Below are 72,089 nucleotides of genomic sequence, written 5' to 3'. Positions count from 1 at the left end.
CGAACACGATGTTCTCGTCGGGTTCGGGAGTAGGGACGACCTGCCCTCGAGCAGGAAGCCGATGTGAAACCTCGGCGGTCAGGTATCTGGCCTCCCTCAACTTCTTGATGTCCTCTTCCGTCACGGAGGAGGGCATGCATCGTCCTTGAAGGCTGGATCCAGACATGATTGATGATCCGGAGCACCTAACCTGGGCTTTGGGTGTTGGAACTCAAGGCGGGGGAAGGGTTTGATTGAGCACGAGAGGGAAAAAGTGAAAACCTTGTCCCTTTATAAAGAGGGTGAATATCAAGCGTCCTCTCCGTAGCCGTTTAGGACTTGCCTATAATCTAGGAGTCCTAGACACGGTTGGGTTACCCATGACTGCATTAATGAGAATCCGTAATTGGGGGAACACGATCTCTGCTTTGACAAGACGTGTCAAGAAACCGCCTCACGTTATGTGTGGAGCTGGTTGAAGAAAAACGGTTCGAATAATCACCGGGCCATGGCATAACGTCATGTTGCCAAAACAAGTCAGCAAATTGGAATTGCGAAAATATTATTCTCTCTATGGCGGTATGTGGAACTTATTTTGCAGGGTCGGACACTATCCTCGTATTCAAATTCTTCTGTGATGTATTCGGAGAAGGAACCTGCCTTGCAATGCCGAAGACAATACTGCGCGCCGGACTCATCATCATTGAAGCCTGGTTCAGGGGCTACTAAGGGAGTCCTAGATTAGGGGGTCTCCGAACAGCCGGACTATCTCCATTGGCCGGACTGTTAGACTATGAAGATACAAGATTGAAGACTTTGTCTCGTGTCCGGATGGGACTCTACTTGGCGTGGAAGGCAAGCTAGGCAATACGGATATGGATATCTCCTCCTTTGTAACCGACCTTGTGTAACCCTAAACCTCTCCGGTGTCTATATAAACCGAAGGGTTTTAGTCTGTAGGACAACAATCACAACATACAATCATACCATAGGCTAGCTTCTAGGGTTTAGCCTCTCTGATCTCGTGGTAGATCTACTCTTGTACTACCCATATCATCAATATTAACCAAGCAGGACGTAGGGTTTTACCTCCATCAAGAGGGCCCAAACCTGGGTAAAACATTGTGTCCCCTGCCTCCTGTTACCATCCAGCCTAGACGCATAGTTCGGGACCCCCTACCCGAGATCCGCCGGTTTTGACACCGACAGTGTGGAAAAAGGAATGGAAGTATGATGTACAGGTTCGCCTAACCAGCTTCATAGTCTGCTTGGTGTTTAGCATGCCTTGCTAGGGGCCGCTACCAACCATGCAATTCAGAGGTGATCTGAACTACAACCAAGCCGGCTTGAACCTAAGGGGTCGCGCGCTTAAGGGAAGGAACCTACGAGGCCGGATTCGAGGGCATTGGTTGGATGTGATCCGAGCTGTGTTCGGATTAAGGCCGAGTAGGCTTATGGGCTTTAGGGTCCGTGCAAGGCCCAAGTGTTGAGCCCACGACGGACGCCTATATAAAGTGGATGTGCCACACACTCATGCAGTTGATTGCTTCGGCGTTGTCACTAGGGTTTGCATGTGTTGCGAATAGACACCTCCACTTGCCTCCGGTTGTGTGATCGGACCTAGCAGTCCGCCGCACGATGTTCCTCCTGCACGCGCGGATACCGTTAGAGGCCGTGCACTTGCGCTGCTCCGGCGAACCTATACGTGGGAACCGATGACCGGCTGTTCGAGGGAGATTGGACGAGGAGGAGACAATCCACGCGGACGTGCTGCCCCAACTCTTCTTCCGCTGCACGGCACTGCATGTCTAGTGGTAACGATTTGTGATCCATCTCTCGTAGCATGTTCTTGGTTGTTCTGCACGTAGGAAAAATTTAATTTGTAGTTGACGCACCCTACCGTAGATCCCAACAGCGCAGTGCCGTGTAGCGGAAGAAGAGTTGGGGTAGCGCGTCCACGTGTCTCGTCTCCTCCTCGTCTGATCACCCTCGACCAGTCGGTCATCGGTTCCCATGTACAGGTTCACCGGAGCGGCGCAAGTGCACTGCCTATAACGGTATCCATGCGTGCGGGAGGAACACCGTGCGACGAACTGCTAGGTCCGACCACACAGTCGGCGACGAGTGGAGGTGGCTATTCGCAACACATGCAAACCCTAGTGACAGCGCCGAAGCAATCAATAGCATGAGTGTGCCGCACCCCCACTTTATATAGGCGTCCGTCGTGGGCTCAACACTTGGGCCTCACATGGACCCTAAAGCCCATAAGTCTACTCAACCAGAATCCGAACACAGCTCGGATCACATCCGACAAGTGTCCTCGGATCCGACCTCATAGGTTACTTCCCTTAAGCGCACGACCCCTTAGGTTCAAGCCAGCTTGGTCGCAGTTCGGATCACCTCCGAACTACATGGTTGGTAGTGGCCCCTAGCAAGGCATGCCGAACACCAAGCAGACTATGAAGCTGGTTAGGCGAACCTGTACATCATACTTCCATTCCTTTTGCCACATGATATATGTTGTCGGGCTCAAGGCGAGTCTGTCATCCTTGTGCCAGCCCGACCTCTTTCTTGTTCCAGTGATGCCGACCACAAACCAGATTATCTCATAATCCTTGTCGCATGGCCATGCTTATCCTGGTCGGATCACACGAGGGGCCTAGAGTATATCTCTCCTGATCGGAGGGGCAAATCCCATCTTGCTCGACCATGTCTCGCAGCATGGGTCTGGACAAGCCCGAAACCTGTCTTTGTAACTACCCAATCATGGAGTAGCATTTGGTTGGCCCAAAGCAAGTCTGTCACCATCCCGAGTACAAGCGCCAGCTCAGGTCTTAGGACATAGAACGTATGTTGTACTAGAGACTCACAGATGACATATTGCTGTGTCTCATAGTTGGGTCTGTCGGACTCGGACCTTATCTCAACTCGGACCCAACTACGTCGAATCCGACCATATCCTTCCGAGTCCATATTATCCAGTTAGCATCCAATGCTCCATGGCTAGTGAGACCAAGCCATCGACCGTGTCATATGCTAGTCTAGTCGGCTGCGCATCCACACAGCCCTTTCGACTAGGGACCTTTTAGGACAATCATCATACAATGCATAGTCCCACAAACAAGTCACGTACTTGCTGATACACATCATTGATAATGTCCAAGGACTATCTTTATTCATAAACACATATGAAATATCATCATAAATGATTGCCTCTAGGGCATATCTCCAACAGAGGGCACCCCTAGAACACACATCAATTGTTCCTAGCCATGTGCGGCGCCCCCTCCACAGTTAACACCTCGATCATATCGTCGTAGTGCTTAGGCGAAGCCCTGCACCGGTAACTTCATCATCACCATCGCCGCACCGTCGTGCTGACGGAAATCTCCCTCATCCTCAACTGGATCAAGAGCTCGAGGGACGTCATCATGCTGAACGTGTGATGAACACGGAGGTGCCGTACGTTTGGTACTTGGATCGGTTGGATCGTGAAGACGTTCGACTACATCAACCGTGTTACTAAACGCTTCCGCTTTCGGTCTACGAGGGTACGTGGACACACTCTCCCCGCTCATTGCTATGCTTGTCCTAGATAGATCTTGCGTGGTCATAGGATTTTTTTTTGAAATAATACGTTCCCCAATAGTGGCATCCGAGCCAGGTCTATGCGTAGATGTTATATGCACGAGTAGAACACAAACAGTTGTGGGCGATAATATTCATACTGCTTACCAGCAACGTCTTACTTTGATTCGGCGGTATTGTTGGATGAAGCGGCCTGGACCGACATTACATGACCACATTCATGCGACTGGTTCTACCAACGTGCTTTGCACACAGGTGGCTGGCGGGTGTCTATTTCTCCAACTTTAGTTTAATCGAGTTTGATTATGCCTGGTCCTTGTTGAAGGTTAAAACAGCACACTTGACGAAAAATCATTGTGGTTTTGATGCGTAGGTAAGAACGGTTCTTGCTAGAAGCCCATAACATCCACGTAAAACTTGCAACAATAAAGTAGAGGACGTCTAACTTGTTTTTGCAGGGCATGTTGTGATGTGATATGGTCAAGACATGATGAGATATAAATTGTTGTATGAGATGATCGTGTTTTGTTAAAGTTATCGGCAACTGGCAGGAGCCTTATGGTTGTCTCTTTATTGCATAAGATGCAAGTGCCATATAATTGCTTTACTTTATCGCTATGCAATAGCAATAGTTGCAAAAGCAATAGTTGGCAAGACGACCATGTGACGACACGTTGATAAAGATCAAGATGATGGAGATCATGGTGTCATGCCGGTGACGATGAAGATCATGACGGTACTTTGGAGATGGAGATCAAACGCACAATATGATAATGGCCATATCATGTCACATATTTTGATTGCATGTGATGTTTATCTTTTATGCATCTTATTTCGCTTAGTACGACGGTAGCATTATGAGATGATCCCTTACTAAAATTTCAAGGTATAAGTGTTCTCCCTAAGTATGCACCGTTGTGACAGTTCTTCATGCTGAGACACCACGTGATGATCGGGTGTGATAAGCTCTACGTTCACATACAATGGGTGCAAGCCAGTTTTGCACATGCAGAATACTCGGGTTAAACTTGACGAGCCTAGCATATGCAGATATGGCCTCGAAACACTGAGACTGAAAGGTCGAATGTGAATCATATAGTAGATATGATCAACATAGTGATGTTCACCATTGAAAGCTACTCCATCTCACGTGATGATCGGATATGGTTTAGTTGATATGGATCACATGATCATTTATATGACTAGAGGGATGTCTATCTAAGTGGGAGTTCTTAAGTAATATGATTAATTGAACTTAAATTTATCATGAACTTAGTCCTGATAGTATTTGCACATCTATGTTGTAGATCAATTGCTCACGTATAGATTCCCCGTTTTATTTATGATATGTTCCTAGAGAAAACTAAGTTGAAAGTTGATAGTAGCAATGATGCGGACTAGGTCCGTGATATGAGGATTATCCTCATTGCTGCATAGAAGAATTATGTCCTTGACGCACCGCTAGGTGACAGAACTATTGCAGGAGCAAATGCAAATGTTATGAACGTTTGACAAGCTTGGTATGATGACTACTTGATAGTTTAGTGCACCATGCTTTACGGCTTAGGACCGGGACTTAAAAAATGTTTTGAAACGCCATGGAGCATATGAGATGTTCCAAGAGTTGAAATTGGTATTTCAGACTCATGCTCGAGTCGAGAGGTATGAGACCTCTGACAAGTATTTTTGCCTACAAGATGGAGGAGAATAGCTCAACCAGTGAGCATGTGCTCAGAATGTCTGAGTACTACAATCGCTTGAATCAAGTGGGAGTTAATCTTCCAGATAAGATAGTGATTGACAGAGTTCTCTAATCACTATCACCAAGTTACTGGAACTTCGTGATGAACTATAATATGCAAGGGATGATGAAAACGATTCCACGAGCTCTTCGTGATGTTGAAATCGGCGAAGGTAGAAATCAAGAAAAGCATCAAGTGTTGATGGTTGACAAGACCACTAGTTTCAAGTAAAATGGCAAGGAAAAGAAAGGGAACTTCAAGAAGAATGATAAGCAAGTTGCCACTCCCATGAAGAAGCCCAAAGCTATACCCAAGCTTGAAACTGAGTGCTTCTACTGCAAAGGAAATGGTCACTGAAAGCGGAACTGCCCCAAATACTTGGCGGATAGGAAGGATGGCAAAGTGAACAAAAGTATATATGGTATACATGTTATTGATGTGTACTTTACTAGTATTCCTAGTAGCCCCTGGGTATTTGATACTGGTTCAGTTGCTATGATTAGTAACTTGAAACAGGAGTTATAAAATGAACAGACACTAGTTGAGGCCAAGGTGACGATGTGTGTTGGAAGTGATTCCAAGGCTGATAAGATCACCATCGCACACTCCCTTTACCTTCAGGGTTAGTGTTGAACCTAAAATAAATGTTATTTGGTGTTTGCATTGAGCATAATATGATTGGATCGTGTTTATTGCAATACGATTATTCATTTAAGTCAAAGAATATATGTTATTCTGTTTACATGAATAAAACCTTCTCTGGTCATACACCCAAGGTGAATGGTTTATTGAATCTCGATTGTAGTGATACACATATTCATAATATTGGAGCCAAAAGATGCAAGGTTAATAATGATAGTGCAACTTATTTGTGGCACTGCCGTTTAGGTCATATTGGTGTAAAGCGCATGAAGAAACTCCATGCCGGTGGGCTTTTGGAATCACTTGATGCTTGCGAACCATGCCTCATGGGCAAGATGACTAAGACTCCGTTCTCCAGAACAATGGAGTGAGACACTGACTTATTGGAAATAATACATACCGATGTATGCGGTCCGATGAGTGTTGAGGCTCACAGCGGGTATCATTATTTTCTGACCTTCACAGATGACTTGAGCAGATATGGGTATATCTACTTAATGAACACACAAGTCTGAAACATTTGAAAAGTTCAAAGAATTTCAGAGTGAAATTGAGAATCATCGTAACAAGAAAATAAAGTTTCTACGATCTAATCATGGAGGCAAATATTTGAATTACGAGTTTGGCCTTCATTTGAAACAATGTGGAGTAGTTTCGCAACTCACGCCACCTGGAACACCACAGCGTAATGGTGTGTCCGAACGTGATAACCGTACTTTATTAGATATGGTGTGATCTATGATGTCTCTTACCGATTTACCACTATCGTTTTGGGGTTATGCATTAGAGACAGCTGCATTCACGTTAAATAGGGCACCGTCTAAAAATCTGTTGAGACGACACCATATGAACTATGTATCGGGGATATATCCCGCAGTATGATCCGGCCGGAGTTATAACCCGGCTGGGACCTGGTAAACCGGCAGGTGTTAAGTCAGATGATAACCCTACACGTGTTAAGTCAGATGATAACCCTACACGTGTTAAGTCAGATGATAACCCGGCAGGTGTTAAGTCAGATGATAACCCGGCAGACAGTCATAACCTGGCAGACCATCATAAGTCAGAAACCTAAGCTATCATTTCTTAAAGTTTCGGGTTGCGATGCTTATGTGAAAAAGTTTCAGCTTGATAAGCTCAAACCCAAATCGGAGAAGTGCGTCTTCATAGGATACCCAAAAGAATCTGTTGGGTACTCCTTCTATCACAGATCCGAAGGCAAGATCTTTGTTGCTAAGAGTGGATCCTTTATAGAGAAGGAGTTTCTGTCGAAAGAAGTCAGTGGGAGGAAAGTAGAACTTGATGAGGTAATTGTACCTTCTCTCGAATTGGAAAGTGGTTCATCACAGAAATCAGTTCATGTGATTCCTACAGCAATCAGTGAGGAAGCTAACAATGATGATCATGAAACTTCAGATCAAGTTACTACCGAACCTCATAGGTCAACCAAAGTACGATCCGCACCAGAGTGGTACGGTAATCCTGTTCTAGAAGTCATGTTACTTGACCATGACGAACCTACGAACTATGAGGAAGCGATGATGAGCCCAGATTCCGCAAGATGGCTTGAGGCCATGAAATCTAAGATAGAATCCATGTATGAGAATGAAGTGTGGACTTTGGTGGACTTGCCCGATGATCGGCAAGCCATTGAGAATAAATGGATCATCAAGAGGAAGAAGGACACTGATAGTAGTGTTACTATCTACAAAGCTCGACTTGTCGAAAAGGGTTTTTGATAAATTCAAGATGTTGACTACAATGAGATTTTCTCACTCGTATTGATGCTTAAAGTCTATACGAATCATGTTAGCAATTGCCACATTTTATGAAATCTGACAAATGGATATCAAAACTGCATTCCTTAATGGATTTATTAAAGAAGAGTTGTATATGATACAACCATAAGGTTTTGTCAATCCTAAAGGTGCTAACAAAATGTGCAAGCTCCAGCAATCCATCTATGGACTGGTGCAAGCATCTCGGAGTTGGAATATACGCTTTTATAAGTTGATGAAAGCATAAAGTTTTATACAGACTTGCGGTGAAGCCCGTATTTACAAAAAAGTGAGTGGGAGCACTACAACCTTTCTGATAAGTATATATGAATGACATATTGTTGATCGGAAATGATGTATGATACGTCTCCAACGTATCTATAATTTTTGATTGCTCCATGCTATATTATCTACTGTTTTGGACATTATTGGGCTTTATTATCCACTTTTATGTTATTTTTGGGACTAACCTATTAACCGGAGGCCTAGCCCAGAATTCCTGTTTTTTGCCTGTTTTAGGGTTTCGAAGAAAAGGAATATCAAACGGAGTCCAAACGGAATGAAACCTTCGGGAACTTGATTTTCTCAACGAACAAGACCCGGGAGACTTGGACCCTACGTCAAGAAAGAAAAGAGGAGGCCACGAGGTAGGGGGCGCACCTACCACCCCCAGGCGCGCCCTCCACCCTCGTGGGCCCCCTGTTGCTCCACCGACGTACTCCTTCCTCCTATATATACCTACGTACCCCCAAACTATCAGATACGGAGCCAAAACCCTAATTCCACCGCCGCAACTTTCTGTATCCAAGAGATCCCATCTTGGGGCCTGTTCCGGAGCTCCGCCGGAGGGGGCATCGATCACGGAGGGCTTCTACATCAACACCATAGCCCCTCCAATGAAGTGTGAGTAGTTTACCTCAGACCTATGGGTCCATAGTTAGTAGCTAGATGACTTCTTCTCTCTGTTTGGATCTCAATACAATGTCCCCCCCCTCTCTTGTGGAGAACTATTCAATGTAATCTTCTTTTTGCGGTGTGTTTGTTGAGACCGAGGAATTGTGGGTTTATGATCAAGTCTATCTATGAATAATATTTGAATCTTCTCTGAATTCTTTTATGTATGATTGGTTATTTTTGCAAGTCTCTTCAAATTATCAGTTTGGTTTGGCCTACTAGATTGCTCTTTCTTGCAACGGGAGAAGTGCTTAGCTTTGGGTTCAATCTTGCGGTGTCCTTTCCAAGTGACAGTAGGGGCATCAAGGCACGTATTGTATTGTTGCCATCGAGGATAACAAGATGGGGTTTTCTTCATATTGCATGAGTCTATCCGTCTACATCATGTCATCTTGCTTAAGGCGTTACTCTGTTTTTAACTTAATACTCTAGATGCATGCTGGATAGCGGTCGATGAGTGGAGTAATAGTAGTAGATGCAGACAGGAGTCGGTCTACTTGTCTCGGACGTGATGCCTATATACATGATCATACCTAGATATTCTCATAACTATGCTCAATTCTGTCAATTTCTCAACAGTAATTTATTCACCCACCGTAGAATACTTATGCTCTCAAGAGAAGCCACTAGTGAAACCTATGGCCCCCGGGTCTACCTTCATCATATTAATCTCCTAATACTTAGTTATTTCCTTTGTTATTTACTTTGCCTTTATTTTACTTTGCATCTTTATCATAAAAATACCAAAAATATTATCTTATCATATCTATCAGATCTCACTCTCGTAAGTGGCCTTATAGGGATTGACAACCCCTATTTGCGTTGGTTGTGAGGATTTATTTGTTTTGTGCAGGTACGAGGGACTCACGTGTAGCCTCCTACTGGATTGATATCTTGGTTCTCAAAAACTGAGGGAAATACTTACGCTACTTTGCTGCATCATCCCTTCCTCTTCGGGGAAAACCAATGCAGTGCTCAAGAGGTAGCAAAGGATTTCTGGCGCCGTTGCCGGGGAGGTCTATGCAAAAGTCAACATACCAAGTACCCATCACATACCCTTATCTCCCGCATTACATTATTTTCCATTTGCCTCTCGTTTTCCTCTCCCCCACTTCACCCTTGCCATTTTATTTGCCCTCTCTCTCTCTATCCTCCCTCTCTTTCTCTATTTGCCTCTTTTTGCCCGCTTGCTTTTTGTTTGCTTGTGTGTTAGTTTGCTTGCTTGTCACGATGGCTCAAGATAATACTAAATTGTGTGACTTCACCAATACCAACAACAATGATTTTATTAGCACTCCGATTGCTCCTCTTATCGATGCCGAATCTTGTGAAATTAATACTGCTTTGCTGAATCTTGTCATGAAAGATCCGTTTTCCGGCCTTCCTAGTGAAGATGCCACTACCCATCTAAATAGCTTCGTTGATTTATGTGACATGCAAAATAAGAAAGATGTGGATAATTATATTTTAAATTGAAGCTATTTCCTTTTTCGCTTAGAGATCATGCTAAAGCTTGGTTTTTGTCTTCGCCTAAAAATAGTATTGATTCATGGAATAAGTTCAAAGATGCTTTTATCTCTAAGTATTTTCCTCCCGGTAAGATCATCTCTCTTAGAAACGATATTATGAATTTTAAGCAACTTGATCATGATCATGTTGCACAAGCTTGGGAGAGAATGAAACTAATGATACGCAATTGCCCTACTCATGGTTTAAATTTGTGGATGATTGTTCATAATTTTTATGCCGGATTGAATTTTGCTTCTAGAAATCTTTTAGATTCGGCCGCGGGAGGCACTTTTATGGAAATAACTTTAGGATAAGCTACTAAACTCCTAGATAATGTTATGGTTAATTATTCTCAATGGCATACTAAAAGATCTACTAATAAAAAGGTGCATGCGATAGAAGAAATTAATGTTTTGAGTGGAAAGATGGATGAACTTATGAAATTATTTGCTAATAAAAGTGTTTCTTCTTATCCTAATTATATGCCATTGTCTACTTTGATTGAGAATAATAATGAATCTATGGATGTGAATTTTGTTGGTAGGAACAATTTTGGTAACAACGCGTATAGAGGAAATTTCAACCCTAGGCCTTATCCTAGTAATCCCTCTAATAATTATGGTAATCCCTACAACAATTCTTATGGAAATTATAATAAGATTCCCTCTGATTTTGAATCAAATATTAGAGAATTTATTACTTCGCAAAAGAATTTTAATGCTATGATTGAAGAAAAATTGCTTAAGATTGATCATTTGGCTAGGAACATTGATAGAATTTCTCTTGATGTTGATTCTTTGAAACTTAGATCTATTCCACCTAAGCATGATATCAATGAGTCTCTCAAAGCCATGAGAATTTCCATTGATGAGTGCAAAGAAAGAACCGCTAGCATACGTGCTAAGAAAGATGCCTTTATAAGAGCGTGTTCTTCTAGTTCCTATGAAAATAAAGATGAAGATCTAAAAGTTATTAATGTGCCCCCTATTAAATCTTTGTTTTGCAATATGAATCTTGATAATGATGGGACTGAATATGATCCACCCTTACCTAGAAGGCGTTCCAAGAATTCGGAATTTGTTGATCTTGATGCTAAATTTGATAAAAGTGGGATTGAAGAAATTAAAACCCTAGATGTTGCTAAACCCACTATTATGGATTTCAAGGAATTTAACTATGAAAATTGCTCTTTGATTGATTATATTTCCTTGTTGCAATCCGTGCTAAATTTTCCTCATGCTTATAGTCAAAATAAAGCGTTTACTAAACATATCGTTGATGCCTTGATGCAATCTTATGAAGAAAAACTTGAATTGGAAGTTTCTATCCCTAGAAAACTTTATGATGAGTGGGAACCAACTATTAAAATTAAAATTAAAGATCATGAATGCTATGCTTTACGTGATTTGGGTGCTAGTGTTTCCATGATTCCTAAGACTTTGTGTGATTTGTTAGGTTTCCGTGATTTTGATGATTGCTCTCTAAACTTGCACCTTGCAGATTCCACTATTAAGAAACCTATGGGAAGAATTAATGATGTTTTTATTGTTGAAAATAGGAATTATGTGCCCGTAGATTTTATTGTTCTTGACATAGATTGCAATCCTTCATGTCCTATTATTCTTGGTAGACCTTTCCTTAGAACGATTGGTGCAATTATTGATATGAAGGAAGGAAATATTAGATTCCAATTTCCATTAAGGAAAGGCATGGAACACTTTCATAGAAATAAAATTAAATTACCTTATGAATCTATTATGAGAGCCACTTATGGATTGCCTACCAAAGATGGCAATACCTAGATCTATTCTTGATTGTTATGCCTAGCCAGGGGTGTTAAACGATAGCGCTTGTTGGGAGGCAACCCAATTTTATTTTTATTCCTTGCTTTTTGCTCCTGCTTAGTAATAAATAATTTATCTAGCCTCTGTTTTGGTTGTGTTTTTGTGTTTAATTAGTGTATGTGCCAAGTAGAACCGTTGGGAAGACTTGGGGAAAGTCTTGTTGAACTTGCTGTAAAAAACAGAAACTTTAGCGCTCACGAGAACTTCTGTCATTTTTATTTGGAAAGTGATATTTAGTTAATTATTTTTGCAGATGATTAATAGATAAATTCCTCACGTCCAGAAATTTATTTTAGAATTTTTGGGGTTCCAGATCTTGCGCTAGATACATATTACTACAGACTGTTCTGTTTTTGACAGATTCTGTTTTTCGTGTGTTGTTTGCTTATTTTGATGAATCTATGGCTAGTAAAATAGTTTATAAACCATAGAGAAGTTGGAATACAGTAGTTATAACACCAATATAAATAAAGAATTAGTTCATTACAATACCTTTAAGTGGTCTTTTATTTCCTTTCGCTAACGGAGCTCACGAGATTTTCTACTTTAAGTTTTGTGTTGTGAAGTTTTCAAGTTTTGGGTAAAGATTTGATGGATTATGGAACAAGGAGTGGCAAGAGCCTAAGCTTGGGGATGCACATGGCACCCCCAAGATAATCTAAGGACACCTAAAAGCCAAAGCTTGGGGATGCCCCGGAAGGCATCCCCTCTTTCGTCTACTTCTATCGGTAACTTTACTTGGAGCTATATTTTTATTCGCCACATGATATGTGTTTTACTTGGAGCGTCTTGTATGATTTGAGTCTTTGCTTGTTAGTTTACCACAATCATCCTTGCTGTACACACCTTTTGAGAGAGCCATACATTATTTGGAATTTGTTAGAATACTCTATGTGCTTCGCTTATATCTTTTGAGTTATATAGTTTTGCTCTAGTACTTCACTTATATCTTTTATAGCACGGTGGTGGATTTGTTTTATAGAAACTATTGATCTCTCATGCTTCACTTAGATTATTTTGAGAATTTTAGTAGCATGGTAATTTGCTTAAAATCCTAATATGCTAGGTGTTCAAGATTAATAAAATTTTCTTAAGAGTGTTTTGAATACTAAGAGAAGTTTGATGCTTGATGATTGTTTTGAGATATGGAGGTAATAATATCAAAGTCGTGCTAGTTGGGTAGTTGTGAAATTGAGAAATACTTGTGTTGAAGTTTGCAAGTCCCGTAGCATGCACGTATGGTAAACGTTATGCAACAAATTTGAAACATGAGGTGTTATTTGATTGTCTTCCTTATGAGTGGCGGTCGGGGACGAGCGATGGTCTTTCTCTACCAATCTATCCCCCTAGGAGCATGTGCGTAGTACCGAGGTTTTTGATGACTTGTAGATTTTTGCAATAAGTATGTGAGTTCTTTATGACTAATGTTGAGTCCATGGATTATACGCACTCTCACCCTTCCATCCTTGCTAGCCTCTTCGGTACCGTGCATTGCCCTTTCTCACATTGAGAGTTGGCGCAAACTCCGCCGGTGCATCCAAACCCCGTGATATGATACACTCTTTCACACATAAATCTCCCTATATCTTCCTCAAAACAGCCACCATACCTACCTATTATGGCATTTCCATAACCATTCCGAGATATATTGCCATGCAACTTTCTATCATTCCGTTCATCATGACACATTCATTATTTTCATATTGCTTAGCATGATCATGTAGTTGACATAGTATTTGTGGCAAAGCCACCGTTCATAATTCTTTCATACATGTCACTCTTGGTCCATTGCATATCCTGGTACACCGCCAGAGGCATTCATATAGAGTCATCTTTTGTCCTAGTATCGAGTTGTAATTATTGAGTTGTAAATAAATAGAAGTGTGATGATCATCATTTTCTAGAGCATTGTCCCAAGTGAGGAATAAAAAAAGGCAAAAAAGGCCCAAAAAGAGAGGAAGGCCATAAAAAAAGAGAAGTCCCAAAAAAAGAAAAAAATGAGAGAAAAAGAGAGAAGGGACAATGTTACTATCCTTTGCCACACTTGTGCTTCAAAGTAGCACCTTACTCGTCATGTTAGAGAGTCTCTTGTTTTGTCACTTTCATATACTAGTGGGAATTTTTCATTATAGAACTTGGCTTGTATATTCCAACAATGGGCCTCCTCAAGTGCCCTAGGTCTTCATGAGCAAGCAAGTTGGATGCACACCCACTAGTTTCTTTTGTTGAGCTTTCATACATTTATAGCTCTAGTGCATCCGTTGCATGGCAATCCCTACTCCTTGCATTAACATCAATCGGTGGGCATATCCATAGCCCATGGATTAGCCTCGTTGATGTGAGACTTTCTCATTTTTTGTCTTCTCCACATAACCCCCCTCATTATATTCTATTCCACCCATAGTGCTATGTCCATGGCTCGCGCTCATATATTGCGTGAAAGTTTATAGGTTTGAGATTACTAAAGTATGAAACAATTGCTTGGCTTGTCATCGGGGTTGTGCATGATGAGAGCATTCTTGTGTGACGAAAATGAAACATGACTAAACCATATGATTTTGTAGGGATGAACTTTCTTTTGCCATGTTATTTTGAGAAGACATAATTGCTTAGTTAGTATGCTTGAAGTATTATTATTTTTATGTCAATATGAACTTTTGTCTTGAATCTTTCGGATCTGAATATTCATACCACAATTAAGAAGAATTACATTAAAATTTGTAACACCCACGATGCGGCTATATCTCCCACGTGTCGGAGCATGACTTAGAGGCATAACCGCATTGTAGGCAATGTCGCAAGAGGGGTAATCTTTACACATCCCATGTACTGAATAAGAAAGAGGTACATAGTTGGCTTACAATCGCCACTTCACGCAATACATAAATATAACATTACAATCATCCAGATGCAATCAAGGTCCGACTACGGAACCAAAATAAAGACAACCCCAAATGCATAATGTCCTCAATCGCCCCAACTAGGCTCCACTACTGATCGTCTGGAAAGGAAACATAGTATCGTCCTGAGTCCTCATCAAACTCCCACTTGAGCTCAGTCGTATCTCCTGGGATGGTATCATCGGCACCTGCATCTGGTTTTGGAAGTAATCTGTGAGTCACGGGGACTCAGCAATCTCACACCCTCGCGATCAAGACTATTTAAGCTTATGGGTAGGGAAAAGGTATGAGGTGGAGCTGCAACAAGCACTATCATATATGGTGGCTAACATACGCAAAAGAGAGCGAGAAGAGAAGGCAAAGCACGTTCGAGAATCTATGATCAAGAAGTGATCCTAGAAATACTTACGTTCAAGCATAACCCGAGACCGTGTTCTCTTCCCGGACTCTGCCGAAAAGAGACCATCACGGCTACACACGTTGTCGATCCATTTTAATTAAGTTAAGTTTCAGGTTTTCTGCAAGTGGACATTAACAAATTCCCATCTGCCCATAACCGCGGGCACGGCTTTCGAAAGTTCAAAACCTTGCAGGGGTGTCCCAACTTAGCCCATCACAAGCTCTCACAGTCAACGAATGCTATTCCTTCTCCCAGGACGGCCTGATCAGACTCGGAATCCCGGTTACAAGACATCTCGACAATGGTAAAACTAAACCATCAAAGCCACCCGAATGTGCCGACAATCCCGATAGGAGCTGCACATATCTCATTCTCAGGGCACACCGGATTGTCCAAGGTTCCGATAGGCCAGCCCAGAGTTGCCCCTGGTGGCCACCGGCAGCTGACAGGTTGGACCAACACTCAGAGGAGCACTGGCCCGGGGGTTTAAAATAAAGATGACCCTTGAGTCCGCGGAACCCAAGGGAAAAAAAGGCTAGGTGGCAAATGGTAAAACCAATGTTGGGCCTTGCTGGAAGAGTTTTATTCAAGGCGAACTATCAAGGGGTTCCCATTATTAGCCAACCGCGTAAGGAACGCAAAATCAAGGAACATAACACCGGTATGACGGAAACTAGGGCGGCAAGAGTGGAACAAAACACCAGGCATAAGGCCGAGCCTTCCACCCTTTACCAAGTATATAGATGCATTAAAGTAAACAAGATATAATAATGATATCCCAACAATAATCATGTTCCAACAAGGAACAAGCTCCAATCTTCACCTGCAACTAGCAATGCTATAAGAGGGGCTGAGCAAGCGGTAACATAGCCAAACAACGGTTTGCTAGGACAAGGTGGGTTAGAGGTTTGACATGGCAATATGGGAGGCATGGTAAAGCATGTGGTAGGTATCGTAGCATAGGCATAGAAATAGAGCGAGCATCTAGCAAGCAAAGATAGAAGTGATTTCGAGGGTATGGTCATCCTGTCTGCAAAGTTCTCCGAGTTGATGTAAGCTTGATCCTCGTAAGCGTACTCAACGGGTTCCTCGATCACATACTCGTCTCCCGGCTCTACCCAAAGAAAGAACACAAACAAAGGGAACCACAATCAACCACGGTGCAATGCGCAAGCAACATGATGCAAAACATGGCATGATATGCGGGACGTAATATGCAATGCATATGCATACTCGGAAGGAAAAGATTGAACCAGTCCTCAACTTGGCAAACCAAGAGTGTCGCTGGAAAGATGAGTTGATTTCGGTCGAAATCGATATAAAGATCACCGGAATCGGATGCACAGTTTGCAAATGGCAAGCAAAACAATAATGGCACTATCCTGTGATTAACAGCACGATGCCATCTAGAATGCAACAAGAAACTAAGCTACTGCACTCTAACATAGCAAGAAAGCACATGGCAGTGATCCACTCAAGATGCTTGACAAAATATGAACACTGAGCTATGGCTAATTCACACAATAGCAGGTTCAAACAAGCATGGCAAAAGTGCAAAAGATATCAGGTTCACAGACTTAGTGAAAATAACATGTCAGGATTTAACATCAGGAAGCAATGTTTAGAGCAAGATAACAACATGCTAGAGGAACATATCATGGAAAATCAAGGCATGGCATGAAACTACTCAAAGCATATAACAAAAGTCCCTTACTGACCATAAGCCAAAAGGAATCAGAAAATACAATGGCAACCATGTGAACATAGCAAGTTTCATTAACAGATTCAGACTTAGCAGAAAACTGGGCATGTCAAAAACAGAGTTACGTAGGCATGTTTGCGAGCTCGATGCACTCACCACAACGCATTTAATGACAAACTAAGCATACACCCAACAAGAAGAAATGTTCAATAAGCTAACCATGGCAAGAACAACCTCATAGCATGCAAGGATAAACTACAACAACCTCAACAAAATTTATTAACACGTAAACAATCTGCCAGGAACATTTTATAGCAAAAGTAGAGCAAGATTGAGTCATGCTAGGGTGCTCCATAATTGCAAACAAAGACATGGATGGAAAGAAAATAACAATATCTCAAAATCATCCTTACTGAACATGCTCAAAAGAGGCATGGATCACTCTGTAGCAACATGAATACATGGCATAAAAATAACATCAGGGAAATGACTTAGAAGAATTCTAAGTCCCTGAAATCAGCAACATCACGAGAGCTACTTTGCATGCTTGTGCTAGTCACCACAATGATCACAAAAATACATGGCATATACCCCTGTAAAGATGGCATGGCATAGCCCAAAACACATGTAGGGCTCAAGTTCATAGGAGGCACACATTCAACATTGCAAAAATGACAAATGTCCATAATCTGTTAAGAATCTGAAACTAACATTACATGGCACTCTTGCAACAACATTTAGGGCATCAAGATGAACTCAAATGAACATGGTGCAATGGGATGAAATGAAGTGCACATCCAGTAGAACAATTTGATATGCTACACGCCCAAAACGGAGCTACGGATGCAAAGATATGACATGATGAAGAATGCTAAAAATAATGCAAACTGAGGACTTAGTGGAAAAAAACAACCTCGAGATCTAGGGTTACTGTAGCTAGATCTAGCGCACGCGAACTGAGGCGGTGGCGCGAGCTCACCGGAGAAGAGAGTGACCGCCGGAGTTGCCGGATCTGAACGCTGGTGACGAGGAGGATGCGATGGGGGCCGGAGCCGGAGACGGGGGACGGCGCGGCGAGCTCCGGGCGACGCGAGGCGGCGGACGGGGAGCGGCGACCCGGTGAGCTGGTGGCGGCCGGTGATGGCGGCGGTGGCCGGCAGCGAAGGAGGCGGCGAGGCGGCGCGGGAGGCACGCGGCTCGCAGGCGGCGGTAGGTGGACACGTGGGCCGGGAGGGCCCCGCCTGGGCCCCGGCGGGCCGGCGCGCGGGTCGGATGGCGAAGTGGGCGCGGCGCCTCAACGAACCAGGAGGCGACACGTGGCGGCGACGAGGGCGGCGGACATGTCCGTCCGTGGGGAGGAAATGTCCGGCGGCGCGAGGGGAAGGTTAGGGTAGGGTTTGATCCGGGATTTTTGGGGGAGGCACCTATTTATACATAAAAGGAGCTAGGAGACTCCAAATTGAGCACGGTTTTCGGCCACGCGATAGTGATCGAACGACCGAGAGGATGGAGGGGGTTTAGGTGGGTTTTGGGCCACTTTGGAGGGGTGTTGGGCTGCAACACACACGAGACCTTTACGGTTCCTCGGTTAACCGTTGGAGTATCAAACGAAGTCCAAATGACACGAAACTTAACAGGCGGTCTACCGGTAGTATACCAAGGCCGCTTGGCAAGTCTCGGCCCAATCCGAGAACGTTTAACACCCACACACGAAAAGAGGCAAAAGGGGACACTGGAGGACATAGGAGTGCCGGAATGCAAAACGGACAACGGGGAAAATGCTCGGATGCATGAGACGAACACGTATGCAAATGCGATGCACATGATGACATGATATGAGATGAATGACAAAGGCAAAAGCAAAACGAAGACAAAACCCAACCACGAGGGAAATATCATAACTTAGTGCCGAAAATGGCAAGAGTTGGAATACAAATATGGCAAGTTACATACAGGGCGTTACAAAATTATGCCAAGTAGCACTCCGCATCAAAAATTCTGTTTTTTATCATTTACCTACTCGAGGACGAGCAGGAATTAAGCTTGGGGATGCTTGATACGTCTCCAACGTATCTATAATTTTTGATTGCTCCATGCTATATTATCTACTGTTTTGGACATTATTGGGCTTTATTATCCACTTTTATATTATTTTTGGGACTAACATATTAACCGGAGGCCCAGCCCAGAATTGCTATTTTTTTGCCTGTTTTAGGGTTTCGAAGAAAAGGAATATCATACGGAGTCCAAGCAGAATGAAACCTTCGAGAACGTGATTTTCTCAATGAAAAAGACCCGGGAGACTTGGACCCTACGTCAAAAAAGAAAATTGGAGGCCACGAGGTAGGGGGGCGCGCCTACCCCCCAGGCGTGCCCTCCACCCTTGTGGGCCCCCTGTTGCTCCACCGATGTACTCCTTCCTCCTATATATACCTATGTACCCCCAAACGATCAGATACAGAGCCAAAACCCTAATTCCACCGCCGCAACTTTTTGTATCCACGAGATCCCATCTTGGGGCCTGTTCCGGAGCTCCGCCAGAGGGGGCATCGATCACGGAGGGCTTCTACATCAACACCATAGCCCCTCCGATGAAGTGTGAGTAGTTTACCTCAGACCTACGGGTCCATAGTTAGTAGCTAGATGACTTCTTCTCTCTTTTTGGATCTCAATACAATGTTCTCCCCCTCTCTTGTGGAGAACTATTCGATGTAATCTTCTTTTTGTGGTGTGTTTGTTGAGACCGATGAATTGTGGGTTTATGATCAAGTCAGTCTATGAATAATATTTGAATCTTCTCTGAATTCTTTTATGTATGATTGGTTATCTTTGCAAGTCTCTTTGAATTATCAGTTTGGTTTGGCCTACTAGATTGATCTTTCTTGCAATGGGATAAGTGCTTAGCTTTGGGTTCAATCTTGCGGTGTCCTTTCCCAGTGACAGTAGGGGCAGCAAGGCACGTATTGTATTGTTGCCATCGAGGTTAACAAGATGGGGTTTTCTTCATATTGCATGAGTCTATCCCTCTACATCATGTCATCTTGCTTAAGGCGTTACTCTGTTTTTAACTTAATACTCTAGATGCATGCTGGATAGCGGTTGATGAGTGGAGTAATAGTAGTAGATGCAGGCAGGAGTCGGTCTACTTGTCTCGGACGTGATGCCTATATACATGATCATACCTAGATATTCTCATAACTATGCTCAATTCTGTCAATTGCTCAACAGTAATTTGTTCACCCACCGTAGAATACTTATGCTCTCGAGAGAAGCCACTAGTGAAACCTATGGCCCCCGGGTCTACCTTCATCATATTAATCTCCTACTACTTAGTTATTTCCTTTGTTATTTACTTTGCCTTTATTTTACTTTGCATCTTTATCATAAAAATACCAAAAATATTATCTTATCATATCTATCAGATCTCACTCTCGTAAGTGGCCTGATAGGGATTGACAACCCCTATTTGCGTTGGTTGCGAGGATTTATTTGTTTTGTGCAGGTACGAGGGACTCGCACGTAGCCTCCTACTGGATTGATACCTTGGTTCTCAAAAACTGAGGGAAATACTTACGCTACTTTGCTGCATCATCCCTTCCTCTTCAGGGAAAACCAACGCAATGCTCAAGAGGTAGCAATGTAGAAATTTCTGGAAAGCATAAAGGAGTGTTTGAAAGGAGTTTTTCAAAGATAGACCTCGATGAAGTTGCTTATATATTGGGCATCAATATCTATAGAGATAGATCAAGACGCTTGATAAGATTTTTCAATGAGTACATACCTTGACAAGATTTTTGAAGTCGTTCAAAATGGAACAGTCAAAGAAAGAGTTCTTGCCTGTATTGCAAGGTGTAAAGTTGAGTAAGACTCAAAACACGACCACGGCAGAAAATAGAAAGAGAATGAAAGTCATTCCCTATGCCTCAACCATAGGTTCTATAAAGTATGCTATGCTGTGTACCAAACCTATTGTGTACCTTGCCATGAGTTTGACAAGGGGTACGATATTGATCCAGGAGTGGATCACTTGACAACGGTCAAAATTATCCTTAGAAGACTAAGGAGATATTTCTCGGTTATGGAGGTGATAAAGAGTTCGTCGTAAAGAGTTACGCTGATGCAAGCTTTTACACCGATCCGGATGACTCTAAGTCACAAACCAGATACGTATTTATATTGAATGGTGGAGCTGTCAGTTGGTGCAGTTCCAAGCAGAGCGTCGTGGCTTGATCTGAAGTTTCATGATCATCATCATTAGCTTCCTCACTAATTGGTGTAGATTTTTGTGATGAACTACTTTCCAATTCGGGAGAAGGTGCAATTACCTCATCAAGTTCTACTTTCCTCCCACTCACTTCTTTCGAGAGAAACTCCTTCTCTAGAAAGGACCCATTCTTAGCAACGAAATGTTGGGGAACGCAATATTTCAATCCTACGATCACGCAAGATCTATCTAGGAGATGCATAGCAACGAGAGGGGAGAGTGTGTCCACGTACCCTCATAGACCGAAAGCGGAAGCGTTTAGTAATGCGATTGAAGTAGTCAAACATCTTCACGATCCAATCGATCCAAGTACCGAACGTATGGCACCTCCGTGTTCAGCACACATTCAATACGATGAAGTCCCTCGAGCTCTTGATCCAGTTGAGGACAAGGGAGAGGTCCGTCAGTACAACGGCGTGGCGACGGTGATGATGAAGTTACCGGCGCAGGGCTTCGCCTAAGCACTACGACGATATGACCGAGGTGTTAACTGCGGAGGGGGGGCGCACACGGCTAGGAACAATTGATGTGTGTTCTAGGGGTGCCCTCCCCACGTATATAAAGGAGGGAGAGGGAGGGAGGCAGCCAAGGGCGCGCCCAAGTAGGAGGAATCCTACTTGGGCCCCTAGTCCAATTCGCACCCTACCATATTTGGACAAGGGGGAAAGGAAGGAGGGGGGAGGGGAAAGAAGTAGAAGTCCTACTTCATACTTTCCCTTTCATCCTCCCCTTTCCCTTTCTCCCCACGTGGCTGGCCCTATAGGGGTGATAACCCACAAGTATAGGGGATTGCAAGTGTTTTTGAGGGTAGAGTATTCAACCCAAATTTATAGATTCGACACAAGCAGAGCCAAAGAATATTTGAAGGTATTAGCAGCTGAGTTGTAAATTCAACCACACCTGGAGATTAATTATCTGCAGCAAAGTGATCAGTAGCACAGTAGTTTGATAGTTTTGATAGTAGTAGTAGCGGCAATAGTAACAGTAACAGTGATAGCAGTAATTTTGTAGCAAGTGTAACAGTGATGATAGCAGTAGTAACTTAGCAGAAACAACATGGAAAAATTCGTAGGCATTGGATCGGTGACTTGATATTCATCATGTGACAGTTGTAACCTAGGGCGATACGGCACTAGCTCCAGTTCATCGATATAATGTAGGCATGTATTCTGTAAATAGTCACACGTGCTTTATTAAAAGAACTTGCATGGCATCTTTTGTCCTACCCTCCCGTGGCAGCGGGGTCCATATTGGAAACTAAGGGATATTAAGGCCTCCTTTTAATAGAGAACCAGAACAAAGCATTAACACATAGTGAATACATGAACTCCTCAAACTACCGTCGTCACCGGGAGTGGGCCCGGTTGTTGTCATCCGGGGTTGCCGGATCATAACCGTAGTAGGTGACTATAACTTGCAAGAGATCGGATCTAAAACGTGGATATAATGATGAATTCATAAACGATTCAGATCTGAAATCATGGCACCCGGGCCCAAAGTGACAAGCATTAAGCATGGCAAAGTCATAGCAACATCAATCTAAGAACATAGTGGATACTAGGGATCATGCCCTAACAAAACTAACTCGATTACATGATGAATATCATCCAACTCCTCACCGACCAACGAGCCTACGAAGGAATTACTCACTCCCGGTGTGGAGCATCATGGAATTGGCGATGAAGATAGGTTGGTGATGACGAAGATCGAAGATCCCCCTCTCCGGAGCCCCAAACGGACTCCAGATCTGCCCTCCCGAGGAAGAACAGGGCTTGGCGGCGGCTCCATCTCGTGGATCGCGATAATTCTTTCTCCTTGATTTTTTTTGGAAATATGTGAATTTATAGTATCAGGGGGGTCGTCAGCGGGGCCACCAGGTGGGTACAACCCACCTGGGCGCGCCAGGAGAGGGGGGCGTGCCCTGGTGGGTTGTGCCCACCCAGGGCCCCCTCTCCGGTGGTTCTTGGATCCAGAAATTCTTATTATTAGTATAAAAAATCCTCAAAAAGTTTTGTTCCATTCTGAGAACTTTTATTTCGGCACAAAAACAACACCATGGTAGTTCTGCTGAAAACAGCATCAATCCGGGGTTAGTTTCATTCAAATCATGCAAATTAGAGTCCAAAACAAGAGGAAAAGCGTGAGAAAAAGTACATACATTGGAGACGTATCAAGGGGGCGCACCAGCCCCTTGTGGGCTGGTGTGTTCCCTTACTTGGCCCATTAAGCCCATATCTTTGCCGGGGGTTGCCCGAAACCCCTTCCGATGACCTGGTATCACCCGGATCACTTCCGGTGTCCAAATAACATCGTCCTATATATGAATCTTTACATATCGACCATTTCGAGACTCCTCTTCATGTCCGTGATCTCATTCGGGACTCCGAACAAACTTCAGTCATCAAATCACATAACTCATAATACAAATCGTCACCGAATGTTAAGCGTGCGGACCCTACGAGTTCGAGAACTATGTAGGCATGACCGAGACACATCTCCGGTCAATAACCAATAGCGGAACCTGGATGCTCATATTGGTTTCTATATATTCTACGAAGATCTTTATCAGTCGAACCGCATAACAACATACGTTATTCCCTTTGTCATCGGTACAGTACTTACCCGTGATTCGATCGTCAGTATCATCATACCTAGATCAATCTTGTTATCGGCAAGTATCTTTACTCGTTCTGTAATGCATCATCCTGCAACTAACTCATTAGTCACTCTGCTTGCAAGGCTCATACTGATGTACATTATCGAGAGGGCCCCGAGATACCTCTCCGATACACGGAGTGACAAATCCTAATCTTGATCTATGCCAACTCAACAAACACCATCGGAGACACCTATAGAGCATCTTTATAATCATCCAGTTATGTTGTGACATTTGATAGCACAAGAGGTGTTCCTCTGGTATTCGGGAGTTGCATAATCTCATAGTCGGAGGAACATGTATAAGTCATGAAGAAAGCAATAACAATAAAACTAAATGATCATTATGCTAAGCTAACAGATGGGTCTTGTCCATCACATCATTCTCTAATGATGTGATCCTGTTCATCAAATGACAACACATGTCTATGGTCAGGAAACTTAACCATCTTTGATTAACGAGCTAGTCAAGTAGAGGCATACTAGGGACACTCTATTTGTCTATGTATTCACACATGTACTAAGTTTATGGTTAATATAATTATAGCATGAATAATAAGCATTTATAATTATATAAGGAAATATAAATAACAACTTTATTATTGCCTCTAGGGCATATTTCCTTCACGAATATCTTCCCTTCAGATCTATGATAGAAGGTGTACCCAACAGTCTCCTTTGGGTATCCTAGGAAGACACATTTCTCCGATTTGGGTTCAACCTTATCAGGTTGAAGATTTTTCACAAAACATCGCAGCCCCAAACTTTAAGAAACGACAACTTAGGTTTCTTGCCAAACCACAGTTCATATGGTGTCGTCTCAACGGATTTAGATGGTGCCCTATTTAACGTGAATGCAACCGTCTCTAAAGCATAACCCCAGAACAATGGTGGTAGATCGCTAAGAGACATCATAGATCACACCATATCTAATAAAGTATGGTTAGGACGTTCGGACACACCATTACACTGTGGTGTTCCAGGCGGCGTGAGTTGCGAAACTATTCCACATAGTTTCAAATGAAGACCAAACTCATAACTCAAATATTCACCTCCATGATCCGATCGTAGAAACTTTATTTTCTTGTTACGATGATTTTCCACTTCACTCTGAAATTCTTCGAACTTTTCAAATGTTTCAGACTTATGTTTTATTAAGTAGATATACCCATATCTGCACAAATCATCTGTGAACGTCAGAAAATAATGATACCTGCCGCGAGCCTCAACACTCATCGGACCGCATACATCAGTATGTATTATTTTCAATAAGTTAGTTGCTCGCTCCATTGTTCCGGAGAACGGAGTCTTAGTCATCTTGCCCATGAGGCATGGTTCGCAAGCATCAAGTGATTCATAATCAACTGATTCCAAAATCCCATCAACATGGAGTTTCTTCATGCGCTTTACACCAATATGACCTAAGCGGCAGTGCCACAAATAAGTTGCACTATCATTATTAATTTTGCATCTTTTGGCTTCAATATTATGAATATGTGTATCGCTACAATCGAGATTCAACAAAAATAGACCACTCATCAAGGGTGCATGACCATAAAAGATATTACTCATATAAATAGAACAACCATTATTCTTTGATTTAAATGAATAACCATCTCGCATTAAACAAGATCCAAATATAATATTCATGCTCAACGCTGGCACCAAATAACAATTATTTAGGTCTAAAACTAATCTCGATGGTAGATGTAGAGGTAGCGTGCCAACGGCGATCACATCGACTTTGGAACCATTTCCCACGTGCATCGTCACCTCGTCCTTAGCAAATGTTCGTTTAATCCGTAGCCCCTGTTTCGAGTTGCAAATATGAGCAACAGAACCAGTATCAAATACCCAGGCGCTACTACGAGCATTAGTAAGGTACACGTCAATAACATGTATATCAAATATACCTTTCACTTTGCCATCCTTCTTATCCGCCAAATACTTGGGGCGGTTCCGCTTCCAGTGACCAGTCCCTTTGCATTAGAAGCACACAGTCTTAGGCTTAGGTCCAGACTTGGGTTTCTTCCCTTGAGCAGCAACTGACTTGCTGTTCTTCTTGAAGTTCCCCTTCTTCCCTTTGCCCTTTTTCTTGAAACTAGTGGTATTGTTAACCATCAACACTTGATGCTCCTTCTTGATTTCTACCTTTGCAGCTTTTAGCATCGCGAAGAGTTCAGGAATTGTCTTTTCCATCCCTTGCATATTATAGCTTATCGCAAAGCCTTTATAGCTTGGTGGCAGTGATTGAAGAACTCTGTCAATGACACTATCATCAGGAAGATTAACTCCCAGCTGAGTCAAGTGGTTGTGGTACCCAGACATTCTGAGTATGTGTTCACTGGCAGAACTATTCTCCTCCATTTTGTGGCTATAGAACTTGTTGGAGACTTCATATATCTCAACTCGAGCATTTGCTTGAAATATTAACTTCAACTCCTGGAACATCTCATATGCTCCATGACGTTCAAAACGTCTTTGAAGTCATGATTCTAAGTTGTAAAGCATGGCACACTAAACTATCGAGTAGTCATCAGCTTTGCTCTGCCAGACGTTCATAACGTTCGGAGTTGCTCCTGCAGCGGGTCTTGCACCTAGCGGTGCTTCCAGGACGTAATTATTCCGTGCAGCAATGAGGATAATCCTCAAGTTACGGACCTAGTCCGTGTAGTTGCTACCATCATCTTTCAACTTAGCTTTCTCTAGGAACGCATTAAAATTCAAGGGAATGGTAGCACGGGCCATTGATCTACAACAGCATAGATATGCAAAAACTATCAGGTACTAAGTTCATGATAAATTATAGTTCAATTAATCATATTACTTAAGAACTCCCACTTAGATAGACATCCCTCTAGTAATCTAAATGATCGCGTGATCCATATCAACTAAACCATGTCCGATCATCACGTGAGATGGAGTTGTTTTCAATGGTGAACATCACTATGTTGATCATATCTACTATATGATTCACGTTCGACCTTTTGGTCTCAGTGTTCCGAGGCCATATCTGCATATGCTAGGCTCGTCAAGTTTAACCCGAGTATTCTGCACGTGCAAAACTGGCTTGCACCCGTTGTATGTGAACGTAGAGCTTATCACACCCGATCATCACGTGGTGTCTCGGCACAACGAACTGTAGCAACGGTGCATACTCAGGGAGAACACTTGTACCTTGAAATTTAGTGAGGGGTCATCTTATAATGCTACCGCCATACTAAGCAAAATAAGATGCATAAAGGATAAACATCACATGCAATCAAAATATGTGACATGATATGGCCATTATCATCTTGTGCCTTTGATCTCCATCTCCAAAGCACCGTCATGATCTCCACCGTCACCGACTTGACATCTTGATCTCCATCGTAGCATCGTTGTCGTCTTGCCAACAATTGCTTCTACGACTATCGCTACCGCTTAGTGATATAGTAGAGCAATTACATGGCGATTGCATTTCATACAATAAAGCGACAACCATAAGGCTCCTGCCAGTTGCCTATCACTTTTACAAAACATGATCATCTCATACGACAATTTATATCTCATCACATCTTGACCATATCACATCACAACATGCCCTGCAAAAACAAGTTTGACGTCTTCTACTTTGTTGTTGCAAGTTTTACGTGGCTGCTATGGGCTTCTAGCAAGAACCGTTCTTACCTAAGCATCAAAACCACAATGATTTTTCGTCAAGTGTGATGTTTTAACCTTCAACAAGGACCGGCCGTAGTCAAACTCGATTCAACTAAAGTTGGAGAAACAAACACCCACCAGCCACTTGTGTGCGAAGCACGTCGGTAGAACCAGTCTCATGAACGCGGTCATGTAATGTCAGTCTGGGCTACTTCATCCAACAATACCGCCGAATCAAAGTAAGACATTGGTGGTAAGTAGTATGACTATTATCGCCCACAACTCTTTGTGTTCTACTCGTGCATATAACATCTACGCATAGACCTGGTTCGGATGCCACTGTTGGGGAACGTAGTAATTCAAAAAAATTCCTACGATCATGCAATATCTAACTAGGAGATGTATAGCAACAAGAGGTGAGAGTGTGTCCACGTACCCTCGTAGACCGAAAGCGAAAGCATTATGTAACGCAGTTGATGTAATCGAACGTCTTCACGATCCAACCGATCCAAGTACCGAACGTACGTCACCTCCTTGTTCAGCACACGTTCAGCACGATGACGTCCCTCGAGCTCTTGATCCAGTAGAGGGACGAGGGAGAGTTCCGTCAGCACGACGGTGTGGTGATGGTGTTGGTGATGTGATCCGCGCAGGGCTTCGCCTAAGCACTACGACAATATGACCGAGTTGGTAAATTGTGGAGGGGGCACCACACACGGCTAAGACAATTGATGTTGTGCCTTTGGGGTGCCCCCGCCCCCATATATAAAGGGGGAGGAGGAGGTGGCCAGCCCAAGGGAGGCGCGCCAAGGGGGGAGTCCTACTTGGACTCCTAGTCCAAGTAGGATTCGCTCGGCCCCCTCCTTCCAACTAACGGAAAGGGGAAAGGGGAAAGGGGAAAGGGGGAGAGGGAGAAGGAAAGGGGGGCGCCTCCAACCTTAGTCCAACTCGGTCTAGGCTGGGGGGGGGGGTGCCCCACCTCTTGTGGCAGCCTCCTTCTCTCCACTATGGCCCAATAGGCCCATTGATAACCCACAAGTATAGGGGATCAATTGTAGCCTCTTTCGATAAGTAAGAGTGTCGAACCCAATGAGGAGCTAAAGGTAGAACAAATATTCCCTCAAGTTCTATCGACCACCGATACAACTCTACGCACGCTTGACGTTCGCTTTACCTAGAACAAGTATGAAACTAGAAGTACTTTGTAGGTGTTTTTGGGTAAGCTTGCAAGAAAGTAAAGAACACGAAAATAAAAGCTAGGGGATGTTTAGATAAAGAAACAACTAAATTAGTTTTAGTAGAGAGCTTTTGTCAATAAGAAAGTTATTTGTCCCCAGGCAATCGATAACTAGACCGGTAATCATTATTGCAATTTTATTTGAGGGAGATGCATAAGCTAACATACTTTCTCTACTTGGATCATATGCACTTATGATTGGAACTCTAGCAAGCATCCGCAACTACTAAAGATTCATTAAGGTAAAACCCAACCATAGCATTAAAGCATCAAGTCCCCTTTATCCCATACGCAAACAACCTACTTACTCGGGTCTGTGCTTCTGTCACTCACGCCACCCACCATAAGCAAATCATAAGCATATTGCAAACCCTACAGCGGGAATCCCTCACGCTTGCGCGACACGAAGAGCACCATAGGACAGCACCAATAATAAAACATACAACTCAAACCAATCTTGATCATCAAATAGCCATTAGGACAAAACAGATCTATTCAAACATCATAGGATAGACATACATCATTGGGAAATAATATATAGTGTTGAGCACCATGTTTAAGTACAAATTACAGCGGGTAAGAGAGAGGTTACACCGCTGCATAGAGGGGCGAAGAGTTGGTGATGATGGCGGTGAAGTTGTTGGTGAAGATGGCGTTGATAATGATGGCCCCGGCAGCGCTCCGGCGCCACCAGAAGCAAGGGGGAGAGGGCCCCCCTTCTTCTTCTTCTTCCTTGACCTCCTCCCTAGATGGGAGAAGGGTTTCCCCTCTGGTCCTCGGCTCCCATGGTGTGGGAGGGGCGAGAGCCCCTCCGAGATTGGATCTATCTCTCTGTTTCTCTCTGGTCCTGCGTTCTCTGGCTCTGTTTCACCGTTTCGTATATATATGGAGATCCGTAACTCCGATTGGCCTGAAACCTTCGCCGTGATTTTTTTCCGAATATTAGCTTTCTTGCGGCAAAAGAAGAGCGTCAACCGCCTTACGGTGGGCTCACGAGGGTAGGGGGCGCGCCCCCTGCCTCGTGACAACCTCGGGCGCTGGTTCGCGTTGATTTTCCTTCCGAATTTTCCATATTTTCCAAAAATAAGCTCCGTCCGTTTTTATCCCGTTTGGACTCCGTTTGATATGGATATTATGCGAATCCAAAAACATGCAACAGACAGGAACTGGCACTGGCACTGGATCAATATGTTAGTCCCAAAAATAATATAAAAAGTTGCCAAAAAGTATATGAAAGTTGAATAATATTGGCATGGAACAATCAAAAATTATAGATACGACGGAGACGTATCAGCATCCCCAAGCTTAATTCCTGCTCGTCCTCGAGTAGGTAAATGATAAAAAAGATAATTTTTGATGTGGAATGCTACCTAGCATAATCTTGATCACATATCTAATCATGGCATGAATATTAAGACACGAGTGATTCAAAGCAATAGTCTATCATTTGACATAAAAACAATAATACTTCAAGCCTACGGATAAAGCAATCATGTCTTTTCAAAATAACATGGCCAAAGAAAGTTATCCCTACAAAATCATATAGTATGGCTATGCTCCATCTTCACCACACAAAATATTCACATCATGCACAACCCCGATGACAAGCCAAGCAATTGTTTCATACTTTTGACGTTCTCAAACCTTTTCAACTTTCACGCAATGCATGAGCGTGAGCCATGGACATAGCACTATAGGTGGAATAGAATATGATGGTGGAGAAGACAAAAAGGAGAAGATAGTCTCACATAAACAAGGCGTATCAACGGGCTATGGAGATGCCCATCAATAGATATCGATGTGAGTGAGTAGGGATTGCCATGCAACGGATGCACTAGAGCTATAAGTGTATGAGAGCTCTAACTGAAACTAAGTGGGTGTGCATCCAACTTGCTTGCTCATGAAGACCTCGGGCATTTGAGGAAGCCCAATGTCGGTGTCAAAACCGGCGGATCTCGGGTAGGGGGTCCCGAATTGTGCGTCTAGGCCATATGGTAATAGGAGGCAAGGGACACGAAGTTTTACCCAGGTTTGGGCCCTCTTGATTGAGGTAAAACCCTACGTCCTGCTTGATTAATATTGATGATATGGGTAGTACAAGAGTAGATCTACCACGAGATCGGGGAGGCCAAACCCTAGAAGCTAGCCTATGGTATGATTGTTGTTCTGTATGTTGTCCTATGGACTAAAACCCTCCGGTTTATATAGACGCCGGAGAGGGTTAGGGTTACACAAAGTCGGTTACAATGGTAGGAGATCTACATATCCGTATCGCCAAGCTTGCCTTCCACGCCAAGGAAAGTCCCTTCCGGACATGGGACGAAGTCTTCAATCTTGTATCTTCATAGTCCAGGAGTCCGGCTGAAGGCATAGTCCGGCCATCCGGACACCCCCTAATCCAGGACTCCCTCAGTAGCCCCCGAACCAGGCTTCAATGACGATGAGTCCGGCGCGCAGATTGTCTTCGGCATTGCAAGGCGGGTTCTCCTCCAAATTCCGTGTACCTGTTGAATAAAGTCCGGCTTCTTGTAAATGTTGCGCTCCTTGGCTTCTACGCCCAATAATGGCCGTCTCCCATGTGTCAAACGAATATGAAAAGTCGGAGTGTTTTTACATCCACACCCCTAGCCGCGTAAATGAGCCGCCCATTTAAGGGGACGAGGATTTAGATCCAAACCACACCTTCTCCCTCTCGCGAGTGTTCATCAGAGCGCATCCAACAAAGGTCCATACCACCATGGCCAGCCGTCGCAACTCCTCATTTCGCCCTTCCAGCCCTCAGCCTGGATGTTGGGAGAGATTCTCCATCCCGCATAGCGAGCTAGTGACGCTCCAGACCAAGGGATTTCTCCCCCCGGCCTATATGGTCCCGGTTCGAGCCGGTCTAGCCATCTATAATGGCGGAGAGCAAGCGGAGAGTGCCCCTAGTCCCTCCAAAGGAGAGCGGGTATGCCTCGTCCCTTATTTAATAAGGGGGCTCAGATTCCCAATACATCTATTTCTCCAGGGGCTCCTGGAGTTCTATGGCCTCCAGCTACACAATCTCACGCCTGCCTCCGTATTGCATATCGCGGGCTTCGTAGCCCTCTGCGAGCTGTTTTTGGGTGTTGAGGCTCATTTCGGGCTGGGGAAAGAGCTATTCTGCCTTGTGCCCCGTTCTCAGAAGGGGTCAATATATCAAGTGGGCGGAGCCGAAGTGTGGCGCATCGTCGGGACCGGATATCTATCCGGAACCCCAAAGAAGGCGTCCGAGGACTGGCCTTCGGAATGGTTTTACATAGAGGACGTCCTGCTGCCGGACCCTGTCCGGATCGGCCTCCCTGAGTTTGACAGTGCTCCACTAAAGAAGCGCCTAAGTTGGCATCCACGGAGCCCTCAGAGGGAAAGTGACAAGGACATCTATTACCTGATGGGCCGGATAAGATTGTTAGCTCATTCCGGACTGACCATGATCGGGGTCATGGCCGCATGCATCATGCGAGGGGTGCAGCCGCTACAGTATAGAGGCCACCCCATGTGGGACTTCAACGGGGAGGACGACGCCACCCGCTACGGCCGTAAGGGGCCGGATTCGGCTGCGGCTCTAACAAAGACCTTGTCCGCTTTGTACAAGGGAGAAGAGGAGGAATTTCTCCGTGTCGACCCAAAGGGTGGATTTTCTATGTACAATCCCCCAAGCTGGGTAAGTGGCCACATTTACCTGCCCATTCGTTTTATATTCCCATTGTTAAATATTCAGTCTAACGACTTCAACGCAGGAACTGCGCCAGGCTGTTAAAGAAATAAACAGCCCTCCTCCACAACCCGAGGACCCAGGACGGTCCCTCGACCCGGCCTCTCAAGAGGATCTAGACTTATATGTGGAGCTAATTGATGGAGTGTTCCATCAATTGAGCAAGGACAACGCCTTGGTGGCCATTACGGCCGATCACCCAGGGCTAATCCCGGCCTCCGAGGTAACTGAGATCGAAGTCCCAGTACCCCGAATAGGGGTCCGCCCTCTCGTGTTTTCAGTTTCCTGATTACAACCGAGCTTTGCAGGGGAGGTTTTTGAGACGGGAGGCCGAACCTGCGGCGACAAGCCAATGAGGGGCCGCAGGGCCCCGTGGGCAGAAAAGAGGTGCAGTCCGGACCGAGGCGTCAGCGCAAAGGTATGGCGCGCCCCCTTATCCCAGGTGTTATACCTTCAAGGCATATTAACACTCATGCTCTCTTCAGGACAAAGAGACCTCGCCGGACTATATCCGGAGAGGCTGCCAATCGCGCCTCCACCAGCCAGGCTCCAAATCCTAGTCCGGAGGTGGAGGCGAACACAAGGCGTGCACCGGACGCTCCTCAGACGAAGGATGTGGACATGTTGTCTGCCACCAACTCTGAGGTGGAGAGTGCCATGAACCACAGGCGTCGTCGGACAATTCTTCGCGACGCTTGTTTCTCCCGAGAGGCATTAGATGCCTTCAATTCAGGAGATGCGTACCTCTGTGCCGCTCAAAATGGTCTAGCCAGAGCCACGGAGCAATATGTAAAAGACATACGGGTAAGAAAATTTTGGTAATTATATATATACCAGTAGCCCCTGAGACTTGAAACAGTTAGAATAACTGATTTAAGGATCATTTGTTATGCAGGTTCTTACAAAAAAGAATTCTCTACTATCCAAGGAGCTGGAAGAGTGCAAAGCCCAACTTGAGGCTGCACTAGCCGCGGCAGGGGAGCCCAAGGAGACCCCAGCTGGTAATATACACTTCGAAAGATAAGTATTTTGCGAAGCACGGCATGGGTGCGAATCTGACAAATGAAATTGCAGATGGCGCCGGATTGAATCCGAAAAGGCAACACCTCCTACGCCAGCTGAAGGCTGGTGAGAAGGTGCTGACAAAGGTGAGGCGGGAGAAGAACGATCTCCAAGATGCCAACACCAAGCTGGGCGTCGAACTGAAAGATGTTCGTGCCCAGCCGTCAGACTCCGTTAAGGAGAATCAGCGGCTTCGGCGCAGCATATTTAGTAAGTGCTTTAACGAACCTTTGGAAAAAAAAGTTCGGCGGGGAAGTCGACTAACAGAGTAGTGTCTGTAGGTGTGCTAACAGGTCGTTGTGCAGAGGAGATGCCTGGTTCTACGGGTGACCTTCTTCCCGAGCTCTCGCAACTGCTCGAGCGAGTTCGGCAGGCGATGCAAGGCGTCATCCAGGCCCTGTGGCCATCCATCTCCATGCCCGAAGGTCTTGGAGAGCTTGCGGAGAAGCTAAAGGGAGCACGGCGGTGCTTCCGATTGTGGAAGATATCGGCCTGCCGTCAAGGCGCTAGGGAGGCCTGGGCCATGGTGAAGACGCGGTACACAAAGGCTGACCCCAACCACATGGCCGAGGTCGGTCCTGTGGGGCCCGATGGGAAGGAGATCCCTGTAAGCTTAGTGTACGGCCAAGTAGAATTGGCCGCAAAGTATTCCCAGCAGGACTATAAATTAGACAGCCTGTTAGATGGTATTGAAGAGGAATACAATTAGTCAGAATGACTATGTAATTTAATTGACATTTATAATGCCTTCTAGCCGGATTGTAGATCGTTTGTCATGGCCGACCTTTTCGCTTCAGCCTCGGGACCTGACGGTCCGGAGTGTGTCCGAATTCCCATGCGGTTATATAAGAACCGGGGAATGCATGGAGACCAGGCGTAGGGGTCATTAGTGCGTGAACAGACAAGTGCCCGACTAGTTATGTTATATTACATGGTTAGTAAGAAACATCTTCCAGGGAGAATAGTTCCGTTAGGGGTTGCTTTCCCTGGGAGGCATGCCCTAAAGTGCATGCCCCTTCTGCGAGAAAGACGCGGGAAAAAGCATCTGGGGGCGCATAAATAAATAAGTGAAAAGATCATCTTTTAGGTCACCGACCGAATATTCCCTTAAGAACGCTAGCTTTCGGCTTCACCCAGTCTGAGGTACACATCCGGCTGATCCGGCAGTAACAATCGCAGAGGTGCTCCCTTTACCGCCTAGCCGAATAATCGGGAATGTAGGGGTAAGCACAGGAGCCAGGCAACCCAGCTTGGCCAAAACTTAAGTCATATCGATGCATATAATGGTGAAATAAAAGGTACATGCGGAAGTGTAACACATGTGTTGGGCATGAAGCCCGTATAAATAAGCTTCTGTTAAAAGAAGCCCCCAGGTTTAATGAGTGCGAATAGCATGTCAGTTGATGAGCCTTTAAAGGCTATAAGAGAAAGGAAGGGGAGAAGGAGAGAAATGTAAGACAGACAGTATATAAAAAATGGACAGAGGAAGGAGACGAACACAGAGTCCGGCGCTAGGCATAGAATCTTCGGAGATGGGCTGCGTTCCATGGGTTCGGCTCGAGTCGGTTATCCGATGCATCTCATAGGCGGTATGCTCCACCAGTCAGGACTTGGTCGATTATGAAGGGACCTTCCCCCACTTGGGCTTGAGTTTGTCCCTTTTCTTGTCCGGCAGGCGTAGAACTAATTCGCCAACGTTGTAATTTTTGACCCGTACTTCTCTGCTTTGGTATCTTCGAGCCTGCTGTTGATAGAATGCGGAACGGGCTTTTGTCACGTCGCGCTCCCCCTCCAATGCGTCCAAACTGTCCTGCCGATCAAGCTCGGCTTCTCTTTCTTCGTACATGCGCACTCAAGGTGAGTCATGAATTATGTCGCAAGGCAAAATTGCCTCTGCGCCGTACACCATAAAGAATGGTGTGTATTCGGTGGTGCGATTCAGCGTGGTCCGCAGCCCCCAGAGTACGGAGTCGAGCTCCTCAACCCAGTGCATGTTAGATTCCTTAAGGGACCGGACTAGTGTGGGTTTGATGCCGCTCATGATAAGACCATTTGCACGTTCGACCTGGCCGTTAGTTTGTGGGTGATATATGGAAGCATAATCGAGCTTGATGCCCATGTTTTTGCACCAGAGTTTTACCTCGTCGGCCATAAAGTTCGTGCCGTTATCAGTGATGATGCTGTGGGGGACGCCGTAACGGTGTACAACCCCGGATATAAAGTCTATCACCGGTCCGGATTCGGCCGTCTTAACAGGCTTGGCTTCTATCCATTTGGTGAACTTATCCACCATGACCAGTAAGTATTTTTGCTTGTGGGTTCCGCCTTTAAGGGGTCCAACCATGTCAAGCCCCCAGACCACGAAGGGCCAAGTGATGGGGATAGTTTGGAGGGCGGTGGGTGGCATATGGCTTTGGTTTGCAAAGAGCTGGCAACCGGCGCATCGTTGGACTAAGTCATGGGCGTCTTCCCGGGCTGTCGGCCAATAAAAGCCTGTACGGAAGGCCTTGCTTACAAGGGACCGAGCTGCAGCGTGATGACCGCCGAGTCCGGCATGAATTTCAGCCAGGAGGTTCCGTCCTTCCTCTTCGGAGATGCACCTTTGAAGGACTCCGGTAGTGCTTTTCTTATAAAGCTCTCCCTCGTGGACTTTGTAGGCTTTGGATCGCCGCACTGTGCAGCGTGCCTCATTTTGGTCCTCGGGGAGTTCCTGCCTAGTAAGGTAGGCGAGGAATGGTTCTGTCCATGGGGCGATGAAGGCCATTATTACGTGGGCTGAAGGTGTTATTTCATTGGCAGAGCCTCCGATTGTGTCAGAATGTTCGGTGTCGGGCAGTGCGGTTGGGTCCGGGCTGTTATTGTTCGGCTCCCCTTCCCATACTACGGATGGCTTGAACAGCCTTTCCAAGAAGATGTTGGGGGGGGGGACTACATCGCGTTTTGCGCCGATGCGTGCCAGGACATCTGCCGCCTGATTATTTTCCCGGGCTATATGGTGAAATTCAAGCCCTTTGAACCAAGCTGACATTTTTAGGACGGCGTTGCGGTAAGCTGCCATTTTTGGATCCTTGGCATCAAAGTCTCCATTTATTTGGGATATTGCGAGGTTCGAGTCCCCGCGCACCTCTAGGCGTTGAATGCCCATGGATACTGCCATCCGGAGACCATGTAAAAGGGCCTCATATTCGGCTGCATTGTTGGAGTCTGTGTACATAATCTGGAGTACGTATTGAACTGTGTCTCTTGTGGGGGACGTCAAAACGACGCCAACCCCTAGTCCGGCCAACATCTTGGAGCCGTCGAAATGCATGATCCAATTTGAATATGTGCCGTACTCTTTAGGGAGTTCGGCCTCCGTCCATTCTGTGACGAAGTCGGCCAAAACTTGCGACTTGATGGCTCACCGTGGTTTATAAGTTATGTCGAATGGGAGGAGCTCAATGGCCCATTTTGCAATCCGGCCTATTGCGTCACGGTTGTTTATAATATCGTTAAGTGGTACTTCCGAGGCTACTGTTATTAAACACTCTTGAAAGTAGTGTCGTAGCTTCCGGGATGCCATGAATACCGCGTAAGCAATCTTTTGATAATGCGGGTACCGTGATTTGCACGGAGTGAGGACAGTGGACACATAATAGACCGGCTTTTGAAGGGGGAATTTGTGTCCGTCCGTTTCTCGTTCGACGACGAGCACTGCGCTTACCACCTGATGTGTTGCTGCAATGTACAATAGCATTGGTTCGCCAATGTTTGGCGCGGCCAGGGCTGGGTTTGTTGCCAATATGGCTTTTATTTCGTCGAGTCCGGCCGTGGTTGCATCCGTCCATTCGAAGTGTTCGGTGTGCCGAAGGAGGCGGTAAAGGGGTAGGGCCTTTTCCCCCAAGCGGGAGATAAAGCGGCTTAGAGCCGCCACGCATCAAGTTAAGTTTTGTATTTGTTTGAGGTCCTTTGGGATATCCAATTGTGACAGAGCTCGGATCTTGGCTGGATTTGCTTCAATTCCTCTACCGGATACAATGAAGCCCAAGAGCTTTTCGGTCGGGACGCCGAAAACGCATTTTTCCGGGTTGAGCTTGATGTCGTATGTTCAGAGGTTATCAAATGTGAGCCTTAAGTCGTCTACTAGAGATTCGACATGTCTTGTTTTGACGATCACATCATCTACATATGCCTCCACTGTTTTGCCGATCTGGTTTGCCAGACATGTCTGAATCATGCGCTGATATGTTGCGCCGGCGTTTTTGAGCCCGAAGGGCATTGTGTTGAAGCAGAATGGGCCGTATGGTGTGATAAATGTCGTTGCGGCTTGGTCTGATTCTGCCATCTTGATTTGATGGTAGCCGGAATATGCGTCGAGGAAACACAACGAATCGTGTCCTGCGGTAGCTCGATAATTTGATTGATGCAGGGGAGGGGGAAGGGATCCTTTGGGCAAGCCTTGTTAAGGTCTTTAAAATCAACGCACATGCGCCAGGATTTGTCCTTCTTTGGTACCATCACCGGGTTTGCTAGCCAGTCCGGATGTTTTATATCTCTGATGAATCTGGCCTCCAATAGCTTTGCTAGCTCCTCTACCATGGCCTGTCTCTTAGGTTCGGAAAAATGCCGAAGAGCTTGTTTGACAGGTTTGAATCCTTTTTGGATATTTAAGCTGTGCTCGGCCAGCCTGCGTGGGATTCCTGGCATGTCTAAAGGGTGCCAGGCGAAAATGTCCCAGTTCTCTCGTAGGAACTCTCGCAGTGCGGCATCTACATCAGGGTTTAACTGTGCCCCGACGGAAGCTGTTTTATTGGGGTCCGTTGGATGGACCTGGAATTTGACTATTTCGTCCGCCGGTTTAAAGGAGGTGGACTTGGATCTTTTGTCGAGTACCACATCGTCCCTATTCACCGTGGAGCGCAGCGCAGTCAGTTCCTCAGCCACTAGGACTTCGGATAGTGCCTCGAGGGCTAGTGCAGCTGTCTTGTTTTCGGCGCGGAGTGCTATGTCTGGATCACTAGCGAGAGTGATGATCCCGTTGGGCCCGGGCATCTTGAGCTTCATGTACCCGTAATGGGGTATTGCTTGGAAGATTGTAAACGCTTCCCGCCCTAGCAGAGCGTGATAACCGCTGCTGAACGGAGCCACATGGAACATGACCTCTTCGGACCTGTAATTATCCGGCGTGCCGAACACCACATCTAGTGTGATTTTTCCTGTACAGCGCGCTTCCTGACTGGGGATTATTCCTCTAAAGGTTGTGCTGATTCGCTCTATGCGGTTCCAGTCTATGTCCATTTTTTGCAGGGTTTCCTCATAAATGAGGTTCAATCCGCTGCCGCCGTCCATTAGTACCTTGGTAAGACGAAAGCCGTCCACTATTGGACTGAGGACCAATGCGGCTGGTACTCAGGCTGTTCGGAATTTAGGTTCATCACCAGCGTTAAAGGTAATAGCCGTGTCACTCCATGGGTTTATTGTTGCTACTTGGTAGACTTCGGCAAGGCTGCGGAGTGTCCTTTTTCGCATGTTATTTGATGCAAAAGTCTCGAAGACTGTTAATACCGTATTGGTGTCTCTGGGGTGGCTTTTTGTGGCCTCCGGAATTAGGAGATCTTCGCCAATTTTGGCCACCTGCCGGAGTATCCAACATGCTCTAAGGCTGTGAGTTGGTGTGGCATCCTCTGTACTGTGAATTTTACAGGGTCCATTAAGCCATCCTTCCAATACGGTTCCATGCCCTGTAGAGGGTTTTTGCTTTTTGGTGTTTGACCCGGGTGTCTGGCGATGATGCACCCTTTTATTTCGGACTGGGTTTGTATTCAGGGCCGGATTGTCCCAAAATTTTATTTTGGTTTTCCAGGCGCTTTCCATCGCATAGTACTTTCGTACAATGGACGCCAAGTCAGCAAAGCGTGTAATATCACGGCGACTTATGGCGTTGAGGATTCCCTTGTCCGTGCAATTATTGCAGAAGAGTGAGATTGCGTCTTCCTCGCGGCAGTCCCTTATCCTATTCCTAACCAGGAGGAATCTGGCCCAGTAATGATGTACTGTTTCTTCGGGCTCTTGCCTGATTTGGGATAGATCGCTTATGTTCGGGTGGGTGGGTGGAATTAAATCCGAAGCCTCACCCCATCTGAGGCTCAGAGGCCGAGGAATTTCCAAACTCGAAAATTTGGATTCCTGGATGTTGTCCAATGAATCTTGTCCGTCGCCTGACTCTAAGTTCAGGTCTTGAGTAATATCCTCCCCTCCGTGGGTATCCGGCTTGGAGGGATCGGGAATCCGGACGTAGCTAGTCCTTAAGATAGATGAGGGGTCGCCGCACTGTCCCTCTACCACGGCAATGTGATGGGTGACTTGGGGAGAGTTAATCTCTCTCAGATCGGGCTTAGGCCCAATCTGGTCATAATCCATAGCGACTCCCAGGGCAGCGATGCGATCCAAGAGCTCGTTTATGGAGGAGAGCTGCATTGGATCTAACTGCTCGGCGAGTTCCGAGCTGACATGAAGATTGTTTTCGATGGCTCGAGAGGTCATCGTCGGTGCAGAAGCCGAACAGGCGGTCATAAGAAAACCACCTAGTCGGAGGGTTTGGCCGATAGCCAAAGCTCCCTTAGCAACGGTGCCGTCTTTAAAGACGGGGCGAGGCATCCTCCCTGATGGCGACGACACAGAGGAACTCTCAATGAAAGCACCAATGTCGGTGTCAAAACCGGCGGATCTCGGGTAGGGAGTCCCGAACTGTGCGTCTAGGCCGGATGGTAACAGGAGGCAAGGGACATGAAGTTTTACCCAGGTTCGGGCCCTCTTGATGGAGGTAAAACCCTACGTCCTGCTTGATTAATATTGATGATATGGGTAGTACAAGAGTAGATCTACCACGAGATCGGAGAGGCTAAACCCTAGAAGCTAGCCTATGGTATGATTGTTGTTCTGTATGTTGTCCTACGGACTAAAACCCTCCGGTTTATATAGACACCGGAGAGGGTTAGGGTTACACAAAGTCGGTTACAATGCTAGGAGATCTACATATCCGTATCGCCAAGATTGCCTTCCACGCCAAGGAAAGTCCCTTCCGGACACGGGACGAAGTCTTCAATCTTGTATCTTCATAGTCCAGGAGTCCGGCCATCCGGACACCCCCTAATCTAGGACTCCCTCACCCATCATCGGAATATACAAGCCAAGTTCTATAATGAAAATTCCCACTAGTATATGAAAGTGATAACTCAAGAGACTCTCTATATGAAGAACATGGTGCTACTTTGAAGCACAAGTGTGGAAAAAGGATAGTAGCACTGCCCCTTCTCTCTTTTTCTCTCATTTTTTTGTATTTTTTTATATTTTTTTATATTTTTTGGTGGGCTTCTTTGGCCTCTTTTTTTATTTGGGCTTCTTTAGCCTCTTTTATTTTTTTGTAAAGTCCAGAGTCTCATCCCGAATTATGGGGGAATCATAGTCTCCATCATCCTTTCCTCACTGGGGCAATGCTCTAATAATGATGATCATCGCACTTTTATTTACTTACAACTCGATAGTACAACTTGATACTAGAACAAAGATATGACTCTATATGAATGCCTCCGGCGGTGTACCGGGATGTGCAATGATCTAGCGTAGCAATGACATCAAAAAACGGACAAGCCATGAAAACATCATGCTAGCTATCTTACGATCATGCAAAGCAATATGACAATGAATGCTCAAGTCATGTATATGATGATGATGGAAGTTGCATGGCAATATATCCCGGAATGACTATGGAAATGCCATAATAGGTAGGTATGGTGGCTGTTTTGAGGAAGGTATATGGTGGGTTTATGGTACCGGCGAAAGTTGTGCAGTACTAGAGAGGCTAGCAATGATGGAAGGGTGAGAGTGCGTATAATCCATGGACTCAACATTAGTCATAAAGAACTCACATACTTATTGAAAAATCTATTAGTCATCGAAACAAAGTACTATGCACATGCTCCTAGGGGGATAGATTGGTAGGAAAATACCATCGCTCGTCCCCGACCGCCACTCATAAGGAAGACAATCAATAAATAAATCATGCTCCGACTTCGTTACATAACGGCTCACCATACGTGCATGCTACGGGAATCACAAACCTCAACACAAGTATTTCTAAATTTCACAATTACTCAACTAGCATGACTCTAATATCACCACCTTTATATCGCAAAACTATTGCAAGGAATCAAACATATCATATTCAACGATCTACAAGTTTATGTAGGATTTTATGACTAACCATGTGAATGACCAGTTCCTGTCATCTCTCTAAATAGATATAAGTGAAGCAAGAGAGTTTAATTCTTTCTACGAAAGATATGCCCACGCTCTAACAAATATAAGTGAAGCAAAAGAGCATTCTACAAATGGCGGTTGTCTAAGTGAAGAGAAACAGGCAATCCAAACTTCAAATGATATAAGTGAAGCACATGAAGCATTCTATAAAACCATACTCAAAAGATATAAGTGAAGTGCAATGAGCATTCTATAAATCAACCAAGGACTATCTCATACCAGAATGGTGCATAAAAAGAAAAAGAAAAACCTAAATGCAAAAGACGCTCCAAGACTTGCACATATGGCATGAACGAAACGAATCTGAAAACATACCGATATTTGTTGAAGAAAGAGGGGGTGCCTTCCCAGCATCCCCAAGCTTAGACGCTTGAGTCTCCTTGAATATTTACTTGGGGTGCCTCGGGCATCCCCAAGCTTGAGCTCTTGCCTCTCTTCCTTCCTCTCACATCGAAACCTTCTCAATCATCGAACACTTCATCCACACAAAACTTCAACAGAAAACTCGGTAAGATCCGTTAGTATAATAAAGCAAATCACTACTCTAAGTACTGTTGCAAACCAATTCATATTTTGTTTTTTCATTGTGTCTACTGTAATATAACTTTTCCATGGCTTAATACACTGATATAAATTGATAGTTTCATCAAAACAAGCAAACTATGCATCAAAAACAGAATCTGTCTAAAACAGAACAGTCTGTAGCAATCTGAACATTCACCATACTTATGATACTTGAAAAATTCTTCAAAAATTAGGAAAAATAAAAAATTTGTACAGCAAGACAGTTCAAAAAGAACCAGAACCATTTGACATTCCAGCTAAAAATGTAAATTCGCGCACTACAGCCAAAGTTTCTGTCCTGCACCATACAAACCATCAAGCAAATGTAAACATCCTAAAGGCAAACCTTGGCAAATTATTTTTATAATACAATGGAATTGTACAAGGGGATAATTATTTTTGTTGAAAGGTTTCTGTAATTAAGATTCACAAAGTTCCCATGAGCATGAACAAAGTTCAAGGACGTCCCCCACTTTCACAATGCTCGTCTCTCTCACTTTCACTTTTCTTTTAGAAAAAGTTTTGGGTTCCCCTCTTTATTTTTGTTGTTTTTAAACTATATTAAAGCACTCAACAGAAATAAATGACTCTCTAAAACTTCCGGGTTGTCTCCCTGGCAGCTCTTTCTTTAAAGCCATTAAGCTAGGCATATAGTGCTCAAGTAATGAATCCACCCGGATCCCAAGGTATATCAAAGCCAATTTTAATTAACAATGATTTGTAATTTAGTAGTGAGCACAAAGTAACATATATCATACAATTACGAAGTCTAACTCTCTTTCTATGCATCGGCATGTCATAAAAGAACAATTCATGCACACATAGTAAAGGCAAATGCATAGTATAAACAGTTTCTTGCAATTTTATCGTATTGGAAACATAGAGAGGTGGAGATATAGTTCCTCTCTCATAATAATTGCAAGTAGGGGCAGCAAGCACATGCATATTATATTCATCAAAATCATCATGTGCAACGGTAAAAGGCAACCCATCAATATAATCCTTAATAAGTGCAAACTTCTCCGATATAGTGTAGTCGGGAGAATTCAAAAAGATAATAGGACTATCATGTGTGGGTGAAATAGCAACAATTTCATGTTTAACATAAGGAACTATAGCAAGTTCATCTCCATAAGCATAATTCATATTGGCATCTTGGCCACAAGCATCATCAAAAAGGGATATTTCAAAAGAATACAAGGGATCATAACAGTCATCATAGCAATCATCCTTCGGTAAGTACGAAGGGAAATTAAACAATGTATGAGTTGAAGAGTTACTCTCATTAGAAGGTGGGCACGGGTAGCTAATCCGCTCTTCCTCCTTTTGTTCTTCGCTCTCCTCATCATCTTTTTCATCCAATGAGCTCACAGTTTCATCAATTTCTTCTTCCATAGACTCCTGCAAAATATTAGTCTCTTCTTGGACAGCGGAGTAGTCCTCAATATATAGTTCAACATAGGCATTAGAATCATAATTATCATAGAAATATTTAAATATGGCAAAATTTTCAGATTTGTAAAGAGTAGCATCATACTTGTCAATCAAAGAAGCAATTTCATAAGCACCCTTAAAAGCAACAAATTGTTCAATTTGTTGAACATCATAGTAACTATAAACACCCTTAACATAAGAGGATACGATTCCATTATCACTAAACAAACATTGGTAGCGAAGGTGTTTCTTAGGGTCTTCAGAACAACAAGTATAATTATATATTTCACATAAATTCCAAGCATAGCATTGCAAACGATGAATTTGATCCAGTAAAGTTTTCCCTTTTTCAGATATTCGGTGTCGCACATAACAAGCATGCTCATCTAAAGATTTGCCCTCAACTAAGCTAGTTGGGGTTTCAGCACGAGCACATAGGGATCGAAGATGATCCAAGTAATAAGCTTCAGCAGTGTGATAGATTTTGAGTGGTTCTTCAACCATTGGTTTAGTAGGTACAACTAATTTTTTTGGTATTTTGCGTTTTCTACCCATAACTAAAGATATAAAACAACTAAGAACAGCAAATAAAAATTACTTAGTGATAAAGCAAACAAGCACACACGAGAATATTCACCCCACGCTATTGCTCCCCGGCAACGGCACCAGAAAAAGGTCTTGATAACCCACAAGTATAGGGGATCAATTGTAGCCTCTTTCGATAAGTAAGAGTGTCGAACCCAACAAGGAGCTAAAGGTAGAACAAATATTCCCTCAAGTTCTATCGACCATCGATACAACTCTACGCACGCTTGACGTTCGCTTTACCTAGAACAAGTATGAAACTAGAAGTACTTTGTAGATGTTTTTGGGTAAGCCTGCAAGAAAGTAAAGAACACGAAAATAAAAGCTAGGGGCTATTTATATAAAGACACAACTAAATTAGTTTTAGTAGAGAGCTTTTGTCAACAAGAAATTTATTTGTCCCTAGGCAATCGATAACTAGACCGGTAATCAGTATTGCAATTTTATTTGAGGGAGAGGCATAAGCTAACATACTTTCTCTACTTGGATCATATGCACTTATGATTGGAACTCTAGAAAGCATCCACAACTACTAAAGATTCATTAAGGTAAAACCCAACCATAGCATTAAAGCATCAAGTCCCCTTTATCCCATACGCAAACAACCTACTTACTCGGGTCTGTGCTTCTGTCACTCACGCCACCCACCATAAGCAAATCATAAGCATATTTCAAACCCTACATCGGGAATCCCTCACGCTTGCGCGACACGGAGAGCACCATAGGATAGCACCAATAATAAAACATACAACTCAAACCAATCTTGATCATCAAATAGCCATTAGGACAAAACAGATCTACTCAAACATCATAGGATAGACATACATCATTGGGAAATAATATATAGCGTTGAGCACCATGTTTAAGTAGAGATTACAGCGGGTAAGAGAGAGGTTACACCGCTGCATAGAGGGGGGAAGAGTTGGTGATGATGGCGGTGAAGTTGTTGGTGAAGATGGCGTTGATGATGATGGCCCCGGCAGCGCTCCGGCGCCACCGGAAGCAAGGGGGAGAGGGCCCCCTTCTTCTTCTTCTTCCTTGACCTCCTCCCTAGATGGGAGAAGGGTTTCCCCTCTGGTCCTTGGCTCCCATGGCGTGGGAGGGGCGAGAGCCCCTCCGAGATTGGATCTATCTCTCTGTTTCTCTCTGGTTCTGCGTTCTCTGGCTCTGTTTCACCGTTTTGTATATATATGGAGATCCGTAACTCTGATTGGCCTGAAACCTTCACCGTGATTTTTTCTGAATATTAGCTTTCTTGTGGCAAAAGAAGAGCGTCAACCGCCTTACGGTGGGCTCACGAGGGTACGGGGCGCGCCCTAGGGGGGGTGCCCCCTGCCTCGTGACCACCTCGGGCACTGGTTCGCGTTGATTTTCCTTCCGAATTTTCCATATTTTCCAAAAATAAGCTCCGTCCGTTTTTATCCCGTTTGGACTCCGTTTGATATGGATATTCTGCGAAACCAAAAACATGCAACAGACACGAACTGGCACTAGGCACTGGATCAATATGTTAGTCCCAAAAATAATATAAAAAGTTGCCAAAAAGTATATGAAAGTTGAATAATATTGGCATGGAACAATCAAAAATTATAGATACGACGGAGATGTATCACCCATTAACTTTTCCGGGGGGTTTTGGTAACCTCCCGGTACTCCGAAAAATTCCTGATCTTCTTCGGAACCATTCCGGTGTCTGTATTTAACCTTCTAATATATGAATCTTTACCTCTCGACTATTTCGAGACTCCTCGTCATGTTCATGATCTCATTTGGGACTTCGAACAAACTTTGGTCACCAAAACACATAACTCATAATACAAATCGTCATCGAACGTTAAGCGCGCGGACCCTACGGGTTCAAGGACTATGTAGACATGACCGAGACACGTCTCCGGTCAATAACCAATACCATAACCTGGATGCTCATATTGTGTGATATCCTAGCTTAATAGGGATGATAGACTACTCATATCAATAAGGAATTCCTTCTTTTCTGAGAGCCCATTCGGACAGAACTCCAAAGTTAAGCATGCTCAGCTTGGAGAAATTTTAGGATGGGTGACCGACCGGGAAATTGCTCCCGGGTGCGCATGAGTGAGGACAAAGTGCGCAGAAAAGACTAGTATTGATCTGTGGGGCCAGTCTAGATCCCGCCAGGAGTAACGACCATCGGTGGGTGTGTCCGAGGTGTTACAAGTTGGTATCAGAGCCGACCCTCGCGGTTACACGGATGTTTGCGGACAGGTGTGCGGTCATGTTGTTCATGACATTTGTGACCCGTCGTGGCACACGGCATGGCACATGCACCGGACTGGATGCACAGACGTTTGTGCCAAGAGGGAACGTTCCTGTGGCCCCACGAGGACGTCGGTTCCTCTGAGTGGGGGTGTATGTGATAGCCTGGCTTAATAGGGATGATAGACTACTCATATCAACAAGGAATTCCTTCTTTTCCGGGAGGCCATTCGGACAAAACTCCAAAGTTAAGCGTGCTCAGCTTGGAGAAATTTCAGGATGGGTGATCGACCAGGAAGTTGCTCCCGGGTGCGCACGAGTGAGGACAAAGTGCGCAGAAAATACTAGTATTGATCTGTGGGGCCAATCTAGATCCCGCCAGGAGTAACGACCACTGGCGGGTGTGTCCGGGGCTTTACATATTGGCTCCTACATATTGTACGAAGATCTTTATCGGTCAAACCGCATAACAACATACGTCATTCCCTTTGTCACGGTATGTTACTTGCCCGACATTCGATCATCGGTAACATCATACATAGTTCAATCTCATTACTTGCAAGTGTCTTTACTCGGTCCATAATGCATCATCCCGTAACTAACTCATTATTCACATTGCTTGCAAGGCTTATAGTGATGTGCATTATCGGGAGGGCCCAGAGATACCTCTCCGATACTCGGAGTGACAAATCCTAATCTTGATCTATGCCAACTCAACAAACACCATCGGAGACACCTGTAGAGCATCTTTATAATTGTTGGGGAACGTTGCAGAAAAAAAAATTCCTATGGTTTCACCAAGATCCATCTATGAGTTCATCTAGCAACGAGTGATTGGATTGCATCTACATACCTTTGTAGATCACACGCGGAAGCGTTCAAAGAACGGGGATGAGGAAGGCGTACTCGACGTGATCCAAATCACCGGAGATCCTAGCGCCGAACGGACGGCACCTCCGCGTTCAACACACGTACGATCAGCGTAACGTCTCCTCCTTCTTGATCCAGCAAGGGGGAAGGAGAGGTTGAGGAAGATGGCTCCAGCAGCAGCACGACGACGTGGTGGTGATGGAGCTGCAGTACTCCGGCAGGGCTTCGCCAAGCACTATGGAGGAGGAGGTGTTGGAGAGGGAGAGGGAGGCACCAAAGGCAAGGGGTGAGAGGTCCTCCCTTCCCCCCACTATATATAGGGGGCCTAGGGGGGCGCCGGCCCTAGGAGATGCAATCTCCTAGGGGGGGGGCGCCGGCCAAGGGAGGAATCCCTCCTCCCCAAGGCACCTAGGAGGTGCCTTCCCCTTCTAGGACTCTTCCTTTAGGGTTTCCCCCACCCTAGGCGCATGCGCCCTAGGGGGAAGTGGCGCCCCAGCCCACTTTGGGCTGGATCCCTTCCCACTTCAGCCCATGGGGCCCTCCGGGATAGGTGGCCCCACCCGGTGGACCCCCGGGACCCTTCCGGTGGTCCCGGTACAATACCGGTGACCCCGAAACTTGTCCCGATGGCCGAAATAGCACTTCCTATATATAATTCTTTACCTCCGGACCATTCCGGAACTCCTCATGACGTCCGGGATATCATCCGAGACTCCAAACAACATTCGGGTTACTGCATATACATATCCCTACAACCCTAGCATCACCGAACCTTAAGTGTGTAGACCCTACGGGTTCGGGAGACATGTAGACATGACCGAGATCGCTCTCCGGTCAATAACCAACAGCGGGATCTGGATACCCATGTTGGTTCCCACATGCTCCTCGATGATCTCATCGGATGAAGCACGATGTCGAGGATTCAAGCAACCCCGTATACAATTCCCTTCGTCAATCGGTATGTTACTTGCCCGAGATTCGATCGTCGGTATCCCAATACCTCGTTCAATCTCGTTACCGGCAAGTCACTTTACTCGTACCATAATGCATGATCCCGTGACCTGACACTTGGTCACATTGAGCTCATAATGATGATGCATTACCGAGTGGTCCCAGTGATACCTCTCCGTCATACGGAGTGACAAATCCCAGTCTTGATCCGTGTCAACTCAACAGACACTTTCGGAGATACCCGTAGTATACCTTTATAGTCACCCAGTTACGTTGTGACATTTGGTACACCCAAAGCACTCCTACGGTATCCGTGAGTTACACGATCTCATGGTCTAAGGAAAGGATACTTGACATTGGAAAACTCTAGCAAACGAACTATACGATCTTGTGCTATGTTTAGGATTGGGTCTTGTCCATCACATCATTCTCCTAATGATGTGATCTCGTTATCAATGACATCCAATGCCCATAGTCAGGAAACCATGACTATCTATTGATCAACGAGCTAGTCAACTAGAGGCTTACTAGGGACATGTTGGTGTCTATTATTCACACATGTATTACGATTTCCGGATAACACAATTATAGCATGAATAAAGACAATTATCATGAACAAGGAAATATAATAATAATCCTTTTATTATTGCCTCTAGGGCATATTTCCAACAGTCTCCCACTTGCACTAGAGTCAATAATCTAGTTACATTGTGATGAATCGAACACCCATGGAATTCTGGTGTTGATCATGTTTTGCTCTAGGGAGAGGTTTAGTCAACGGATCTTCTACATTCAGGTCCGTATGTACTTTACAAATATCTATGTCTCCATCTTGAACATTTTCACGAATGGAGTTGAAGCGACGCTTGATGTGCCTTGTCTTCTTGTGAAACCTGGGCTCCTTGGCAAGTGCAATAGCTCCAGTGTTGTCACAGAAGAGCTTGATCGGCTCCGACGCATTGGGTATGACTCCTAGGTCGGTGATGAACTCCTTCACCCAAATTGCTTCATGCGCTGCCTCCGAGGCTGCCATGTACTCCGCTTCACATGTAGATCCCGCCACGATGCTCTGCTTGCAACTGCACCAGCTTACTGCCCCACCATTCAAAATATACACGTATCCGGTTTGTGACTTTGAGTCATCCAGATCTGTGTCGAAGCTAGCGTCGACGTAACCCTTTACGATGAGCTCTTCGTCACCTCCATAGACGAGAAACATTTCCTTAGTCCTTTTCAGGTACTTTAGGATATTCTTGACCGTTGTCCAGTGTTCCTTGCCGGGATTACTTTGGTACCTTCCTACCAAACTTACGGCAAGGTTTACATCAGGTCTGGTACACAGCATGGCATACATAATAGAACCTATGGCTGAGGCATAGGGGATGACACTCATCTCTTCTATATCTTCTGCCGTGGTCGGACATTGAGCTGAGCTCAATTTCACACCTTGTAGCACAGGCAAGGACCCCTTCTTAGACTGATCCATATTGAATTTCTTCAATATCTTATCAAGGTATGTGCTTTGTGAAAGACCTATGAGGCGTCTTGATCTATCTCTATAGATCTTGATGCCTAATATATATGCAGCTTCTCCAAGGTCCTTCATTGAAAAACTCTTATTCAAGTAGGCCTTAATGTTGTCCAAGAGTTCTATATCATTTCCCATCAAAAGTATGTCATCTACATATAATATGAGAAATGCTACAGAGCTCCCACTCACTTTCTTGTAAACGCAGGCTTCTCCATAAGTCTGCGTAAACCCAAACGCTTTGATCATCTCATCAAAGCGAATGTTCCAACTCTGAGATGCTTGCACCAGCCCATAAATCGAGCGTTGGAGCTTGCATACCTTGTCAGCATTCTTAGGATCGACAAAACCTTCCGGCTGCATCATATACAATTCTTCCTTAAGGAAACCATTAAGGAATGCCGTTTTGACGTCCATTTGCCATATCTCATAATCATAGAATGCGGCAATTGCTAACATGATTCGGATGGACTTCAGCTTCGCTACCGGTGAGAAAGTCTCCTCGTAGTCAACCCCTTGAACTTGTCGATAACCCTTAGCGACAAGCCGAGCTTTATAGATGGTCACATTACCATCCGCGTCTGTCTTCTTCTTAAAGATCCATTTATTTTCTATGGCTCGCCGCTCTACGGGCAAGTCAGTCAAAGTCCATACTTCATTTTCATACATGGATCCTATCTCGGATTTCATGGCTTCCAGCCATTTGTCGGAATCCGGGCCCGCCATCGCTTCTTCATAGTTCGAAGGTTCATCGTTGTCTAACAACATGATTTCCAAGACAGGGTTGCTGTACCACTCTGGTGCGGAACGTGTCCTTGTGGACCTTCGAATTTCAGTAGGAGCTTGATCAGAAGTATCTTGATCATCATCATTAACTTCCTCTCTAGTCGGTGCAGGCACCTTAGGAACATTTTCTTGAGTTACGCCATTTTCCGGTTCAAGAGGTAATACTTCATCAAGTTCTACTTTCCTCCCACTTACTTCTTTCGAGAGAAACTCCTTCTCTAGAAAGGATCCATTCTTGGCAACAAAAATCTTGCCTTCGGATCTGAGGTAGAAGGTATACCCAATAGTTTCTTTAGGGTATCCTATGAAGACGCATTTTTCCGACTTGGGTTCGAGCTTTTCAGGTTGGAGTTTCTTGACATAAGCATCGCATCCCCAAACTTTCAGAAACGACAGCTTAGGTTTCTTCCCAAACCATAATTCATACGGTGTCGTCTCAACGGATTTCGACGGAGCCCTATTTAAAGTGAATGCGGCAGTCTCTAAAGCATACCCCCAAAAAGATAGCGGTAAATCGGCAAGAGACATCATAGATCGCACCATATCTAATAGAGTGCGATTACGACGTTCGGACACACCAGTACGCTGAGGTGTTCCAGGCGGCGTGAGCTGTGAAACTATTCCACATTTTCTTAAGTGTGTGCCAAACTCATGACTCAAGTATTCTCCTCCACGATCTGATCGCAGGAACTTGATTTTCCTGTCACGTTGATTCTCAACCTCACTCTGAAATTCCTTGAACTTTTCAAAGGTCTCAGACTTGTGTTTCATTAAGTAGACATACCCATATCTACTCAAGTCATCAGTGAGGGTGAGAACATAACGATAGCCACCGCGAGCCTCAACACTCATTGGACCGCACACATCAGTATGTATGATTTCCAATAAGTTGGTTGCTCGCTCAATTGTTCCTGAGAACGGAGTCTTGGTCATTTTACCCATGAGGCATGGTTCGCACGTGTCAAATGATTCGTAATCAAGAGACTCTAAAAGTCCATCAGCATGGAGCTTCTTCATGCGTTTGACACCTATGTGACCAAGGCGGCAGTGCCACAAGTATGTGGGACTATCATTATCAATCTTACATATTTTGGTACTCACACTATGAACATGTGTAGCATTACGCTTGAGATTCATTAAGAATAAACCATTCACCATCGGAGCATGACCATAAAACATATCTCTCATATAAATAGAACAACCATTATTCTCGAATTTAAATGAGTAGCCATCTCGAATTAAACGAGATCCTGATACAATGTTCATGCTCAAAGCTGGCACTAAATAACAATTATTGAGGTTTAAAACTAATCCCTTAGGTAAATGTAGAGGTAGCGTGCCGACGGCGATCACATCGACCTTGGAACCATTCCCGATGCGCATCGTCACCTCGTCCTTCGCCAGTCTCCGCTTATTCCGCAGATCCTGCTTTGAGTTACAAATGTGAGAAATCACACCGGTATCAAATACCCAGGAGCTACTGCGAGTACTGGTAAGGTACACATCAATTACATGTATATCACATATACCTTTCGTTTTGCCGGCCTTCTTGTCCGCTAAGTATTTGGGGCAGTTCCGCTTCCAGTGACCACTTTCCTTGCAATAAAAGCACTCAGTCTCGGGCTTGGGTCCATTCTTTGGCTTCTTCCCGGCAGCTTGCTTGCCGGGCGCGGCAACTCCCTTGCCGTCCTTCTTGAAGGTTTTCTTACCCTTGCCTTTCTTGAACTTAGTGGTTTTATTCACCATCAACACTTGATGTTCCTTTTTGACTTCTACCTTTGCTGATTTCAGCATTGCAAATACTTCAGGAATGGTCTTTTCCATCCCCTGCATATTGAAGTTCATCACAAAGCTCTTGTAGCTCGGTGGAAGCGACTGAAGGATTCTGTCAATGACCGCGTCATCCGGGAGATTAACTCCCAGCTGAGTCAAGCGGTTATGCAACCCAGACATAGTGAGTATGTGCTCACTGACAGAACTGTTTTCCTCCATCTTACAGCTGAAGAACTTGTCGGAGACTTGATATCTCTCGACCCGGGCATGAGCTTGGAAAACCATTTTCAGCTCTTCGAACATCTCATATGCTCCGTGTCTCTCAAAACGCTTTTGGAGCCCCGGCTCTAAGCTGTAAAGCATGCCGCACTGAACGAGGGAGTAGTCATCGGTACGTGCCTGCCAAGCGTTCATAACGTCTTGTTCTGCAGGGAGAACAGGTGCGTCACCCAGCGGTGCTTGTAGGACATAATCTTTCTTGGCAGCTATGAGGATGATCCTCAGGTTCCGGACCCAGTCCGTGTAGTTGCTGCCATCGTCTTTCAGCTTGGTTTTCTCTAGGAACGTGTTGAAGTTGAGGACTACGTTGGCCATTTGATCTACAAGACATATTGTAAAAAATTTAGACTAAGTTCATGATAATTAAGTTCATCTAATCAAATTATTCAATGAACTCCCACTTAGATAAACATCCCTCCACTAATCTAAGTATAACATGATTTGAGTTAACTAGGTCGTGTCCGATCATCACGTGAGACGGACTAGTCAACATCGGTGAACATCTTCATGTTGATCGTATCTTCTATACGACTCATGCTCGACCTTTCGGTCTTCTGTGTTCCGAGGCCATGTTTGTACATGCTAGGCTCGTCAAGTCAACCTAAGTGTTTGCATGTGTAAATCTGTCTTACACCCGTTGTATGTGAACGTTGGAATCTAACACCCGATCATCACGTGGTGCTTCGAAACAACGAACTATCGCAACGGTGCACAGTTAGGGGGAACACTTTCTTGAAATTATTATGAGGGATCATCTTATTTACTACCGTCGTTCTAAGTAAACAAGATGCAGAAACATGATAAACATCACATGCAATCAAATAATAATAGTGACATGATATGGCCAATATCACATAGCTCCTTTGATCTCCATCTTGGGGCTCCATGATCATCTTGTCACCAGCATGACACCATGATCTCCATCATCATGATCTCCATCATCGTGTCTCCATGAAGTTGCTCGCCAACTATTACTTCTACTACTATGGCTAACACATTTAGCAATAAAGTAAAGTAATTTACATGGCGTTTCTCAATGACACGTAGGTCATATAAAAAATAAAGACAACTCCTATGGCTCCTGCCGGTTGTCATACTCATCGACATGCAAGTCGTGATTCCTATTACAATAGCATGAACATCTCATACATCACATATATATCATTCATCATTCATCACAACTTTGGCCATATCACATCACAGAACACTCGCTGCAAAAACAAGTTAGACGTCCTCTAATTGTTGTTGCAAGTTTTACGTGGCTGCAATAGGGTTCTAGCAAGAACGTTTTCTTACCTACGTGAAAGCCACAACGTGATTTGTCAACTTCTATTTACCCTTCATAAGGACCCTTTTCATCGAATCCGCTCCAACTAAAGTGGGAGAGACAGACACCCGCCAGCCACCTTATGCAACTTGTGCATGTTAGTCGGTGGAACCGGTCTCACGTAAGCGTACGTGTAAGGTTGGTCCGGGCCGCTTCATCCCACAATACCGTTGAAGCAAGATAAGACTAGTAGCGGCAAGAAAGTTGACAACATCAACGCCCACAACAAATTGTGTTCTACTCGTGCAAGAAAGCTACGCATAGACCTGGCTCTGATACCACTGTTGGGGAATGTTGCAGAAAACAAAAAAAATTCCTACGGTTTCACCAAGATCCATCTATGAGTTCATCTAGCAACGAGTGATTGGATTGCATCTACATACCTTTGTAGATCAGGCGCGGAAGCGTTCAAAGAACGGGGATGAGGAAGGCATACTCGACGTGATCCAAATCACCGGAGATCCTAGCGCCGAACGGACGGCACCTCCGCGTTCAACACACGTACGGTCAGCGTAACGTCTCCTCCTTCTTGATCCAGCAAGGGGGAAGGAGAGGTTGAGGAAGATGGCTCCAGCAGCAGCACAACGGCGTGGTGGTGATGGAGCTGCAGTACTCCGGCAGGGCTTCGCCAAGCACTATGGAGGAGGAGGAGGTGTTGGAGAGGGAGAGGGAGGCACCAAAGGCAAGGGGTGAGAGGTCCTCCCTTCCCCCCACTATATATAGGGGGCCTAGGGGGGGCGCCGGCCCTAGGAGATGCAATCTCCTAGGGGGGCGGCGGCCAAGGGAGGAATCCCTCCTCCCCAAGGCACCTAGGAGGTGCCTTCCCCTTCTAGGACTCTTCCTTTAGGGTTTCCCCCACCCTAGGCGCATGGGCCCTAGGGGGAAGTGGCGCCCCAGGCCACTTTGGGCTGGATACCTTCCCACTTCAGCCCATGGGGCCCTCCGAGATAGGTGGCCCCACCCGGTGGACCCCCGGGACCCTTCCGGTGGTCCCGGTACAATACCGGTGACCCCGAAACTTGTCCCGATGGCCGAAATAGCACTTCCTATATATAATTCTTTACCTCCGGACCATTCCGGAACTCCTCGTGACGTCCGGGATCTCATCCGGGACTCCGAACAACATTCGGGTTACTGCATATACATATCCCTACAACCCTAGCGTCACCGAACCTTAAGTGTGTAGACCCTACGGGTTCGGGAGACATGTAGACATGACCGAGATCGCTCTCCGGTCAATAACCAATAGCGGGATCTGGATACCCATGTTGGTTCCCACATGCTCCTTGATGATCTCATCAGATGAACCACGATGTCGAGGATTCAAGCAACCCCGTATACAATTCCCTTCGTCAATCGGTATGTTACTTGCCCGAGATTCGATCGTCGGTATCCCAATACCTCGTTCAATCTCGTTACCGGAAAGTCACTTTACTCGTACCATAATGCATGATCCCGTGACCAGACACTTGGTCACATTGAGCTCATAATGATGATGCATTACCGAGTGGGCCCAGTGATACCTCTCCGTCATACGGAGTGACAAATCCCAGTCTTGATCCGTGTCAACTCAACAGACACTTTCGGAGATACCCGTAGTATACCTTTATAGTCACCCAGTTACGTTGTGACGTTTGGTACACCCAAAGCACTCCTACGGTATCCGTGAGTTACACGATCTCATGGTCTAAGGAAAGGATACTTGACATTGGAAAACTCTAGCAAACGAACTATACGATCTTGTGCTATGTTTAGGATTGGGTCTTGTCCATCACATCATTCTCCTAATGATGTGATCTCGTTATCAATGACATCCAATGCCCATAGTCAGGAAACCATGACTATCTATTGATCAACGAGCTAGTCAACTAGAGGCTTACTAGGGACATGTTGGTGTCTATTATTCACACATGTATTACGATTTCCGGATAACACAATTATAGCATGAATAAAGACAATTATCATGAACAAGGAAATATAATAATAATCCTTTTATTATTGCCTCTAGGGCATATTTCCAACAATAATCACCCAGTTACGTTGTGACGTTTGATAGCACACAAAGTGTTCCTCCGGTATTCGGGAGTTGCATAATTTCATAGTCATAGGAATATGTATAAGTCATGAAGAAATCAATAGCAATAAAACTAAATGATCATAATGCTAAGCTAATGGATGGGTCTTGTCCATCACATCATTCTCTAATGATGTGATCCCGTTCATCAAATGACAACACATGTCTATGGTCAGGAAACTTAACCATCTTTGATTAACGAGCTAGTCAAGTAGAGGCATACTAGGGACACTCTGTTTGTATATGTATTCACACATGTACTAAGTTTCCGGTTAATACAATTCTAGCATGAATAATAAACATTTATCATGATATAAGGAAATATAAATAACAACTTTATTATTGCCTCTAGGGCATATTTCCTTCAAATGGGTGGTACACGTGGAGTAATGAACTACGTAACCCGGCCATGGAGAAGATGGGCCACATATTTATGTCCAACTCATGGGAGGATATCTACCCCAACATCCTGTTCACGGCAACTGGCTTGGCGGTATCAGACCACTTCCCACTCTTTGTGGATCTTGACGCGGATTTCCAGTTGGGTCGCCATTTCAAATTTGAAAGTTTCTGGCCCAAGATTGAGGGCTTCCTAGATACAATGCAAGATGCTTGGCAATCGATCCCATCCGAGGGTAACCCGTTCGTGGTGCTGACAACAAGCTGCATGCCACGATGAAGGCATTGCAAAGATGGAGTGATCGTTGGATTGGCAACATCCGCCTTCAACTCTCCATTGCGATGAAAGTAATTGGGAGACTAGACGTGGTGGCTGAAACAAGGGCTCTTTTGGGCCAAAAGCTTGTGTTAAGAAAAATGCTCAAGAAGAAACTATTAGGTATGTGCTCGCTCGAGAGGAAAATCGTGAGACAAAGTTCGAGACTTCTACACTTGAAAGGGGGAGATGCAAACACAGCGTTTTTTCAAACGCGATATTTCATCATCATCCAACTCACTGTCAGCGGTTATTCCACATCTGTGAGTTCCATTTCTCTTAGCAAGCACATATTTTCTACATGTGGGTCTTGAAGCTGTTGAAGCATTTCAAGAGCAGCTTTTCTTGAAGAGGAAGTTTTGTTGCTGAAGGTCTCAGAAGAGTTCTTGTTTGAAGAGACATTGGACTGCAGAGTTGTATTCCCCATGCTAGAACTAGGTGGGGCAACATCCCCTCCATAGGCAGCATCTTTATCCTGGTTGAGCTCTTCTTTCAAGAGGTCATCATATTCAAATAGGGTCTCATGTTCTATTGTAATTTTGATTATGAACAACTTGTCACCAATTCCAAAAAGTCTGTTAGAGGGAATTTTGGGTCCTTGCATTTGATCCTAACCTTTTCAACTAGATTTTTTAAGAAGCTTTGCCAGTCAACATCAACCAAAGAGCCAAGAACATAAGCAATTTGCTCCAGAGTGGATCGTTGTGCCCATTTAGGATCAATTCCTTCCAACTGTAGCCATACATTTTGTAATTCAGCTTTAGGTTCAAGGTTTCCTTTCCATAGTTCAACTTTAATTGTCACCCCTTCATAATCAGGTAGGTCAAACATAGAGTATCTAGAAACTTGAGCCCCGAGGATGTGAGGGAACTAAACCAGGAAAGTCCAATCATCAAGTTTCCTAATTTGCCAAGGCCATCTTGTAAATAGCAGAGAATTTTGCAGAAAACTCTTCCTTAGTGACCTGACCAGACTCAATTGAAACCCATCCAACATTCTTAACAACACCTATATGGTGTTCATTAACATCTGGAACCAAAATTTGGAAGAACACCAACCCAAATGCAACACTTCCAATAAAAACTAAAGGTTTCCTAGGTTTCCTTTTGTCAGGGCAGCCTTCAACCTTGTGGGTGACCATCTTGCAAATGAAGCAACATGATGGGCTCTTGCACCGGGTCTTGTTATGACCAGGCTCCCCATAGTTAATACAGTACAAATTGCTACAACATATTCTTCAAAGCCTTGAGCTTCTCCGACGGCTTTCTCCGACCTGGAATTTCTCTCTAGCATTGTTAGACTTTCCTTTCCTATGTTGCTGATGGTGTTTTGACATGTCAGAGCTATCCCATTGGGTTGTTCCCTAAGCTTGTTGTTGATTTTTTTTTGTTGCATTGGCTAGGGGAGGCTTATTTTGCTGTTGGGGTGGAGCAAATCTAGAGGGGGTGCTCCCTAAATTCATACATGGTGCTCCAGAAGGTTGGCCAACACCGTACCCCAGGCAGGGTTCATCCATTGGTTAGGCGACGGATTTGCAAAGAAGGGCCCTTGGAAACCCCGAGAAGGAAGGGGTGCATTTGGGAAGACATAGTTGAAAGGGATTTATCGAGAAGGACCAAGTTGAGGATCATATGGGGGTACCTACCAGTTCCCCTAATTCCCTTGGTCTGAATGAAATTGCCCTTGCATAGGATCTCCCTCACTTCCATTATTGCGCTAGTTCCCTCATCTCCCGTTTCCCCTGCCCCTACCATGATTCTCGGCCATGATTTGGATGTCCTCAAACAAAGTGTTCGAGCCCTCCCAGTCAGCAAGGATCATTGAGAGTGGTTTTGGAGTTGGGAGGCTTTGGGGGTCTCCCTGATCAAGAACAACTGGGAAGCAATCTGAGTGGGCGAAAGCATGGGCGGCCAGAACAGGTGGGAGAGAGCGAAAACCTTAGGAGACGATTCGCACGCCCCCGAAACACATAGCTGGCCGAAATATTCTTTGATTCCTGCATCTCCATCCAATAGTTTCTCTAGGGACACATCGGCTTTCCCTTTGTTTCTATCTTCCTGACTGACACCACGGGCCCGCTGGAAGGGAGGACAGGCAAAGCAAGGGATTTCCCCCACTCTAGTGACTTGTAGCTGGGGCAGCAACCTCACCGAAGGAGTGTGGCGCAACGATGAAGCATTCGGCATCTGTCAGAGAGGGGAATCCAATTGTAATCCAGCTAGAGGGGTTACTCGGGAAGTGGGTTGTCCATGAGGAAACTCATCCACCTCGCATGCTGCTCGGGATCGATGATTGCGCTTCTCCCCTTGACCACTCCAGTCCATCGATCCTCGTCGGCATGTGGGCGAGCTCTGCCTGGTTGGTTCTGGCTGCAATTATCACTGTCAATTTTCTTCTAGCCTTCTCGAATGCCCATGCTATGGCTAGCCTTGCTCAGTGCATCATTCGAAGTTATAAAGCTAGTTCCTCCTCCGTCAAAGGATGAGAGGAGCTTGGATCCATTTTTGCTCCAGGGAGACACTTGGACAAGCTGAGTGGCAATGGAAGCAAGAGAAGGCATGGAATGTGGCCGCGGATCCAGATCGTGCAACGGTGGCCAACCGAAATAAGAAGGTGCCGACTGGTAGTCACTCGTAGGGGCATCGCCAGGCTCATGGGTCAGAACATCCAAATCACCTCCAATGACAGTTGAATCCAAGACTGAGCCTCTCAGTGGTGGGGAGGGGATTGATTCCTTTACACCTGAGTTGCAGGGTGTTGTTGAGCAATTTCCTCCTGCATCGCTTGCAGCTCATGATCCAATTCGATTGACTTGAGTTCCGCCATGTCCGCCGCAAGTTGCTTCTAGAGAAATTTCTCCTTGACTGTTGCGTCCGGATTCAATTTCTCCAGCATCTCCAAATGCGCGAGAGTCCAAGTGTTGTTCATCAAACTCACCGTGGGATCCCTGACCCACTTCGACGAGCATTGGGGCGCCGCCCATCTCCCTGTCTGTGACCTACTCTGCATGCTCAATTGTAGTCTCCACCCAGGGCGCCAGTGGGTGCGGCACCAACTTGGATGAGCATGATGGAGGCGGTGACACTTGCTCCCTGATGCGCCTCCATCATCGTGTGGCATCCATGTCCATGCGCAGTCTCGTCCCAGATCTGGAACAACTCTGCGCTCCCCCCATATTGTCCTCCCATTCCATGTAGAGACGAGGAACAAGAGCGAGGCGTGGGGAACGAGCGGTGGGACTGGATCTACAGGCGGCGGCGATGGGTGCGCGCGACGGCGAGGACGGGGTGTAGTGGATCAATGGAGCGGGCAGACGAGCAGACAGGGGTGCAAGAGCGATAGCGAGAGTGGCATCACAGAGTGTTCTTCCTAATAAAGCCGCCTAATAAATACTCATGAAATCAGTTTCGCAAATTGCAATTTTTATTCTGTTTCGTTTTGGCACCATTTTCCTTTATAGTCTTCACCCACTTTTTTTCCAAATGATAAATGCTACACGTGTGACATGAAATACTCTTGCCCTGACTTTTCTACAACCAAAGTTGCCATCCGAAAAAAAAACACAATTTTTTTTTCAGAACTTGCTATCCAAAAAGGAAGTTGCCATTCTTAACATCTAAAGTTGCCATCCTCGAGTCACTGACCTTGCCATCAAAAAACGTTCGGAGTTGCTATCTGTTTGTGCCACACGTGTGACACTTATCGGGTCCTTATTTTTGCTTATTAAGAGGCTATCGTAATCATAATTAAAGCAGGTTCTTAGCTGTTCTGATCCTGATTAGCAAGTAGGCATTTTGAGCAAGGATGTAATGTAGGAGTAGCATAAATAAATATCTTTAGACTTGTTTAGATTTCCAAGGGACAAACATTCCCCTCATAATTTCTTCGATCATTTGGAAAATGTATTCCTCTAGGTAAATACTGTAATAAAGTGGTCGGTTGTACTCCCTCCGTTTTCTAATATAAGACTTTTTAGCTATTTCAAATTATTGACTACATACATACTCTACGAGTGAATTATATACTGTACTAACCTATTTTAGGATTTGGTCGGTTGTACTAGATTCTTATGTTGGCGTTGATATCTATGGCGTGCTACAGACACGGTTCAATCATTTCCCACTCCCTCTCATGTTCCCGTACTGATTCGGAGATTTCTCTCACCTACATGTTCTTCGTTCCCTGTTCTTAGAGGAATGCTCTGCATACAGATTTTTCTTATCATTAATAGTCTCACAGCATCATCAGTCAGGAGAGCTGGAAAAAGGAATTCAGTTGGACAACTCCGTGTGTTGGATTGGAACGAACCAGTCTACAAAGCCTACACATAACATAGCCCCCATTTCTCAAACTGGGGGAACGCCCATCAGAATGAAAATCTAGGAAACAAAATTCGCTAATCAGTTCGGTCCGGCTAAACCTAAGATTCAGCTCACAGAAGCAAATGCGGCATCTGCCGATGAGTTAGCTTTGAGTTGCCCTTGGTCAGTAGGCAGCCTCCTCAGCAACTTGTACAGGCCGAAAACATTCTTGTGCTCCCATTGGTATGGTATGAAGAACGACCGGTATAGTGCCGGCGAAAGCTCTCTGTCTAGAAATGGTAGCGCTGCCAGTGTCTGGAAGAGTTTGCAAAGTATTATCAGATGCAGAACTCGGATTTTAACGCATTGAGAAGAAGGCAGATCATTTAGAGTATCGATTTACCTCCCATGTTGACAGGTCATTTCCACGAGAGGGGTAAGGCCGCCTCAGATCAAGTTCCATCAGTAAGTTGCAGGCTCCAATGTCCTTCAACTGCGACCAAAAAAGTGCAGGCGTTAGAGAGTATTATCAGAGGAAAAGGTGCGTTGTGGAACTTCTAGGAAAGGGGAGTACGTATTGCTTGTCGGAGGCCTTGTTCTTGGTATTGAAATAAGATGGAGCAGCAGTGGTGCCTCCCAGAGTTTCGTTGAAGGGAAATGGGAGAAGGCCTCGGAAACCGTCGTCTATCCAGCGAACTTCGCTGATATAGGAGGGTACGAAGAATGATGAAGGATAGCGGTGCCACTCACTTCCAACACACAGAATAGACCCTGTGCAGAAACAGATTAGGTAGTTAGTTCAAAGAACTTTATGCTGTTAACATATTAGGGATAGTAAAATTTTCGCTGAAGGTTTGCTCGACGCTACATAAATATGCTTACTCGTTAAGTTAACACAACAGCTGCATTTGTAGAACTACTACATCTACAATAAGGCAGCCTTATAGAATGAGGTTACAGAAAATCGTGGTAACAGATGTAATGATGAAAGCCATTATTTTTCTTTAGTGTCTAATGCTACAGCTGATCCGGCCTAATAGCTTTGTATAATAGGCAGGCAAAAGTCATTGCTATAAATGTTGTCTATACACAAGAAACCTGCTTAATGAGCCATATAGTTAGGTCCTTACCAGGCCCAGTATCTTCATGATATTCTAGATGCCGATAGATCTGCAGAGGAGCACCATATCCATTCAACATAGAAAATGTTCGGCTGTGTGAGGTGCACAAAATAAAGCCTAGGATCAAAGGCCGCAGACCCTTCGCTATCTGTCAAATGTATCAGAAAATATAAAACCATCCCCAGTCCCTAAAACACATGAAGTGTGATAAAGAACGCCAAGTTAACCTTCTCAAAAATTGACTGCTCATTTGCATATTTGTCGTGGAAAAAATAAGGAAAGCTGTCAATAACAGAAGCTGCTGCCACACATATCAATGGATAAATTGGATAGAGAAACCTGCACAACAGATTGAGGAAAAGGTGTGGTTTTAGTTTCTATAGCTTTCATGCATGGAGTAGCGTTAACCAGCAGGATTAGGACAATATAAAAAAACATCCTTCATATAGTCAATTTTACACAGCACAAACAAGATGTTGTTCCTGTAGATCAAAATAATGATGACAACGATGCGCAAAAAATTTAAAAGAAAATGATGACAGCGATATAAAGAAAACTGGTGGTTCTTCTAAATAATTATATACGTACCAGAAAACTCTAATCCAATAGGTTACCAGTAGCAACTAGCAAATAGCCAGAATGATTGCAGCCAAAAAGAAGTCAGAATGGTTGCAGTAAAAAAAAGTAAGAATGGTGTGCATCACGTAAGGACTAGATTGGTCGGTTTGGCTGATCATGGAACACATAAAATTGGTTTCACATAAGCTGATTAAAATTAGATTCATTGAATGTTAAGTTAGATTAAGATAGTTCAAATGTACAACTCAACTGTGTTATTAGAAATGGGTATGCAATAATACAAGAAAACCAAACAAATTGACAAATTTGGAAGCTTATAGGTTAACACACAGTCTGGGAACACCTCGCTATTGCATCTGAACTCAGGAAGTTCGCACTGGTTAACTTCTATAATTGTTACTGCAACAGTCAGCAAGCAAGCAATGGAACTGAGGGGATGCAGAGAACATAAATATACTGGAAGAAAAGGCACCCCTTGACGAATCAAATAAAGCTATCTAACCATGCAAGTGATACAGAAGGAGTATACACTACATTGATGCAGCTTCTTTTAAGGCCCAGAAATAGACTAACATAAACGAATATTTCTAGTTGTCTCTGCCCAATGTCTTCAAGAAGAGAAAAATCATTACACTTAAAAGTTGATTTCTTATATTATATTACAAGTTAAACTGATCGATAAGATTGTATTTACACTCTGATGCTTACCTTTCTTCTTTATGCGCCTGCAAAGACATGAAAGCCAACCAAATGTAGACAGGAGAGACAACTATCAACAGATCTGGGGCATAGTTCTTCCTTGCAGATAGTGCAACCCCCACGAATAGCAGAGCCAAAACAAATGCGAAATTGAAGTTATTGAATGCATTCCTGAAGTAGAATGTGGTCCCCTCTGTTCCATACAAGTGACTCTCACCACCACCAAGCACATTATATTTTAGAAGATTGAACACGGATGATGTCCATCTACCATAGCTGTAATAATCAGCAACAACCGAAAGGACCTAGCACAAATTTGTGATAATCATATAAAAATGGACCTTTTCACAACGTAAAATACTGATACTGTAAAGGCTTTACTTACAAGAAGGCATAGTGAAGTCAAAAGTCCAGACAGAAACACCCTTTTAAAATGTCCCCTGAATAATGAGTAAACAGTGACAGGGAGAAACACCAAAATCGAGAAAGGCCAGCCAAGAATTACTCCAGCAGCTGCAACAGCGACTGCACAAGCATACTTCTCTAGAAGGAAGAGTGCCGATGAAAGTGTTACAGCATACATGGAGAACGAACTTGGCAAGAAACCTGCAATACAAATTAAAATAAGATAAAATCAATGTTCTAGTTTGAATAAAAATCTGCAATAGAGCTTCCATATGGACATTGTAATAGAAATTGTGAGATGTCAAACATACTGGTACTAGCAAAGAAGCAGCCACTGGTTAAGCATAGCATTGCAAGGACATAACAAGCAAGTCTCTTTCCATATCTTCTTGAAAGAGCAACTACCAGAACAGTTTCTGTTATAGTCGATAGAAGTCCAAGAAAGATTCTCACAGCGTAAAACACACGAACCTTTACAAGCACAACAGAATAAGTCAAATGTGATTAGCACTAGACAAAGATAGTGCAACTATAAGGGGGTAATTAGCAGGTCTAACAAATGCAAACAGAATACAGAGTAAAACGCTGCAAACCTTATGTTCACCGCCAAAGATTGATGAAGCAGGACCAGCTACAAGACCATGAATGAAAAGGTACAAATATGACCTAAGAGCATGGTCGGAACTGCAAAAAATATAATTATGGAGAATCAAAATCAAAGTCCTTCTATTAATGTCAATAATACAAAACAAAACAAAACTTGCAGTTAGATTTAGTGTCTAATGTTCTCTGGTTTCTGCACAAATACACATGCAGCCCCGGCCTCTAAATATGTTGGGTGTACTCAGGGGAAATCAGATAATATTGCAGGTCACAAGATATGCCATTACATATCATATATCTATGGAAGAAATATTTCAGCCACAATTGCAGATGCCTCATCGCCATTCCTAATTTGAAATCACTATGATACAATCTTCCATGTGTATAAGACAAGAATATCAGCAACCTAACTTCCATCAAACTGAGGTTCCAACCCCAATGAATGCAGAGCATTGGAACCTTTGTCTCAAACACAAATGCACCTTCCAAATGGCATATTGGCATTTTAGAATAAGCATTGGCAGTACATGTTAGTGAAGTATCAAAACTTAATTTTAAGCTTATTAAGAGATGAATAATATATCACAAGGATTGGCAAGTCAACAAACGATGTCATTAAAATACAGTTAAATTAACCATCAATTCTTAATTTCTGAAACAAACAATGGGCCATTTTCTGTCACTAAACATATATCTTCTGTGTCATGATTTCTACATCAAACAGCATCATGATTTCTACATTACTATAAATCAACCTTGAACTGAAGTCATCAAATACAAATAAACTAATGTCGTTTTTTGGCCACTTCTACCACGCATTATGACTTCTTCATCATAATTTCTACCTGTCTAAAAATCTCTGGTGACTTCATCTCAACATTTTTTCCACAAATATTAAGGACGAGACAATGATATTGTTTCCATAACACCGTGAGACCATGGAAACAATTCAACAAACCCCGGCCACATTATCACTGGAACAAAACCTAAAATGTTGCATCTTCGACCCTTCAAATCACCTTGGAAACTCACCAGATAAAACCAAGGCGCTAAGCAAGGCATATGCAGCCCAGGCCAGGAAAGTGTAAACACATTTGTTTTCCACTTGAATCAAAATGAAAGTGTAATCTTACAGTCTGACACATTTAGATGCCTGAGCTGCGAACTTGCAAACTTCACAACTCAGACCAAACCTAGAACACCATGTTTCACAAGTGTTTTAGCTTACTTAGAAGCATAGGTGCTAGACGGCCCCTTTTGGAACAGTAAACCTTCAAAATAACTGAATGAGCAAATGCATACACCCCTCCAAATCCCTTCAATAGTTCAATCAAATGATTCCATCAAATCCTCCGAACCATCCCCACTATACGCGAGCATAGTAACCTGCAGCTACCCCCACACCGTGAAGAAATCAGAGTAAATTATGCCGCACAGTGAAGCGGATCTGTGCATCCCCACCAAAAACCACTGACGGTCACTAGGCAAACCTCCCATCACGGCTCTCTCCTAACCCAAATCAGAGCACAAACCCATACACTCCTAAACCCCTGCAAATCCACTACCACGAATCAAGCAACGAAACGGCCGGTACAGCTAGGGTTTAGACTAGTGGAAGCGAGAGCGGACCTGTACTCCCAGGTCTGGAAGCCGGAGCGGTAGAGGAGGAAGTGGAGGGGCTCCCAGTAGTTGAACACCTCGTCGCAGTCGTGGATCAGGTTGGAGGACGCGCTCATGTGGCGGAGGAGGCCGAGGGCCAGGAACGGGAGGAACCACCGCATGCCCTCCTCCACCTCCTCGCCGTCGGTGCGCCGCCTCCTCTCCTTGGCCTCCTTGGAGTACCCGTCGTCGGTTAGCGGCGACGCAGCCGTGGACCGGCGCTGGCGCGCCGACGAGATCGACATGGCCGGAGCACGGAAACGAGGGTTGGCTCACTTGGTTCGTGTGGCCTTCGCTTCGAGACTCAGACGGCGGAGGCAAAGGGTGAGCGGGACTAGAAGCTTCTGGATCTTTTTGCTCCTCTTTCATCTACTGAATAAGGAAAATTTACAGACGGGTCCCTGACTGGGTGGCTTTTTGAAATGATTCCTTCTCTTTCATTTTCGCTTTCGGCCCTTCTTTTTAGGCTTTTTCTTTAATAAAAACAGGGTCAGGAGCATGGGTTGAAACTTAAACCATAAGCAACAACGATTCCCACTGCTCCCTCCGAGTCTCGATGGAAATTTAAATCGAGCAAGAAAATTTAGGTCATCGATTTAACTAGCAAGCAAAACATGTATATATGACACAAAATATATATATTTAGAAAGTTCATTTGACAATGAATTTAGAGATATAATTTTTATATATACCATATATGTATCGCTAGTCAAATTGAGGACCTAAAATCAGGGGCTGACTTAATTCTTATTCAGAGGGAGTAGTACACTTTAACACATGACCGGTGAATTGGCAAGGTCACGTCTTACACATCCAATAGTATGCCACATAGCACTGGAAGTACATATTATCTTTCTTTTCCAGAAAATATGGTTTTATTCATCATGTAATAGTAATGTTATTTACAAATTTTGATGAGATAAAGTCCGAAAAATCATAGGCCAAGTAGATTTCGTTAGACAATCAACAACTTGGTTTGTATTGCGGAAAGACTTGCCAAAGATCTCTAATAATTGGATAGACAGCATGGCCCGTCATTGAAGTTGTGTTTGGGTGGTTGCAAGCTATTTCCTTGAATCCTTAAAGGCCAAGCTCCTTCCATTTTGAACCCCTCACCCCTTTTTCCTTCAAGGCTATCTTTGTGAGAGAGATTGTATGGGTTATTGAGAGTGATTTAACTGAAAATTCTTAGAGGAGTTTTACCAACTGAATTTGCTTTGTTTGTTACTCTTGGAGGGTGTGCGCCCGCTGGATTATTAGGAGCCACTTGAGAGTCTTCATGCTTTGTGGGGGAATCAAGAGTTTGTACAAGGTCCAGATATCACTTTCTTTGTGGCCAACTATCCAAACTTCGAGATACATAGTCGAGCCAACCCCTTGCATCCTACTAAACTTCCCTACTTTCTTGCAAGTTTTTTTGGGTGCCATTTTCTTGTTAGCTTGTATGTGTAGGAGGTCCTAACGACCAACCAGATAATTTAAAAACTTGTCAACCCTAAAACTCGGTATAGAAGTTTTTCAGGGGACTATTCAACCCCACCCCCCCACACACACACACATGCGCGCGTATCATTACTCCATTCATATCGATCCACACCCCCTTTCACCTTCTTTGAAATAATAACCTAAGAAATGAGCTCGTGAAGGTAGCTATCATGTTTGTGAGGAGGAGATAATAGAGCATATCTACTTTCATTGTCATATAGCTAGATGTATTTGGAGTGTGATAGGGGCTGCTTTTAAATATTTGTGGGGTTGTGGAGGGGGTTGCCAAAATTTGTACATGACACTTGCAGTTCTAATTTCCATGGTAATAAAATATTGTTGATAACATAAGGGATTTTGGATTGTCTTATGGGCAAATTTGAAATATCAAAATGATGCTTCCTTTAACAATAACATCCCGTAGATCTATCACTATTGTTCTTTCAAGTTGCTCATCGGTTGTCGTATTGGGGTAGCCTTCAGGAATTAGAGCCATGAGAACAACACCGAGGGTCGAGGTTGCTATGGCGAGTGGCAGTTGAGACCGCGAGAAACTATAATGCGACTACACTATGTGGTGCTAGCGTGCTACCAACACACGGTAGGACCAACTGAAGGAAATATGCCCTAGAGGCAATAATAAAGTTATTATTTATTTCCTTATTTCATGATAAATGTTTAATATTCATGCTAGAATTGTATTAACCGGAAACATAATACTTGTGTGAATACATAGACAAACTAAACGTCACTAGTATGCCTCTACTTGACTAGCTCGTTGATTGAAGATGGTTATGTTTCCTAATCATAGACATGTGTTGTCATTTGATTAACGGGATCACATCATTAGGAGAATGATGTGATTGACATGACCCATTCCATTAGCTTAGCACCCGATCGTTTAGTATGTTGCTATTGCTTTCTTCATGACTTATACATGTTCTTATGACTATGAGATTATGCAACTCCCGTTTGCCGGAGGAACACTTTGGGTGCTACCAAACGTCACAACGTAACTGGGTGATTATAAAGGAGCTCTACAGGTGTCTCCAAAGGTACATGTTGGGTTAGCGTATTTCGAGATTAGGATTTGTCACTCCGATTGTCGGAGAGGTATCTCTGGGCCCTCTCGGTAATGCACATCACATAAGCCTTGGAAGCATTGCAACTAATGAGTTAGTTGTGAGATGATGTATTACGAAACGAGTAAAGAGACTTGCCGGTAACGAGATTGAACTAGGTATTAAGATACCGACGATCGAATCTCGGGCAAGTAACATAGCGATGACAAAGGGAACAACATATGTTGTTATGCGGTCTGACCGATAAAAGATCTTCGTAGAATATGTGGGAGCCAATATGAGCATCCAGGTTCCGCTATTGGTTATTGACCGGAGACATGTCTCGGTCATGTCTACATTGTTCTCGAACCCGTAGGGTCCGCACGCTTAACGTTACGATGACAGTTTCATTATGAGTTTATATATTTTGATGTACCGAAGTTAGTTCGGAGTCCCGGATGTGATCATGGACATGACGAGGAGTCTCGAAATGGTCGAGACATAAAGATTGATATATTGGAAGCCTATGTTTGGACATCGGAAGTGTTCCTGGTGAAATCGGCATTTTACCGGAGTACCGGGAGGTTACCAGAACCCCCCGGTAACCTAATGGGCCTTAATGGGCCTAGTGGAGGAAGAGGAGAGGAGGCCTAGGGGCTGCCGCGCCCCCCCCCCCCCAAGTCCGAATTGGACAAGGAGGGGGGCGGCGCCCCCCTTTCCTTTCTTCCCTCTCCTCCTTCCCCCCCAAGTCCTAATCCAACTAGGGAAAGGGAGGGGAGTCCTACTCCCGGTAGGAGTAGGACTCCTCCTGCGCGCCTCCTCCTAGGGCCGGCCGCACCCCCCCCTTGGCTCCTTTATATACGGGGGCAGGGGGCACCCCTAGACACAGAAGTTGATCTCCAAGATCATTCTCTTAGCCGTGTGCGGTGCCCCCTTCCACCATAGTCCTCGATAATATTGTAGTGGTGCTTAGGCGAAGCCCTGCGACAGTTGAACATCAAGATCGTCACCACGCCGTCGTGCTGACGGAACTCTTCCCCGACACTTTGCTGGATCGGAGTCCGGGGATTGTCATCGAGCTGAACGTGTGCTAGAACTCGGAGGTGCCGTAGTTTCGGTGCTTGATCGGTCGGGCCGTGAAGACGTACGACTACATCAACCGCGTTGTCATAACGCTCCCGCTGTCGGTCTACGAGGGTACGTAGATCACACTCTCCCCTCTCGTTGCTATGCATCACCATGATCTTGCGTGTGCGTAGGGAAATTTTGAAATTACTACGTTCCCCAACAGTGGCATCCGAGCCTAGGTTTTATGCGTTGATGTTGTGCACGAGTAGAACACAAGTGAGTTGTGGGCGATATAAGTCATACTGCTTACCAGCATGTCATACCTTGGTTCGGTGGTATTGTTGGACGAAGCGGCCCGGACCGACATTACGCGTACGTTTACGCGAGACCGGTTATCCCGACGTGCTTTGCACAAAGGTGGCTAGCGGGTGTCAGTTTCTCCAACTTTAGTTGAACCAAGTGTAGCTACGCCCGGTCCTTGCGAAGGTTAAAACAACACCAACTTGACAAACTATCGTTGTGGTTTTGATGTGTAGGTAAGAACGGTTCTTGCTAAGCCCGTAGCAGCCACGTAAAACTTGCAACAACAAAGTAGATGACGTCTAACTTGTTTTTGCAGGGCATGTTGTGATGTGATATGGTCAAGACATGATGCTAAATTTTATTGTATGAGATGGTCATGTTTTGTAACTAAGTTATCGACAACTAGCAAAATCCTTATGGTTGTCTCTCTATTGCATAAGATGCAAGTGCCCAATAATTGCTTTACTTTATCGCTATGCGATAGCAATAGTTGCAAGAGCAATTATTGGCGAGACGACCATGTGATGACACATTGATATAGATCAAGATGATGGAGATCATGGTGTCATGCCGGTGACGATATAGATCATGATAGTACTTTGGAGATAGAGATCAAAGGCGCAAGATGATGATGGCCATATCATGTCACATATTTTGATTGCATATGATGTTTATCTTTTATACATCTTATTTTTGCTTTGTTTGACGGTAGCATTTTAAGATGATCTCTCACTAATTATCAAGAAGTGTTCTCCCTGAGTATGCACCGTTGCGAAAGTTCTTCATGCTGAGACACCACGTGATGATCGGGTGTGATAGGCTCTACGTTCAAATACAACGGGTGCAAAACAGTTGCACACGCGGAATACTCAGGTTATACTTGACGAGCCAAGCATATATAGATATGGCCTCGGAACACGGAGACCGAAAGTTCGAGCGTGAATCATATAGTAGATATGATCAACATAGTGATGTTCACCATTGAAACTACTCCATCTCACGTGATGATCGGACATGGTTTAGTTGATTTGGATCACGTGATCACTTAGAGGATTAGAGGGATGTCTATCTAAGTGGGAGTTCTTAAGTAATATGATTAATTGAACTTAAATTTATCATGAACTTAGTCCTGATAGTATTTTGCAAATCATGTTGTAGATCAATAGCTCGCGTTGTTGCTTCCCTGTGTTTATTTTGATATGTTCCTAGAGAAAATTGTGTTGAAAGATGTTAGTAGCAATGATGCGGATTGGATCTGTGATCTGAGGTTTATCCTCATTGCTACACAGAAGAATTATGTCCTTGATGCACCGCTAGTGTAACGCCCCAAGACCGGAGTTTCAGATGCCTTCCAGGGTTTCTGGGTTTTTCGTCATGTGAGTTTGTTTGGTCCGTTGCATTTAATCTTTGCATCATGTGCATTGCATCATGTCATCATGCCATCATCTCATAAATCTTTTGCATCTCAACTAAATAAATCGTATGGATCTTCGATCCATTTAAATCGAGGGAAGGATGACTTCTCTTTATAACATACCCTCCCGATATTTAGGGAGCTATATTAAACCATTCCATTGGCTTGGAATCACCCACAAACACATAAGCACCGTTCTTCAAATTTCCTTTTATCCTTCTCAACTTCCCCTTCTTCCTTTGGGACCTTTTAGTAAAAATTGAGTGGCAATTTTACTTTACCCATAAATGTCCCAAATCTGCCCATAAATCACATATATTGTGTAGGGTCACCTCCTATAA

General features: G+C 44.5%; 1 protein-coding gene across 1 annotated transcript; it reads right to left on the bottom strand.

Moving 5' to 3' along the window:
- Positions 1-61,252: 61,252 nt before the first annotated feature.
- LOC125543233 (dol-P-Man:Man(6)GlcNAc(2)-PP-Dol alpha-1,2-mannosyltransferase) lies at positions 61,253-66,778 on the bottom strand. The gene is made up of 10 exons (XM_048706512.1): positions 66,388-66,778; positions 64,749-64,839; positions 64,467-64,626; positions 64,136-64,356; positions 63,760-64,055; positions 62,700-62,811; positions 62,482-62,620; positions 61,926-62,122; positions 61,755-61,844; positions 61,253-61,666 (listed from the first exon to the last, which is right to left on the bottom strand). The coding sequence occupies exons 1-10, from the start codon at positions 66,660-66,662 to the stop codon at positions 61,478-61,480; spliced, it is 1,770 nt and encodes a 589-aa protein (XP_048562469.1). The 5' UTR covers positions 66,663-66,778; the 3' UTR covers positions 61,253-61,477.
- Positions 66,779-72,089: the final 5,311 nt, after the last annotated feature.

This window comes from Triticum urartu, chromosome 3, assembly GCF_003073215.2.
Source record: "Triticum urartu cultivar G1812 chromosome 3, Tu2.1, whole genome shotgun sequence".
NCBI lineage: Eukaryota > Viridiplantae > Streptophyta > Magnoliopsida > Poales > Poaceae > Triticum > Triticum urartu.
Note: the sequence above shows the minus strand (reverse complement) of the source record. Positions and strands in the feature narration are given on the sequence as shown.

What these genes read in the sequence shown, in the direction of transcription:
- LOC125543233 (XM_048706512.1), bottom strand. Translation starts at nt 66,662, where the DNA reads ATGTCGATCTCGTCGGCGCGCCAGCGCCGGTCCACGGCTGCGTCGCCG. An exon ending in TTCCAGACCTGGGAGTACAG is followed by an intron (nt 64,840 to 66,387) that starts GTCCGCTCTCGC and finishes TATTTTTTGCAG; the next exon opens with TTCCGACCATGCTCTTAGGT. An exon ending in ATGACCTGTCAACATGGGAG is followed by an intron (nt 61,667 to 61,754) that starts GTAAATCGATAC and finishes AAACTCTTCCAG; the next exon opens with ACACTGGCAGCGCTACCATT.